The sequence below is a fragment of the Mustela putorius genome, unplaced genomic scaffold, assembly GCF_011764305.1.
Source record: "Mustela putorius furo isolate JIRA1106 unplaced genomic scaffold, ASM1176430v1.1 tig00000054_pilon_pilon_pilon, whole genome shotgun sequence".
Taxonomy (NCBI): Eukaryota; Metazoa; Chordata; class Mammalia; order Carnivora; family Mustelidae; genus Mustela; species Mustela putorius.
In genome coordinates, this window is record NW_025421262.1 from 534,638 (window position 1) to 605,136 (window position 70,499).

At 51.2% G+C, this 70,499-nt stretch overlaps 1 protein-coding gene across 2 annotated transcripts; it reads left to right on the forward strand.

Moving 5' to 3' along the window:
• Window positions 1-8,661: 8,661 nt before the first annotated feature.
• STK35 (serine/threonine kinase 35) lies at window positions 8,662-46,601 on the forward strand. Of its 2 annotated transcripts, none has more exons than XM_004772921.3 (4): window positions 8,662-9,031; window positions 9,625-10,222; window positions 22,236-22,985; window positions 46,471-46,601. In XM_004772921.3, exons 1-3 carry the CDS (start codon window positions 8,726-8,728, stop codon window positions 22,946-22,948), a joined length of 1,617 nt encoding a protein of 538 aa, XP_004772978.2. In that variant the 5' UTR covers window positions 8,662-8,725; the 3' UTR covers window positions 22,949-22,985; window positions 46,471-46,601. The 2 variants fall into 2 exon arrangements, with proteins under 2 accessions (XP_004772978.2, XP_012901520.1); XM_013046066.2 differs by lacking the exon at window positions 8,662-9,031 and adding an exon at window positions 9,528-9,549.
• Window positions 46,602-70,499: the final 23,898 nt, after the last annotated feature.

A 70,499-nucleotide genomic window follows, 5' to 3' on the forward strand; every position in this document is an offset into this window, starting at 1 on the left:
ATTAGGCTCCATGCTCGGCCAAGAGCCTGCTTCTCCCTCTGCCGGTTGCTCCCCCTGCTTGTGTGTTCTCTCTTCTGACAAATAAAAAATAAAATCTTCAAAAAAAAAAATCCCCAAAAATATACATTGAAAGTTTAAATTATACAAAAATGTTAAAAGTAGAAGAATCGTCTGGAAGGAATTCTTCTTGGCATCTAGAGTATTATTTATCTAAACATTCCTTTATGGATGCATGAAACTAACATGTAAGTACACATGGGCTTATCATGTGATGGTTTCAGACCACAAATCAGATATGCCCGGTTTAAAATCAAGCTCCACCTATTTAGTGGCATGGCCTTGAGAAAATCACCCCTCTCCGTGCCTCAGTTTCTTTTTCTTTTTATTTATTTATTTGTGAGAGAGAGAGCTCTGCAGAGGGAGAGGGAGAAGCTGGCTCCCCGCTGAGCAGGGAGCCCCACATAGGGCTTGATCACAGAACTCTGTGATCATGACCCCAGCCAAAAGGAAGGCAGATGCTTAACCCCAACTGAGCCACCCAGACACTCCCGATTCTACGGAAAAATGGAGATGATGAAGCCCTCCCTCTAGGCTTATTGCAGTCTAAACAGAGCACTTAGGCTAGCGACAAACACAGAGAAACAACTCCGTGAAGACTAGCAGTTATGAACTTACAAATATATATTAAGACAAAATATGAAGTCCCATTATAGATCCTAGTTTACATTTCCTTTTTTTTTTTAATGTAACAGCATGTTGTGATGGTTCATGCTTGTACATACAGAGCTAATTCCTTCTTTTTGATGGCTATGTTATATTCAAATGCGTATGTAACTAATCCCTGTCTGCTACCTGAGTATTTCTAACATTTTACTATTACAAATAACTACAATAAAAATCCTCATTGCACACATATTGCTCCACCCTTGGGGAAGAAGATAAGTTCTAGAAATGGGACCGCTGGATCCGAGTGCATGAATTTTTAACTATACGAATAAACAATGAGTTATCAAACTGCCTTCCTAAAAGGCTGTATCCTTTACACTTTGGTCAGCGAGTGTACTTTGTTGCCTTGTGGCTGTATACACTTCAGCCAGATTCCCCAACCGTTTCTTTTGAATGTCTGGGTTGTTAACAGAATCAGGGACTTCGCCCTGCTACTTCTGCATTATACTCCCTTATCTTTTCCCCAAACCATCAACAACTCCTAAGAACCTAGCAACCAATTTTCTGCAGCAAATGTTCAGGTATATAGCCTGGCGGAGAAGTTTTATACTATTCCCAGACGGGAGAGGAAGCAAGGTTGGAATTCCTGAGCCTTTTTGGAGGCCAATAGGAAGAACAAGTGAAATTAGAACAATCCATTAAGTTTGGGAAACCGGGTGCCAGTATCGGCTTGCATCTTTGTTTTCTGTGACTTGGACCCTCGTTAAAGAGACAAGAGGCCACCTTTGCGGAGTCTTGCTGGGGACCGGATGTCTCCAGCGCGCCCTGTCCCCAGGGTGGTGATTTGAGTACCTAACTACTTGTGGCTCTTGCGATGCTTTAGGTAATAATAGGACAACAGGTGCCCGTCAGAGCCGGAAGCTGAACAGCGCCACCAAGAGGACAGGCTGCCTTAGTGGTAGCTAAATCCCTCGCCCACTTTCATTTTTAATTTTGATTTTAATCCAAGTAATAAATATACATAGTGGTTAAGAGTGAGTACTACAAACCAGATCCTATGACAAGGCTTATAAGAAGAATGCCACCTCCAAGTCTCATCCATGAAGCAGTAACTCATTTTGTGGTTGTCTCTTCAAATCCGTTTATGGCAGCACTTCCAAGATTTTTAAATTTTCGGCTTTTCTATTAACTTACAGCAATGGAGATAAGCACTTAGTTTCCCTCTCTCTCTCTCCTCTCTTTCTCTACACACACACACTCACACACACACACACCCGCACACACAGACACCCTCTCCAATTTTCCCCAAATAATTACAGCATAATTTTTGGTTAAATCAATGGGCTGTTTTTACATTACAATGACAATGTAATATTATTTCCAGCTAAGTGTTGTAGTTTATGATGATTACAATGTTTTTCTTCTAAATTGTTTTTGTTTTCTTGGCTTTAATAATCACTGTGTGCCTTATTTGCTTAGTTTTCTCTGTAATAGCTCCAATCCATCTCCCAATTCTTTGCCAGAACACCAATCCTTCATAACGGCCTCAGCTTTGTATTCAGTCTAGGGGCAGGATAGTGTAATGTTGTGGTTCTTAAAGCGTAGTCAGTCCCTGGACCAGCAACGGTACAGCATCGCCTGGGACCTAGCTAAAAGATGCAAACCATCGAGCCCTACCCAAGACTTACCAATTTAGCTTCCACTCTGGGGCTGGGGTCCAGCCCTCTGGTTTTTTAACCAGCCCTCCAGGGGATGCCGGTGTGTACTTGAACTTGAGAACATCTGTTTAAGGGTTAAGAGCTTGGATACCCAAACCCAAGGCTGCCAGAGGGCCTGGATCCCAGCTTTTGCACTCCTTTGGGATAGAAGAGCTTCCAGGGCCCAATCTCCCCATTCACTAAATGGGGACAAACCAGGTCTCCCACACAGTTGTTAGGAGCTCCTTGGCCTTGGGGAGCCATACCAACTCCAGTATTCCTTGGGGACACCCCTCCTGGAGCCCAGTGAAACTCGTTCCAGCACGGGAGGGGAGTAAACCTGGCTGCAGAGAGTCTCCCTGGGCCTTCCTGGGTCCTCTGCTCAGAACCTGCCGTCCATGAGCCTCTTCTAGCACCCCCAGGGTCCCCCGAAGTGAAGTCCCCTCCTCTACCCCCTGTAGGAGCCTCACTCCCCCTGCCACAAGCACCATTTCGCAGCATTCTCTGTCAGAGGCCCCTGCCACCTAGCCCCACCCCCCCCTCCTCCCCACGCACTCTGTCCCAGCCCTCTAGAGCCATCTCCTGCCCCTCCCAGCTTCTAATCCTCCCGCAGTCCTCCACTCAACCCAACCTTCCCCTCCTGGGCCAGAGCTCCTCCTTTGGCCACAGAACCACCCCCATACTATCCCTGAGGCGCTCTCCTCCCCTGGAATACTGGGATGGGCAGGGAGCATCACCATCCTGCCTTCCTCCCCCCTGCAGTTCTCAGGGTGACTATCTCTGTAGGCCTCAGATTTCCTGCTCCTTTTGCTTTCTGTGGTGCTCGGCCTATCACAAAGGCTTGGGAGATCCCTAGTCCTCATCCTGGCCCACAAGTTCCCGTCTCACCACCAGCCCACCACATCTCTGTCTCCCTGTCTCCTGCCTCTCTTACCCCATTCCCTGCCTTCCAGCCACACCGGCCACCTTTGCACCGCTCTTCCCTCCGACACAAATGCTCTTCCGGTAGATAGGCATTTGGCTGACTCTTTTACTTCTAGCAGGTCTCTGCCAAAGGCTACCTCCATGGAGAGGTTTTCTCAAGCCACCATTCTAAAATGGTACCTGCTCTGTCCCTTGCTGTCCCTTTACAAACTGCTTCAATGTCCTGTGTAGAAGTGTTATTTACGACCACATAATCCCATTACGTGTTTAAAAAACCTTTTTTTTTTTTTAAGATTTTATTTATTTGACAGAAAGTATGCACACAAGCAAGGGGAGAAGCAGAGGAAGAGAGAGAAGCAGGCTCCCCACTGAGCAGGGAGCCTGATTTGGGGCTCCATCCCAGGGTCCTGGGACCTCACAGCTGCCCCTCCTCCCTTTTCCTTCATTTTTCCGGTCACTGAATGCTGGGTTCCAGTCACGTGTCTGGCACCACGTGAGGCTCCGGGGATATGGAGGCGGGCATGCATGCTGACAGAGAGAGGTGTGGAAGAAGGCTTGCCCTAATTTTCACAGAAATGCCTACCCTGGGGAGGGCTTCTCAGGAAAGATAGAGTGAAGAGTCTTGGGTCTCTGTTCCAATCCTAGCTGGGCAACCTCCTCCCTCCTCAGTCTCTTCATCTATAAAATGGAGCTAATGATAGTAGCAACCTCACGGGACTGGCATGAAAATACTTTGTTAATTCCAGTGGCTGACAGACAACTTCAATAGCTATTGGCAGTTGGTTATAAGAAGAAGAGGGTTCCTTCTGTAACTTAAGAAAAGCCAGAATAAAGAAAAAAAAAATCAGTCAAGCCATCAACAATGTTTCAAGCAGCCTGGCCCTTCCCACACACACACAAAAAGACGTACCTTCCTCGTGGTTCCCCCAGAACTTCAGATCCAATCTCACTTTTAAGACTCAAGTGGGATAGGGGCACATGGGTGGCTCAGTTGGTTAAGTGCCTTTGGCTCAGGTCATGATCTCAGGGTTCTGGGATCGAGCCCTGCATCCGGCTCCCTGCTTGGCATGAAGCCTCCTTCTCCCTCTCCCAACCTCCCCCCTGCTCGTGTTCCCTCTCTTGCTGTCTCTCTCTCTCTCTGTCAAATACATAAATAAAAATCTTAAAAAAGTAAACAAATAAAAATCTTAAAAAAAAAACATAAATAAAAATCTTAAAAAAAACCCTCTGAGGCCAGTAATGGCAAACACTGGGCCAGCCTTGCCTCAGCACCATGCAGCCTTCCAGAAACTCTGAATAAAGATACAGGTGTTCATGGCATGACAGGATTTGGGTTTGCCTTTTCACCTTTTAAATCAACTTTATTGCAGTATAATCTCCATACAATAAAATTCCATCACCCAGAAAATGTGGGGGCACTCAACTCCCACCCCAAAGATAACCCACCGATGCATTTTCTGCCACCATGGATCAATGTTGCTTGACTTTATATTCATGGAGTCACACAGCATGGACTCTTTTTAATCCTTTTTTTTTTTTTAACAGCTTTAATGAGGTAAAGCTGGAAAACTGACCTCTGTAAACCGCACCTATTTAAAGCGTCTGATTTGAAGCGACTCACGTATTTCCCAACCCTGGAAATGATCATGAGATAATTTCAAGATAATAAACATATCCATCAGCCCCCAAAAGTTTTCCTCACGTGCCTGCCTCCCCACCCCAACTACTAATCTGCTTTCTGTCACTGTAAATTAGTTTGCATTTTCAAGCACTGTAAAGAGAATCATGAGGTCTGTACTCTCCTGTGCCTGGTTCTTTCATTCAGCATCATTATTTTAATTGAACCATTCCGCCCTGGCAGCATCTCACTAGATAGGAAGACCACAGTTTGGATATCCATGTACTTCCTGATGAACATTAGAGTGTATTCCAGTTTGGGACTCTTATGGAAAAAGCCACTATAAGCATTCTTATGAAACTGTATTTGTGAAGATAAATTTTCATGCACCCTGGGTAAACAGAGAGGCATGAGGTGCTGGGCTGTAGGGCAGATGTTTATTTAACTTCATAAGAAACTGCCACACTTTGTTTTCTTTTGTTTTGTTTTTTTTTCCCAAAGTGGTGGGACCACTCTACACACTCACCTGCTGTCTAAAGTTGAACATCAAGCTTGTTCCTGTCTCGTGGTTTCTAGGCTTCTTCCTGCTTCCTTAAAGCCTTACCACTAGTTTTAGCTTCAGGTGTCCTCCACCCCCACATTCATATGTTGAATTCATAAGCCCCAGTACCTTAGAATTTAACACATTTGGGGATAGGTCCTTAAAGAGATCATTAAGGAGGGTGTGGGTGGCTCATGTGATTAAGCATCTGCCTTTGGCTGGGAGCATGGTCCCAGGGTCCTGGGATGGAGCCCCGCATCGGGCTCCCTGTTCGGTGAAGAGTCTGCTTCTCCCTCTCCTTCTGTGTGCTTGCTTGATCTCTCTCTTTCTCTCAAATAAATAAATAAAGCTTAAAAAAAAAAATAACGAGCTTATTAAGTTAATACAAGCCCATTAAGGCGGGCCCTAATCCAATAGGACTTGTGTGTGTCCTTACAGTAAGAGAAAAAGGTACTCACACAGAGGGAAGACCTTGTGGGACAGTCAGAAGGCAAACACCTTCAGGCCAAGAAGAGAGGTCTCAGGGGAAAAACTAAACGTGCCAATACTTTGATCTTGGACTTTTAGCCTCCAGAACTGTGAAAAAATGAATTTGTTAAGCCACCCAGTCTGTAATATTTTGTTAAGGTGGCCCTGGCAAACCAACACAGAGGACTTCTCATCACCATTTTGCAACCATTATAATAATAATTGATCCAGGCAAGAACCTTCAATGAACGCTAAAACCAGCAGACAGAGAGTGAGATGAAAAACAGGATAGTCTCAAAATATCTTCCCCCAAGATACTTTTTTTTCCTAAGATTTTATTTATTTATTTGACAGAGAGAGAGATCACAAGTAGGAAAAGCAGCAGGCAGAGAGATGGGGGAAGCAGGCTCCCCGCTGAGCAGAGAGCCAGATGCTGGGCTCAATCCCAGGATCCTGAGATCATGACCTGAGCTGAAGGCAGAGGCTTAACCCACTGAGCCACCCAGGTGCCCCTCCCCCAAGATACTTATTAATTACAAAGGGGAAAACAGCAACTTTTCAGTGGAGTACGAAGGTGGACATCATCTTAACCAAATGATCAAAGTAAATATCACTAATTTTGGGACAAACCAAGTTATGTGCCTTCTGATGGGATACACTCAGGACACGGTTTCTCTCAGTGGCATTCCTACCAAAAACGCATAACCTGAATCCAATCGTGAGAAAATAAAAGATTCAAATTAAGGACATCTACAAAATAACTCACCAGTACTCTTCAACAATGTCAAGGTCATGAAAGACAAAGGGTGAGGAACTAACTCCTTCTCCAGATTAAAGGAAACTAAGAAAACAGGACAGCTAAATGAAACCTGCCATCCTGAATTGGATCCTGGGGAATGGCTACATTATTGGGACAATTAGCAAAATTTAAATCTTAAAGGTATATTAAAAGAATCATGTCAACACTAAAATTCCTGATTTTGATCATTACCCTGAGATACTGCAAGACAATGTCCAAGTTCTTAGGACATACACACAGAAGTATATCAGATAAAGGGGCAAAACGTCTGGAAATCCACTCTAAAATGATTTAGAGAAGAAAAGTATACGTACATATTATATACACAAACACATGCACAAAGGAGAATATGATAACACAAGCGTAGCTAAATACAACAATTTGTTATTTGGGTTAAAAATATCAGAATTCTTGTGTTCACTTTGGCAGCATATATACTAAAAACTGAACGATACAGAGATTAGCAAGGGTGCAAGGTTGTTACCCTGTGCAAGGGTAACACGCAAATTCATGAAGAGTTCCATAGTAAAAAAGAAATAAGTATATGAGAATTCCTTACTACTCTTGTAACTTATATGTAAATTTTAAATTTTAACTTCTCCCCACCCCCACCCCCCACACCGCCTGGGGGCAAATTACATCCTTTCAATGGCTACACTATCAGAAGTGGCCAGCTCCCAAACCCAAACCCAAACCCAAAGTGTTCTTTTATTCTTTTTCTCCATTATACTTATCCATGTCAAAAATTATTGTTGGGCACGTGGGTGGCTCAGTGGGTTAAGCCTCTGCCTTCAACTCAGGTCATGATCTCAGGGTCCTGGACCAGCTCTCTGCTCTCTGTAGGGAGCCTGCTTTCTCCTCTCTCTCTGCCTGCCTCTCTGCCTACTTCTAATCTCTCTGTCACATAAAGTAAAAATTTTAAAAAATTGTTTAGTTAATAGTACCTGACATTTACTTGTGTGCAAGGTCCTGTCCTGTTCCAAGTGTACAACCACAGTGACTCCTCCGACTACTGTTCTTCCCATCTTGCAGATGGGAACTAAGACACGAGAAAGTTAATTAACTTGCACAAGATCACTGGTATCATGTCTCCTCCAGGGGCGTAGACCTTCAACTAAGGTAGACATTGTCTTGTTCACTGCCCTTTCCCTCTCACTTAGAACAGTGCCTAGCGCATTATAGGAATTCAATAAATACTCACAGATTCAGTTTAAAAATAATGGGTACCTACTAGGCAGTGGAGTACAAAGCAGCCAATAAAACAGCACTTTCAGCCTTGCATCCAATTAGTCACTTAAATATATTCATGTATACTTAGCCACTCTTAATATATGTATTTATATATAAATTTTGCATACACACACATATTTTCTTTTTTTCAATCTGGCGCTATCGACGCTGGGAGGTTGTCAGCCTTGCACCCAATTAGCCGCTTACATATATTCATATATACTTAGCCACTCTTCATATGTATATTTATATTTTTGCATGTATTTATTTTTATATTATATTTTTATATATTTGTATTATGCATTTATATATTATACATAGAGATTTCATTTGGAGCTATCAACGCCGGGAGAGTAAGGTCCAATCACCCATTCCGCAGAACAGAAAACGGAGGCACCGAACGGAACAATGATTTGCCCAGAATCAAGGGGCTATTGGCAGGCAGGGTGTGGATTCCAACGCCGCCCGGAAGGTTCCCAGGCGCAGCCTATGAATCAATCAAACCGCCCAATCCGACCGACCAATCGGTATTTATGAAGCGCCTACTGCGCGCAGCCCCTCTTCACGCCGCGGAGGCGGAGGAAGGAGGCTGTGGTGGGCAGGCAGCGGCGGAGACCGGAGGACGCCGCCGCTCGGCGGAATTTGGCGCCTATTTTTTGTTGGCTGGGTGTTCTCGCCTCTGATTGGGCCGCGGCGCGGCGTGCCCGGCGCGCCCGGCTGCGGCTGCTCTGTCGACCTTGGCTAGACCCGGGCGGCGCGGCGCGCGACCGGCCTCCCGGGGGATGGGCCACCAGGAGCCCCCGCTGGCCCGAGTGCGGGCGGGAGGTGCGGCTTATATAAACAGGTTATGTAAAGGGCTCAGCTGGCGCGAACACGTGGAGAGCCGCGGGAGTCCGAACACCCGGGTCCCCCCCTCGAGCGCCGCCGCCGCCACCCGTGCCGCAGCAAGCTCCAGCGCACACCCGGCCGGAGCCGCCGCCTCTCGCGCCGCTCCGTACCAGAGGCAGCCCTGGCCCGGAGCGGACCATCCCCAGCCCCGGGCGCCAGGGGGGAAACGGGCCGCCCGGAAGTGGCGGGACGCCAGCCAGGTAAGGACGCAGGCGGCCCAGTCAAAGCAGCCGCCGGGGCTGGAGCCACCTCCGCCCCCTCGGGCGCTTGGGGAGGGCAACTGGGTCCCCAGTTTGGCGGGCTCGGGGACGCGGTACTTTTAAGCCAACCTCCGCCACCCGCCGCCCTCGGGGACTTGGGTCGGTCCGCAGAGCTCCGCTCAGGCTTAATTCAATGGACTGTTTACACCCGGGAGAACCCAAGGCGGGATGCGAGGAGGAGAGTCGCAGAGGGGACCAGACAGGGGAAAAGATTTCCACAGTCAGAGTTACCTCTTAAGGCAATTTTCTTAAGTCATGAAGACTGCTGGTCCTCGTTTTTCCTACTCTTAGGCAACAGATTAACTGCGAAGGGGGGTGTGTTTTGCTTTTCTTTCCGGTTCCCCCTCTGAGCCACAGCCTAGTGGTTTCGTCCTTCCCGCTTTCTCCTCCCCTCCCCCGTTCAGTCAGCGGCGGCGGCTTCCGTCTTAAAGGGGCCGCGGCGGCCGGAGGAGGTGGAGGTGGGACGCTCTACGGCCTGCGCTCTTTTCCTTCCTGCTTCGGCCTACTTGGTTAACCGATTCTTTCGCCCGCAGGTCACAATCCAGGGTCCCGCTCCTCCGCGTCCCGGGGCCGGACGGAGGGATGAGGCAGGGGGGACCCAGGCAGCGCCGTTGCTGCTCCCCCCGCTGCCCGCAGCCATGGAAACGGGGGAGGAGGACGGCGCCCGCAGAGGTACACAAAGCCCCGAGCGGAAAAGGCGAAGCCCAGTGCCGCGGGCGCCCAGCGCGAAGCTGAGGCCGGCGGCGGCCCAGGCCATGGATCCGGTGGCGGCCGAGGCCCCGGGCGAGGCCTACCTGGCGCGGCGGCGGCCAGAGGGCGGCGGCGGGTCGGCGCGGCCGCGGTACAGCCTGTTGGCGGAGATCGGGCGCGGCAGCTACGGCGTGGTTTACGAGGCAGTGGCCGGGCGCAGCGGGGCCCGGGTGGCGGTCAAGAAGATCCGCTGCGACGCCCCCGAGAACGTGGAGCTGGCGCTGGCCGAATTCTGGGCCTTGACCAGCCTCAAGCGGCGCCACCAGAACGTCGTGCAGTTTGAGGAGTGCGTCCTGCAGCGTAACGGGCTAGCCCAGCGCATGAGCCACGGCAACAAGAACTCGCAGCTGTACCTGCGCCTGGTGGAGACCTCGCTCAAAGGTAGGAGCGCCGCCGGCCGTCCCGCCCACAGGGGACCTGATCCCACGGCTCTGGACCGCTCTGGACCGCTCTGGACCGCTCGGCCCTGGCGGGCCCCCAGACTCTTAGGCCCTGGTCCCGGTCCTGTCAGCCTGGGCCCAGACACGCCCTCCTTCTCGGGGGCCTAGACGTTTAGGCCCTTCTCTCCCCTCAGGACCCCGGATCGGTCCCTGGCGCAAACGGGAGCTGGTACTTTAGTAAAAAGGGGCTTATTGAGTGTTCACCGTTATCTTAGTTAAGTGCTCAGTGAAGGTGGACTGTTAGTGTCAAACTTCTAGTATTCTGAGTTTGCCTGGGAGATGAGGGAGATTGGGCTGAGTTGGTGGAAGAACTTCAGAACCCCCTCTCTAGGGCCTCTTCTCTTTCCCTCCCCAAACTAAAAGAACTTTGCTGGACCCACCCACACCCAGTCCCTGCCTGGTTCCAAATGTCCTGACACCCTTCAGCTCCACCCCCAAACTCTTGCTTCTAAGTCTTACCCCCCCCCCCCCCAGCACATCCCAAGGCAGTCAAGCAAACCGGTGGGTTTCCTGGCTAAGTCCTCTGGGGCCTGCTGGATAATACTCCTGCCTCAGGTGGGCCTAGAGCTGACACATAACACAGAACATCTTTTTTCCTCCTTTTCTCCGTTTTACATACTTTTTGTAAACCCCCTGAGGCTGGCTGGCTTGGGTGTTTATAGGGAAGATGGGCTTTGGGGAAGCAAGGGGGCTGCAATCGTGGGAGGGCTAATCCTAATTTCTGGGTTTTAGTTGCAGTTAGTTGCACTCAGTTAGGGAGTGAGTTCATCTTTGAGTGCCCAGTCTCACGTGTCTTGTTCAGACTGAAAATTGGCCAAGGATCTCTAAAGACAGGAGAGGGCCAGGGGCCTGGAAAGGTCTTAGGAGACTTTCTTAGGGGAGAGGTTAAGTGTTCCACCAATGTCCTAGATGTCCTGTAGAGTGACTTTGGGTAATAACTTTTAAAAGTAAATTATCTCCTCTTTCTATACATGGAGAAACTAAGGATTAGAGGTAAACAAATATAAGTTGAGGAGGTTAATCAGCTTGTAAGGAGAGTTGGGATTTCCTTATAGATTTTCAGAGCGTAAGTGACATAAACCCAGATCTGTCTTGATTCAAGGTCTGGATCTTTTCATATGGGTAATGATGCCCTCGCTTCCCCAAGAATAAACTGGAACTGACCTTTAAGAATGGGAAGGATTTGGGGTGGGGTTGGACAGGGCATTTTGTTTGTGGAATTTTTGCCCAATTTTAAACATCCTGCAACCCATCCCAGGAGAACTCCGTCCCATTTTAAGTCTGTTGTTTGACAGTGGACTGGGGGATTTGATCAGTATCACTGGGAGTCCTTTTTCAAAATAGGTTCTCACTTTTTACGCCCAGCCCTGCCTCATCCATTCTGAAAAGCCCACCCTCTCTCCCCAGGGTGAATATATTTGTTTTGAAAAGACTTTCTAGGAGATTCCTTGAAGCTTATCTGTATCGTGCAAGCTATTCACTTCCATCCTCAGACTGTCTTCTCCACTATGATTGAACAATAGTTTGGACTTCATAATACATGACTGCCCTGGGATGTGGGAATTCACTTTGCCAATGATGCCCTTCTATCCTCAATTCTTTGAGGCCAGTCTTGAAACTTCCACCCAGGTGAGGAAGTCTTGGTTTCCCACACATAGATACTGCAGATTCTCTCACGTGTAGAATTTGTCAGAACTCCACAGTAAACGCTGGCAGTATAACCTCCTGGTTAATAGCCTAGGCTTTGTGTTTGGGCTCACTTTAAGTCATGGCTTGTCTGCACTGACTGCAGCAGGCATGGGACAAGTTGTTTAAAACCTCTGGGGAGCATTCCTTTATCAGTAAGATAAGGGTGCCTGTGTTCTCGAGTTGCTGTGCAGCCTGGGAATGTTCCTAAGTGCTCTGATAAGGAGGAACTCAGCAAGTTGAGTCCACGTTTTGAGTCCTCTTTCATCATCCCCTTTGAGATTCATTCACTGCTCTTGAGTTCAAGTTTGACCGTGGAACACATCCCATTGTCTCGGTTGTTAGTAACACCAGGTTGAGAGACACACTGGTATTTTCTGCCTCCCTTTGTGAGTTAAAACAGATCTAGAGAAACAAAATAATTTTGTTTTAGGTCATACACTTCAGTCGCCCTTTCAGTTGGGCCTCTTCAAAATATTTTATCCTCTGCTATGGGTCAGGCAATGTTGAGGGCTCAGAGAAAGAGCAGTCCAGGGAAGGGTGCACAACTATCTGTTGAAACTGACATCGAAATTTACATGTCAAATGTTAATTTAGCAAGCAGTAAATAGGCATTGTTTTCTGCTATTAGTATTAAAGTGAAGAACAAAAAGACCCACATTGCTCTTAGCTAAGTTTTCCTGCCTTCAGCTTCCATAATTGGGCAGTCTTAATCAGCCCTGGGGCGCTGGATTTACAGCTTGCTGATATCACTCCCGAAAAGTCCCAAGAGCTGGGAGGAATCTCAGATAATCTGGTTCTGCCCTGTCATTAAACAACTCCTGTGCAGTCACCTTTTGCCCAGCCTCTTGCAATTTAGAATAATTTTGAAATAGACCAAAAAAGTGTTAATCTTTCTTAACTTTTGAACTAAGTCTGCATAGTTTTACAGAGTCCTCAGAGTTGCGTTTTGGGTGGTTGGGGCGTGGCAGTCTTTGCCCCAAAGGAACTCAATTTGGAAAGTTTGAGCACCTGGAGAACTTTAAGTGCTAATCAGAGTCACAGGAGGGAAAGGCTAGTTGTCTGGTTAGCGAGGGCTTTCCACAGAGTGTTTTACAGGATAAACAGAAATGATAATCTAGAGTTAGCTGAGTTGGCAGAAAAGATAGGCTTGAAAGAAGGTAGAGAAGGAGTGGGATTTATTTTACAAAGGGCTGAATAGGGAATAGTTGGGATTTTTTTTCCCTCTTCAGTATCAGCACACTTAGTGAATACGCAGAAGGCATCTTTGTAGTCTTAAAGAAATTATTTGACCTGTAAATCCAATATCTAAATATCCAATATCTAAAAGAAAAGAGAAACTTCTTAGTGCAGTTCTTAGGCTTATCCAACTTTGATAGCCTGTAGGTCTCCTGTCCTTGCTTTCTCTCTGAATGTAGAACAAACACATAGAGTGTTATGTAGTGAAGAGGAGTTCCAGGGCCAGTGGTGTCTTGGAACCCTGATCTGGCCTTCTGTTTCACAGGGAGGGAAACAAGAGACAGGACTTGCCTCATATGAATGAGTGAGTGGTAGCATTCAAACCAGCTCCTGGGACTTTCTTAAACCAGTTTAACAATCCTGTAAATTACTCTGTTGATGCGATGATGTCTTTGTTTAGCTTTCAAGTACTTGTCACAAGAAACAGGAGTTAAAGCATAAACAGTTTGCTTTATCCCCTTGTTTCCATTGCCAAAGGACCCTGTCCTGAATGTACCTAAAACTGAATTCTAGCTTGCTGCCACTTAGAAGATAGCAGGCAAGCCTCATTGTCAGACTAAATTCAAATTCCTGCATGCTCTCTAACGCACACACTGATCATTCTGACAGCGATGAATACGTTAATATGTATAATATATCGTCTTCAGGACAAACCCAGGGCTCATAAGGCCAAATAAGTCTGGAAAAGCTTGGCGGGGGTCTAGCTTATCCCATCTTAGTAGGACACTGGTTCTGCTTTACCAATTCTTTCATGTTTACCGCGCTTAAGAGATCTTAGGCAGCTTCGCATGGGTAGGAATCAACGCCCTTGGGAAGTCAGGTCTGTGCCTTTGTGCCCAGTGGTGACTGTGAGCCAGGCACTGCGGAGAGGCCATGCAGTTTCCTCCATGAGGCATGCAGAAGACACAGTCCCACATGACCGCGGCTCAAGGTCCGAAATGATGGGTAGCCGCTCAGACCCTAGAAAGTGGCTCTGAATTCTTTACTATGGCTTGGGGCTCAGAAAGGCAGAGAGCCGGGCAGTGATGTTCAGCTACTCGGGCATAGATCCAAGGTGTCATTCAGGGTCTGAGAAATGAACGGGACACAACAGGGCACGAGCACTGTCGGGGAGCCCCCAGGTTTGGCTTCTACTTTCACCCTGTTAGTAACTGCTACAGCTTACTGATGGCTGTGGGCTGGTGCTGCGCTAGGCTTTATATTCATTAACTGCTTCAACCCTCACTACCCCCTTTTGAAGTCGGTGCTATAATGACCCCTGTTTTACAGGTGAGGAGACCGAGGTTAGCAAAATTGCCCCGTGTAAAGCAGATAACCAAGCTGAGGTCTGAGCACAGGCTTTCAGGCTTGAGTCCGCGCTTTCCAACAGCTGTGCTGCACTCTTGGGACAGGTGGCTTAAATTCTGGGTTCTTCTGTTTTTCTTGGTTGTTAAACGGGCATAATCCCATTTTACTCAGAAATTAATGGCTGCTGTTTATTTTTTAATTAGGTGCTAATCAGTACTGGGCACTGCTAGTCTCAACAAGGGGTGTCTCCCCTGTGTCTTGGCTTCCAGGGACCCTGTACCTCCTTTCTGGTCTGTCTTGAGACAGCCATGAAGACTTCTCTTCCTGCTGCCTGCCTGCCTTCTGAGTGCACTGGGAATTTTAGATACCAGCCTCAGGAGACAGGAACAACCCTTGCTTAATTGAGAGTTTTGGCTAATTGGGTTGCACAGGATAGGGTTTTCCTTGTGTAAATTTCCAAGAATTGCTTAGCTTCCTGTAAAATAATGAGTTCACTCTTCTCTCAGATTTGGCCAGTTGGGGGGTCCTTCGTGACTCAAAAATCTTGGATCCTCACCTGGTTGTCTTTAATGTGCACATTCTATGTGGCCACTACTAGAACTTTCCCTGGTTGTTGGCTGTTTGTTGTTGTTTTGTTTTAAGCCTCTAGCTCAGTTCTCCTCTTGCTTCATTTCACTCAATTTCTGAGCTCCTAGTATGTGTGAGGCGGACCGTGAGGAGTGCAGAGACCTGGTTTCCCTCCCCCGTGAGCGCGCAGGCATGGAGGAGACTTGGATGGAGCATGATGGACGTTACTTCACTGCGGCCTCTGAGAGATGCTGTAGGGGAACAGTTTCGAGGAATGTGGACTCAATTGAGGGAAGGGAAAGACGAGTTGTAAAAGGGTAGATGGAAGCAATCCTGGCAAGAGGTGAGGTCTAGGTAAGTAGGAAGGCCCTCATGTGTGGAGAGAAAAATGGGCCAGAGCCTCTTCCCACTCTCTGCTTGGCTGGCAGAGTCTGCATTTTACCAAGATCCCTGGAATGTTCCAGGCCTAATAGCTAGGCTTAGTATTCTCATGCTTGTTCTCATTTAATCCCCCCACTTGAAGTTGGTGTTTTTGTAACCTGGTCTTCTACGGGAGAAAATCCAGATCCATCAAGGGCTGCCCCTGGTGTCCAGACACATTAACATAATTCACATCGAGTCCTTCGTTGTGTGTTTTGGTGTCCAGGTTCCATGCAAGATGCTTCCTGGATCACAGTTAAGCCTTGCAGTAACCCAGTGAGGTAGGTTCTCCCTGGATTATGGATAATGAAACAGATTCATAAAGTCTTAAGACCTTTGCCCAGGGTCACATAGGCATGGAAGTGAACCATGGGGGTGCCCACCCTGGGCCTGGGAGGTCCACAGCCCTTGTCCTGTCTCTCATGTTAGGCCTGAAGGTTCTTGGCCCTTGGCCTCTGTAGGACACTGTGTCTTGTCTTGGCATTCACTCTCTGGGGTTGATTGTCTAGTGCACAATGACATTTGACTAATCTTGTGAAGTGCTTTGAACACACTCTGTGTTGTTACTGGTCCCAGTCTCATTATAGTGACAGGACACAGCCCAAGGTCATTGAGACAGTGACCAGGGCTTGATCTTTGTGCTCCTCTTTCTTTGGAAGAAGAGTTTGTCTTGGGAAGGGGGCCTTGTCTTCAGCTTCTCCGGACTGATTTTCAGCAGAGCCACTTCTTTAAAAAATACATATTAATATGTAGCTTTTAACTAAGCAAAAACAGGGCTGGCTATAGTCATAATGAATTCAGAGTTCATTTTTCAAGGTTTCCCCCCCCAACCCTTTTTTTTTTTAATTGTAATTTTATGTTCTGTTTTTTTCATTTCCCATTAAACTTGCTTCTTACCTGTTATGTGACCTCCTCTTTGGACTCTTTATTTAAGAAAATTAGAAGTAGAACATGGCCCTTTAAAGCATTCAGCCAAGTGGCAGTGCCATAATTAACCACTAAGTCTTCTCAGGCCATTCTTCTCAAACCTTCACTTTGACCCTGTTGTTTAGAATACCCATTCTGGGTGCTTTGGGGCCTTGCCGTGACCTTTTTGTTGATGTCAGTGATGGGGTTTTGTTTGTTCTCGGCTTTTGTGTTTTTGGTACTCTTCTTAGAAGAAATTCCTCCAGTGAGATTTTCTTTTATGTCCAGTGGATTGAGCAGTTTTAGGACTTGGTGATCCACACTCCTGAACTTGGCACATTCAAATCAAAGTCCTAATTAGTGCCCTACTGAGAAATGAATCTGCAGGTCTGGTTGGACCCTCAACATGAGGGACTTGGTGAACATGAAACTCCTTGGAGGCATAGGTCTGTGAACTTAACAGAGAAACTCTGTCAGCAGTGGACAGTAGAACATCTAGAATGTAGGATCATGGTTGGGAATCCGGGCCATAGAGCCTGGGCGCCATCTCCTACTGGCCGTGAGACCACAGGCAAGTAATTAATTTGGGGCCTTTGTTTCCTCACCTGTAAAAGGGGATGTAATTACGGTCTCAGTAGATAGGGGTTTGGAGTAAGAAGAGGGGATTGGGGGGCGCCTGGGTGGCTCAGTGGGTTAAGCCACTGCCTTCGGCTCAGGTCATGATCTCAGGGTCCTGGGATCGAGTCCCACATGGGGCTCTCTGCTCAGCGGGGAGCCTGCTTCCCTCTCCCTCTCTGTCTGCCTCTCTACCTACTCGTGATCTCTCTCTGTCAAATAAATAATAAAATCTTAAAAAAGAAGAAGAGGGGATTGGCCAGAGTACTCTCTCAATGTTTCCTTCCTGTCACAGAGGACATGTGAGGTTACTAAATTCTACTGATTCTAAACCTCCCAGCACCTTCCCTGCCCCCCGCCACTCCTTCCCTCTTCTCCCTTGCCAGCCCTCACTTCTTGGGGTTTCCGAAACTGACGAATCCCCTCAGCTGCCGGGCCGTCTTCCATCTCTAACTCCTCATGCCCGCAGAGGGAACTTGTGGCAGGGATTCTGAGACCTGCTGTCACACGTAGCAGCATCTTGGCTGTGAGAACCCAGCATGTGTGTACACACAGTAGTGCTGTTAGCAGCCCGTGTGTCTTACTTAAACGGTAGGTCTTAAAATTGGTCACTTTAGACTCAGTAAGCAGGATATTGTTCTAAAATGTGCCAAGAACTTGTAATTCCTGTTGCTTAGCGCCTAAGTTCAAATCCTTCAGTCTGCTGGACCCCCGTTTCTTAGGACCCTACTCCAGCGGCTTCTGCTCCAGCCTCCTTTCTGCACATCTCCTGCTGTATCTCCCTGTGCTGACCCCAGATGACTTGGGTCCCTCGCTGCGAGCTCACGCCTGTGGTGTGCTCACTCTCCATCCCAGGAGACACTGCTCAAGGGCCATCCATGACTGATCACAGGCTGTCTCTCTCCCAACCACTTTGTCCACTCCTCAGGTGGAATCACCCCCTATTCCTTGTTCTCATCGCCGTCGGCCGGCATTCTGTTTCTAATGACTGGAAGCCTGAACTAAGGCAGAGACGACTGTTGATCTCTCTGGTGTCTCACCAGCAGTGTGTGCCCAGGAAGTATTTAAATGGAATTGACTAGAGTGAAGAAATTCCAGCTTCTGGAGGCAGCTTGTGAATAGGCTTGTAAGGCCCTGGGTATGGTGTATCCCTTTCTAGGAGGGGCCTGCTGTCTGGAAGCTCACACTGACTCCTCCTTATCCCAAGCCTGTGGGCCTTGAGTTTCTGAACAAGGCAGGCCGTATTTTATTGGGTGCCACCTGCTTGACTTTTTCCCCCCATTTTCTCTGTCTCCCTTTGAACTGTGGCATAGAATGTTTTGAAACCGTTTATTCTGTGGTCTCCAGGCCATTGGACTTGAGGGGAAGGTAATGAACCTGTCCTGAAGGTAGGCCCATCTCTCTGTAATCACAGTGTGTTTCTTAGCCCCCTGCACCCGGGTGACAGCATCGTGTTGTGGAAGGACTTGGCAGCAGAGGCTCATGTCTAACCCAGCCAGCCATGGCCATGATCTTGGGCAAGATCTTGGTTTGCCCACCTGTAAAAGCGTGTCTGCAGAGCTGAGATGACTCACACACTTAGCCTTTACATGGGGCCTGGAAACCAGTTGCCTGTCAGGTGAATTGATCTCCCATCCTTAACACTTCCAGGGAACATTCCATCTTTTCTCTCCCTCTCTGGGAAGCTAAGTCTTTGACTCCCTCACCTTACAGAACTGTCCGGCTGTACCAAATCAGGGAATTACAAAATTTAAGTTTGTTTCTATCCACTCAAAACACTGTAAGCTTCTCGTGGGGATTCTGCTTCACTTGGTGTGTGTATTTATTCCAGTTCTCCGTCCTGAAATTGGTGGGGAGGCACAGGCAGGCTTTGGCGACCGCCGAGACAGATGAGCTCTGAAGCTGCCTGGGACCATCTGACCTTCATGAGCCCCTGCTGACTGGTGGATCCCAGGGATAGGTCTCCAGGAATCCGTGTCCTTGCAGGACCATGGACTGGTCATCCCTGAAAGTTTGAGCACTTTCTCTCTTGCAGATTGTAGTCACCGTGGTAAATTAGAAGGGAAAGGCTTTGGTCAGAAGAGGGAGATTACCTGGGAGGTCAGGCAAGCATCAAGTAGGTTGGCATTCAGGCAGGGTATATAAAGGTGCACCAGCAGAGATTTGGGGAGAGGGAAGGCTTTCTAGGAGGCGAGTGCCCCAAAACCACCTGGTCTGGCTAGAGCATGGGCTTAACTATTTACAGCCTGAGCAGTAGGATATAGTGATCCACATTTTCATTTTCTGATTTCAGCATCCTCTGTTCCCTAGCATGTGAAGGCTTCATTCTGTGGCCTATATCCCCCGGGGTGACTGGGACCGGTGGATTCCTCGGACTTGGCTGAGGCCCAGTGGGGATGTTATGGATGGTCAGGATGTCCTCTCCCTAAAGTACCTGAGGCTCTGCAAAATCTGTTTCTTGTTTGTGACTTAACTCCCAGGAATACGTGGTGGCGGTGTCCCTCTCAGTGTGGTGGAGGTGACAAGAGGCTCACAGCTTCTGCCATCTTTCCCAACCTCTGCCCAAGGTTCTTCCCTTGGTATCCATCTCCTCCATGTTTTCCTTTGAGCTGGGAGATTACCCAGTTCACCAGGGGGCAGAACTGGCATCTTACCCCAGCCTCATCACCTAGCCTGGGCCCTTCCTGTGACTTTACCCTGGCTGGCTTCTCCACAGGAACACATCAGGGGCCACACGCCCCGCCCCCCAACCCCCGACCCCACGGTGAGGCCGGCAGGGGCCCAGGTGGGCAGTCTGCCCGCATGCCTCTCCTGTTTGTGAGTGGACAGCTGGGGATTCCTGCGTGAAAACACAATGTGTGGTTTCTGATGAAATGAGCCCAGGGCCCTGGCCCATGCGGGGAAGTCTTCTTGCCTCCCGGACAAGTAGCCGCCCTCCCTGGTTTTCCATTCTGTCATGCTCCCTGATGCTGGGTCTGATTCTGAGCCCGCTTTTTCCTGTCCAGCTCTTTCCTCTGAACAAACAGCCTCTCCTGTAGCATCTCCCGAGCTCAGCTCATTCCCCTCAGAGCGAGCTCTAGGGTCCCCAACCCAAACCCCACACACACCCCCAGGACACTTGTTTACCCTTCTTTTCTTTCTCTGGGTTCTCATAACCTGGACTTAACAATGTAGTCTGTTTTGCAGGCTGTTTTCTTTTTACTTGAGTTGCCCTGGTTACCAACTTTGTGTGTAAAGTAATCACCATTCCCCACCCTTTGCTTCCCCACTGTTGGAGTGAAAAAGTTGCACTGTTTTCTGATGGTAGCCTTCACAGGAGGAATGTGATGGCTTTTTAATCGCTTCCTTTCCAGCTGTACCACCAGCAGACCTTTCTTGCCCTCCTTTTTATGGGTCTTTACTTTGGCGTCAGGCAGATTTAGGCTTCAGATCACCGCATCATTTCGCAGTGTTTTTAGATAAAGAGCCTCAGCCCACCAGAGCCAGTGACCTAGAAAGAGGATTATGAGATGGGAAAGAGCTAATTTTAAAATGAAAACACCCCATCTGCCCTAAACTGGTTCTACCTTTATTGTTTTGATTGTGAGTAATACAAACAAATTACATAATTACAGGGGAAGTGAGGTCTGTCAGATCGTGGTCAAAACCCCGAAGCTGTTGCCTTGTCCATCTGTCTGTCCTGCCTCAGCCTAGAACTCACAGAGCAGTGGCTTCTGTAGACTCTGCTTTGGCAGAAGCTATGTAAAGAGATATAGCTCTTGTTTTCTGGTTGAACAGAGACCCCCGTACTAGGGATCAGAGGACTGATCTTCACACTCAGTCATGAATGAGCCATTCATATGCCCATCCGTATACCTTCTCATCAGCAAGATGACCTCTGCCTGTTTAGACTTTGGGGACAGTTGTAGTCCTCCGATAACTTCCGCAGAGGACCAGTGTTCCGTTAATTGCTTTGTAAAGAACATTGGGATTTGTTTGGAGATGCCAGTCACCAGCTTTCCTGGAGTTTCTGTGGTTCAGCAAAAGGAAAGACTTCTGCAAAGGCAGAGCTGGAGTGTCAAGCCAATACGACTTGATTCCAACTTCTGTGTCTGCTTTGGACTCCTGTTCCCACCAGACCTCCTTCCTGTTCACACCTCTCCTGTGTTCCATGCTCCATCCCATCTCTCAGCCTAGAATACTCTCTTGCCTCTCTGCACCAATCTACTGCCTGTCCTTTAGGTGGAACTCAGGTCCTGACCCTTCTAGTCTCAGACTGGGCATCTCCTACCCACGCTTCCACTGTTTGTAGTAAAAGTTGACCTTGATGCAGATACTTAAGATGCTTGCTGTCTTAGATCTTACCTGTTATCTCGTTGAAGCTAAGCTTTATAGAGGGAGGGGCCTGTTACAAACCTAGCTTGTGCTGGACAGATATGGTAGTCGAGCAGGAAATACTGGAACATGCTTCTAAGATAAATAAATCTGTAGGACACATTTTTAGGTGCATCAGCAAGAGTCATGCAAGTTAGGAGAGAGGGGAGGAGAGGTCCTTTGCCTGGTATGGATTAACAGACATTTTTTATGGCCTTCTTGCACCCTTGACCTTGTCTCAGCAGCAATCCTGCGAGCCGTTGCTGGGGGGAGGGGGGTTGCGATGCTTGCTGCTGGTCTGGAGACTCTAGAAGGAGACAAAGTGCCTTCCCAGGCACATGGATTGAGTCCCTGGACCCTTTAAGTCTCTGGGAGCCTCAGGTTCTTCTATCTTTTAAGATGCGAGTATTTCATCCTTCCTCCCCCCATGGGGAGGGGGTTGGTAAATACTAGCTTGAAGGTCAGGGTCCAGTGTAGGTGTCCTGTGAGTGATGCCATGTGGCCATGTACAGGTGAGGCGGTGGAAGCAGAAACTTGGAAAGGTGAACTAAGTGCCGTTGCCTCCTGCTAAACTCATTGAACCAGTCAGCAGGCAACCAGTTACTTAGCCAGGCACCAGGTAATTCCAAAGCCGGATGCTTGACTCCAGTGCCCGCAGCCTGTGTCATTCCTTAGCTCGCTAGCCCTTGACTCATCCTGTGTGAGTAGAGATGGGCCTGCTTGGTGCAGTGTTGGCTCTGTGCGGGTTTTGCTGGTCCCCTTGGCTGGGAGCCTGGTCCCCGTTGTCTGGCGTAAGCTTGTTGTGCTGCACGCGTGTGGTCGGAGAGTGGTGTGGGTGTGTCCGTGGCACTCAAGCTCTTTCCGGTCTTCCTTCGATTTAGGAGAAAGGATCCTGGGTTATGCTGAGGAGCCCTGCTATCTCTGGTTTGTCATGGAGTTCTGTGAAGGTGGAGACCTGAATCAGTACGTCCTGTCCCGGAGGCCGGACCCAGCCACCAACAAAAGCTTCATGCTACAGCTCACGAGCGCCATTGCCTTCCTGCACAAAAACCACATCGTGCACAGGGACCTAAAGCCAGACAACATCCTCATCACCGAGCGGTCTGGCACCCCCATCCTCAAGGTGGCAGACTTTGGACTAAGCAAGGTCTGTGCGGGGTTAGCCCCCCGAGGAAAAGAGGGCCATCAAGACAGCAAAAATGTGAATGTGAATAAATACTGGCTGTCTTCAGCCTGCGGCTCAGACTTCTACATGGCCCCCGAAGTCTGGGAGGGACACTACACAGCCAAGGCCGACATCTTTGCTCTGGGCATTATCATCTGGGCAATGATAGAAAGAATCACTTTCATTGACTCTGAGACCAAGAAGGAGCTCCTGGGGACCTATATCAAACAGGGGACTGAAATCGTCCCTGTTGGTGAGGCGCTGCTAGAAAACCCAAAGATGGAGTTGCATATCCCCCAGAAACGCAGGACTTCCATGTCTGAGGGGATCAAGCAGCTCTTGAAAGATATGTTAGCTGCTAACCCACAGGACCGGCCTGATGCCTTTGAACTTGAAACCAGAATGGACCAGGTCACATGTGCTGCTTAAAATTCAGGGCAAAGCATCTTGAGTGTTGTTAAACTAGGTGAGTGTACCCTTTTTGTTCTGCATGCCAACTTCCTGGACTGGATTCTTCATCTCAGGCCCTACGGTGGGCCCCGTGGAGCTGGGGGGAGGGTTGAAGACACCCGAGTGCTTATTGTGAGAGGACTCACCCAGGTCTTGAGGAGGAGATCTGTGGGGCGGAGTAAGAGCTGGAAAATCTAGAGAAGTCCTCTGAGTGCACATCTCTAGTGTTTTAGAAATACTTTTTCTCGACCATTAATAAACGCTTACTGAAGAAAGTGTGCAAAAGAGGTACGGACAGTTTTTTTCAGGGAATATATGCTGTCCCTAATTGTATCTCCGATTCACATGTCCAGTTCTGCACAGTTGAGATCGTGCTATATTTAGGTCTAGTTTTGGTTCCTGCTCTTTGAGCACTGCTCTGAGCATCTCCTGTGTGATACTCGGGAAGTACGGTTTTCAGTAATTGACATTCCACTATACGTACCGTAATGTGACCAGTCTCCTATTTCAGATACAGAAGAGAAGAAGGGTTTTCTCTATAGTGTTGGTGATGTGATGAGTGAGTTCTTAGATGGAAGTTTCTGCTTACTTAAGAGAGTGATTGTAGGCTTTTTTATTTGTCAAGTGTTACGCTAGGCTCTGAGGTAACAGCAGTGAGCAAATTTAAGAAAACAGCCCCATCCCCATGAATTCTCCACCTTCGTTGAATTAGTCAGGGAGAGAAACATTGATCGATAATCGCCGCAGGTGTTTTATGACAAAGGAGAAATGGTAGGATGGGAAATTGGCCTTTTAGGGGGTTGGCACCCCGAGGCAGGTGTAGGGAATTGGGGGTGGGGCAGGGAGGATTCCAGGGAAAAGGGCGACTAACCTCTGCCAAGGACCTGAAGCCAGAGGGAGCCCCGCACACCTGAGCACCTCCACGGGCTTGGGGTAGGGTAGTGAAGAGGAAAGCGGACTCGGAGTAATCAGCGACCTGCCCAGGGGAGCAGGCAGAGCTGAGGTGGAAAGTCCGAAGTGTGTACCAGGAAGGGCCATGGTTGTTTAGTTGGACCAGAGGCTGAAGTGAGCAAGGGAAATAAGATAGAAATAAGGTGATACAGGGTATTTGACCTTGGTGGGCATTTGGGAGCCATGAGCGGACCAGGGCAGAATGGTGCAGTGTTGAGGTTCTCAGGACAGGTGAGTTGGGTTGAACCAGAGCCTGGGAGACCAGTTGGACCCATGATTTTATTCCCACTGCTAGCACAAGGAGATGTTCTTGAACCTGAAATTGAGCAGCACTGAGGATGGAGGAGTGCCTGGATCATCATCAGGGCAGGCCGTTGGCAAGACAGCCGGCTGGATGTGGAAGCAGAAGAAAGTAATACACTGGGGGAGATTGACAGCAGTAGACGCAGTGGCTGGCTGGGGTATTGGTCAGATTTGACTTGTTTTCAAATAACGCAGTCTCGCTTTGTGGGGAGGGAGGAGAATGTTGACTGCGGTAGCAATCTGTTTGCCTTCGCCAGCCTGCAAGGGGTTAAGTCTTTTATCCTCTGTCCTTCTAAAGCAGGTGCAGGCATATCTTACTCATGACCCTCCTACCTTGTTTTCTTAATCTGGCGAGCTGGAAATAAGCGACTCTGAGATTTGCTGAAGCCCTGAGATGAGGGCTGGTGCTAATCCCAGGGGTCACCCTGTACACGAAGCCGTCTGTCACCTGGGTGGGGTCTTCGTCCCTTCCTTGCCCTCCACCACCCTCAGAGTGCCGTGGTGAGTGCTTGCTGAGGGGAGCCTGCTCAGAGCCTCAGTGCTCTCAGTCCCTAGGTTTACTTCTTCCCACAAACCTCGAGCTCTGCAGCGGGACAACAGGCCAGGTCATCCTGCTGCCCACTGGGTAAGCGCGTTCTCCAGAGCTCGGTTTGGGGCTGTGTTGCGTTAGAGCCCAGAGGGTTGGCTAGACCACATTTTAGTCGGATTTCGTGCCACTGCTTCTCATTCCCAACTGATCCCTTCTGCTTTTAAAAAACCTCTTACAGGGACACCTGGGTGGCACAATCGGTTAAGCGCCTGACTCTTGGTTTCGGTTCAGGTTGTGATCTCTGGGTCATGAGGTTGGGGCCCTGCTCAGCGTGGAGTCTGCTTCAGATTCTCTCCCTCTGCACCTTCCTTCCCCCGACTCCCACCCCACAACGTGCGTGCACGTTCTCTCTCTAAAATAAATCTTAAAAAGAAAACAAACAAACAAACAAGCAAACACATGTTGGAGTTCAAGTTTGTCCTGGGATAGGATGGAACTTGTCATTGGAAGAGAGATTTGAATTTGGGTAAGGATTTTGAGGCTGTCACAGCTTCTGGAGATCATGCCACTGCTGGGATTTGTGCAGCTTTGCAGGGCAAAGTTCTAGCTCCAAGAAGGGTGATTCCTTCACTTAGGAGAAATAGGTGACCTTGACATAAGAGAAGATGAGGCACATAATTCTACTGAGTGTCCCAGGCTCTGACCACTAGTGATAACAACAGTTCTTGGTCAGCTGGTGCCTAGCCTCGCCTGTCCCAGTGGGGCACTTAGACTTTGTGGGCCTGGGCCCAGGTCCCTATAACCAGGAGTTGCCCCTTTTATGTGCCAAAAGCTTCAAATCGTTTGCAGTGTCAACGAGTTGTGTCTCGCTGTTCACAGAATCAGAGGCTTGAGTTGGAAAGAGCTCTTGTCCAGACTACCCCTGCTCCCCACTTCAGTTTTATAGATAGAGAAGTGAATTTCATGTGTGTTCGTTCATTGACGAACTATTTGCCAGGGATAATTTTAGTCACAGAAGATATTTTAGTGGATAAAATAGACAGAAATTCTTGCAGATGTGGCTCTTGCATTATGCTGGGGAGATAGACAATAAACATAAGTAATAAATGTTTGAAAATGCTGAGTGCTCTGGGTGGCCTTAGGGCAGAACAAGGGAGATCAGAATGCTGGGAGGTGGAGGGCAGAGGTGTACTTTTAAAGGGAAGAGATCAGGGTGGGTCTCTTGAGACCGTGACATTTGAGTAAAGGCTAGGAGTTGAGAGAGTGAGTCATGAGGATTTCTGGAAAAAGAGCATCCCAGACAGACAGGGATGACCAGTATAAAAGCTTGAAAGCTGCATAGAAAGCTGGGAGGGGAGTATATAGGAAAAGCAAGAAAGCTAACTAGGGTCAATTAGAGTGGGCCCGTAGGCCGTTGTAAGTATCTGGGGTTTGGGCCTGAGTAAGATGGAAAGTCCTGAATGCATGTTCATTCAGCTGTGGGATAACTAAGCTTTTGAAAGGATTGTTGTGGCTACTGTGAGAAAAGTAAACTTTGGGGGAACAAGCCAGGGGATATGATGGGAGGATTCTGTAGCAATCCAAGTGAGAGAATGGTGGCTTTGAGCAATGGAGCCCAGGAAGTGATACTAGATTGCAGGTGAACGTTGAAGTCAGCCAATCATTTCTTGCGGGATTGAATGTAAGGTATGACAGAAAGGAATCAAAGAATACTTAGAGGTTTTGGCCTTGGAAGCCTTTGGAAGGGTAGAGTTGCCACCAAGTGAGATGGAAAGGACATGGAGAGGAACAGGTTGGACCGGAGAACATCGGGCTTTGCTGCCATGTGTAAGTTTGCAGTGCCTGTTTAAAATCCAAGTACAGAGGTGGAGTGTTTAGTGGGATGAGTCTGGAGTTCAGGGGAGAGATCTGGTCTAGAGATAGAAATTTAGAAATGGCCAAGGTACCCAGAGTGGGTATAGAGATTTCAAAGAATGACTGGGCTCTGGGCCATCCCCCAGGGAGGTTGGGAAAAAGGAAAGGAGTCAGCAAGATAGGAGACCTGGGCTGTGGTTTCCTGGAAGCAGGTGAAGACAGTAGGAGGAGGAATTGGCGATGTGCTGGTGGATTGAGGGACATGGGGACTGAGGATTGACCTTTGGCTTTAGCGATTGGGAAGTCATTGGCACTTACGAGCAATTTTGGTGTGGCAGGTAGTGAGGAGAGTCCCTCAAACCACAGCAGGTTTGAGAGGGAATGAAAGGAGGAGAATTGGAGACAGAATCGACTGGAGACTCTCCACTTTTTTCGTTTAAAAGTCAGGTTGGTCCAGTTGTACTTGGAAAATTGAGGACTCGAAAAAAGCTTTTGTTTGGGGTTATATCTATGGATACTGGTAGTAGTAAAAATTAAAACTGAGAAATGTTTTAAGTGTTCTTTTCAAATGACTAAATAATCAGTTATATGTTAAGGATAAGTATTATAATTCATGAAAAATATTTCAAACAAAAATTTAGCGAATAGAGAGGCATTGTTTTATATTAACAAATCTTTTCATTATCTGCCTTAATAACTGGGTTCTCACGTTTGCTTGTGATTTTAATCTGGTACCATGTCAGTCAGCATGTAACCTCTAGAAAACAGAGGATGTGAAAAAGCCAAACCCAGCTTGGTGTTACTGTGAGCAGGGTTGGCTTCGTGGAGTTCCGCACTCTGGACCACCCTTTTGGGAACTGGTGGTATAAAGAAATCTTCTGGAGGAATTTTCTGTGAAGGGGAGCAGCTGAGAAGTAGGGGGCAGCTGGAGACCTAAAAGGAATTATTCGAAGTCCCAAATGAAGGGACAGAACGTGTGTGTCCTTATTCCTTGTAAGCTTTCCCATTAGGCCTCTTGTTGGGACTCAGGCTCCAGCTGCATATAGGAGACACTCGTCCCCTGCACGGTGTGGTGAAGAACAGCGTCACTAGTCTGGTCTTGTAGATTTCAGAGTAGTGTTCAAATCAGTGCTCATCACATGTTTTAGGTTTTTGCAACAGTGAATAGATGTGCTTTGGGCGGGAAACATGGGATTCCTTTGAAAGGAGTATTGCCTAGTGGACTGTTAAGGACTGAGAGGTTCCTTTTTTGTGTGGCTTACTGGCCATGTGACCTCAGGCATGTTATATTAGCTCTTGATTTTATCATCCATTAAGTGGGGGTAGATCATATTAATGAGGTTGTTGGAATCACAGGTTGGGAAAGTACCCTATATAACCTCCCTAATGAAATGCTAAATTTTAGATACACACTTTGGCTTGAGGTGAAAGTATTATCTTCATCTCTGAAGACAGTGGTCTTTAGTAGCCTTGCTGAATTCAGAGGATTACCAAGTATCCCTTTAAAAAAAAAAAAAAAAAGCTGGACTCCAGGCAACTCTGGCCAATTGCTTGTTCCGGAAAACTTATCTATTTTTAAAGATTACTCAGTAGTGTATTCTATCTCTCCCTTATTTGTCATTTTTTAAAGATGTTTAATAATTCCTAATGTTTCCTCCCAGCGAGCCACAGACCTTACCCAAGTGGGTAAGCTAAACTGCTGTTCCTAGGTGCCACCACCCACCTCCGTTACCAGGGAGGGTGCTGTGAGATGAGGGAGGCTGCATTCATGGCCAAGTTTGCGGTCTCAGATGAGCCTCAGTTACTAGGGCCTTTGGTAGTCAGGGCCCTTGAATGACATTTATCTGGAGCTGGCAGCTTGGGCCTGCTGAAGGAAATCAGATGTTGGTGTGGCCTAAAGGATCGTAGAAAATATTCTTTGTTCCATACGTGATCTTCGTAGCTACCTAACATCAGAGGAAAAAAAAATCCAGCCTAATTTATTGTTGAAGTAATAAAGGATGTATTTATTCTTGGTGTGAGGTCCAGAGATGTGGCTCTGGGCTCCATGTTGGCGGACCTGAGTTGACCCCTTGACCTGGGCTTCAGATTTTTCACTTTTTACAAGATTGGAGGTGGAGGTCCCAGGCTGCTTGTTGGACCCCTGATGGTCTTCTGGGGGTTCACAGGCTTCGACTTATCTAACTGACAGCAGCATGTTGGCTCACAGTGAAGCTGTAGAAACCAATTCAGATGAATTCATTACTTTTGGCAAAATTATACCCCAGTTGTGTCACATTATAGGTGTTGAGTTAAAAGTGATACTGGAAACCAAAAAATGGAAAAGAAATTCTCTAAAAAAAAATTGATTTTTTTAAAAGATTTTTATTTAGCAAGAGAGGGAACACAAGCAGGAGGAGTGGGAGAGGGAGAAGCAGACTCCTCGCCAAGCAGGGAGCCCGATGCGGGGCTTGATTCCAAGAGCCTGGGATCACGACTGAGCCGAAGGCAGATGCTTAACGACTGAGCTACCCAGGCCCCCCTGTGTGGTTCATTTTAATAGCAAAGTTTTCAGAATAGTCCTGGGAGGGTAAATTAGAACCGGCTTTTCGGTGAGCAGATGGGAACCTGGGATAAATAGGTAGGTATTCAGGACCTGTCTCCGTTGAGTGTGACTTCGTTGTCCAGCCGTGAGGACAGATGTGAGCAAATCCAGGAGCACCTAAGACATGCCCTTCACCTGTGGGAGGTGGCAGCACGAAGCCAAGCTGCTAGGGCATGAGAGCCCCCCCCACATGGAGCCTCTCCTGGGGGGGTGTGCGGAGCCGAGGGGTTAGGTTTTCAAGGAGAGCAACAGTGCAGAAGATGTTGATAATCACTGGTCATCCCTGGGTCCAAGTACTTTTTGACCTTTATTTCAGCTTCCCGAAGGTCACAACTGATAAGGAGCCAAGTCTAGATTTGAACCCAGGTCTGAGTCCCTGGTGTGCCCTGACCTGGGGTAATGTCTCATTGAAACACCTGCAGAAATCACGCGTCTTTTTAACGGAATTCAACAAACAGTTGCACCGAGTGGAGTCTGAGATGCATAACGTGGGCACGAGGTGCTTGGCCATTAGTAGCCTTCTGGTTGGGAGGGAGTCTCTCGTACTCCAGTAAGGTGTGCTGTGCTGCTCAGCAGGTAGGTGGCCGCTGGGAAGGATGAGCAAGGACATCTCCATGAAGCCATAGCCTCCAGAGGAACCGTTTGGTTCCTACAGTCGGTTTGGTTCCTATACCCCAGAGTCTTATCCCACTTAGTCTCTGGTACAGCCTTGAACTTTCCAAAGAGGACAGAAGGCAGGAAATGCCATCCTCGCCCTGAAGTGGGCGATTAGATCCGTACAGAATAGGGCTTTCATTTAAAGTTGAGAGATCGTTGGGAGGGGGATGTATTTAGCCGGTATTTAGCCAAGCAGATCTGCTGTCTCTGAGCCTGTTTGGAGCCCCCGTCTACACAGTGGACGTCTCAGCCTGGGCTTCCTTGGCTCCAGCACTGCACAGGACTAAGAGCGGAGGGTTGTGCTTGAGGATCTCTTCTCGCTGGGAAATTAAAGCTCTGCCTTCACTCTGAGGACCTGGTGGCCCGAGGTGCCAGCATCCAGGGAGACCGTGGGGACTGGTCTGTCTCCTTGGGTTTGCTCAGGGCTCCCCCAGGTCCAGAAGGCTGGTGTTTGTAAGGCCAGGCAGCTCCCTGGGGCCCGGCTTCTGCCCTTGCCCTTACTGTCCCCTGACAGCTGCAGCTGTACCCACGGGAGGAAGCGGAGCTGTCGATTATGTAATGGGGCTGGTGGCCCCCAGGGAGAGTCTGTCCCTTGAAGCTCTGCAGGACATCAGAGCATCTGCAAGGGGACAGGCCTGCCCCAGGGCTGTTGTTGCTCACATTCTCCTCCCTGGCATCCCTGGCTCCTCCTGGCCCAGACGGTGGCCCTTTGGGCAAAGCAAAATCCCTTTTGTAATTGTCCAGCTATAAGCAAGGCTGCCTGATGGTTGGGGTCCTTCCAAGTCCCATTTCCTCTTCCCCCAGGACACAGACACTCCTACCAACGATAACAACTCCTGGGTATCAAAACCTGCATGCAGATTCCCCTTGGGTCACCCTGATACAGCTTCACACAGGCAGGTGAGGCTAGGCTGGGATAGTGAGACACCCACATAATCAGGGGTCAGGCCCTGATAGGCAGAAGCCACAGGGCAGCAGAAGTCAAAATTATGCAAAGGTCGGAAGGTGCGAGGCCAGAAGCCCGCTGCACATGATGGCCGTTGAGAGAGCACAGGCAGGAGGGAGTGCTGACAGCAGTCTGTGGCACCAGGCCAGGGAAAAGGCTCTGGTGTGACCCAAAGGCAGCCTACTGTCTCTGTTCCCCTTGCCAGGGATCCTGGCAGAAGCCCCTTCCCAGTGAACATAGCTGGGGCTTCTTGAGACTTGAGGACCCAAAGCAGAATAGCAGTTGCTGCCAGATTTCTCCCCAACAAGTCTCCCAGTTCATTTATGAGTTGTGGACTAAAGCAGGGGGTCTGCCCTTGGTGCTCCATCACTGATGTGGCTGCCCACATCAGTGGCTGTGAACACAGCCCTGTATTCAAAGATGCTGGGGCCAAGTTGCATTTGTTTGGTGAGCAAGAGCCCTCCTGGTAAATGCAGGCACTGGCCCAGGGGTGGTATTGACAGTGGAGACCCCCAGTGCTGTCCTCTAGGAGTTCACTGTGTAGCAATGGGGAGATGACAGTAGCTGTGGCTCAGAAGAGATCCAGGAAGCCTGGAGGGAGTGGATGAAAAGCTTCCTGGAGGAGGTGGCACCTTGGGCTGGTTCTTGAAGGTCACTTTAGAGGCCCCTTGTAAACCAGGTCATAAACAAACAGGTCACAGCTCAGGGCTCTCCAGAAACTGGCCTTTCGCGACCTGAGGCTTTTTGGGTACAAGACCCAGCTGGCCAGGGGAGAAGGTACTGTTCTAGTTATGAAATCCCAACCAGAGATGCCTCCTAGACCCCAGGCGTAGGGAGAAAGCCCACAGTTCCGTCTTGATAAACCAGGGCAGCAGCATACAAGCTCCTAGCCCCTCCTTGCCACTAGTGAGTCCTCTTTGGTATTACAGAACCCAAGGAAATGGAGACCTCCTCCAGCATCTCTCGGATTCAGAAGCTTGGCAGGCCTTAAAACTGCCAGCCAAGTTTAAAATAAATCAATACCATAAAATACTGCAATGAATTTCCCAACTTTAAAGGAATTTCACTTTCAGTTAGAGGTGCCAAGGGAAAGCTGTAACTCAGTCTGCATCATACGCAGGTCAGATTTCTGTGTTTTGTTTCTTTGTAAAAGAAAATGCTATTTAGGGCCTCGGGGGGCAGGATTAGAGCCACCCAGGCACACCACAGGGCATGGGGAGGAAGGTGAAGATGCTTCTGTTTTTCCAGGATGCAAAAAGGAGCTGGATATGGGGCCCCGGGTAATAGTCTCACGAAGGGGAACCTTGGCTATTCATCATTCTGAGGCCTGGCTCCACGGCTGTGATGGAAGGCCGGTCAGCTTACGTGTATGGTGGTGGATTTTAGTATTAGCCCGTTCCAATGGGAAAGTCACAGATATGGTGTGAGCCAGGTGACTCGCTCTTCATTTACTTCCGTCCATTTGGAAAAAGGAAATCTTTCCATGTCATGGACAGCACCCTTTTGTTTTTTTGCCTTTCTGCTCTTTTCAGACATGTCTAAGACATGTCCTTCCTTCCAGAAGGCTCTGGTCTGGGGCATGTCTGAGGCATGGGCTGTGAAAGTACAGTGCAGTCAGATCTTGGCAGAGGGCATGGGCCTTACTGGCCCAGCCCAGCCTTGTCCAGACATAAGGAGAACTGGAAGTCACAAGTAAAGACTCATTTGTTGTTAGTAACCAGATTGCATACTTGGATTTGATGAATGTTTGGAAGGAACCCTTGGTTTGCATGGGGCAGCAGAAATGAGTGTGAGTATACCACACCCCAGACAAACAACACAGTGACTCTTACCTTCTAGAAAAAACTATTTGGGAGTTTAAGTCCGTTGCCTAAACTGAAATCCAGATGTCACCGCCGATGTGATCCAGAGCTTCTCCCTCCCCTGCCCTGAGCGCACCAAGCAGGTGTAGCACCAAGAGCCCTTGGAGAGCCTGTCCCTCCAGCCTGGTGTCTGGGAGCCCTCTTGCTGTGGGACAGCTGTTCTGGAACTCTGGTTTCCCACCTGCTCATAGAGTGTCACTGAGTTGGGCATGAGCTCACGGTTAGGCAGACTTTGATGTGAGCATTCGGGATCTACAAGCCTGATGACGTGGCCTGGGCCAAGTTTAACCAGAATTCAAAAGATGGCTTCCTCTCTGTCAGTGGGAGGGACGGAGGATATCACGAGTAAGATGTTTCCTACTTGGCAGATCACGATTCTACCCTGCAACCTTGAAGATGTTGACAAGCTACCGCCACGCTCCTCCCTGCCCCTCACTAGCTCACCAGCACACACCGTGTCCATGACCAACCTTCTTCGAGTGTAGTCCCCAGACAGCGTCACTGGGGAACTTGTCAGAACGCATATTTCTGGTCCACTTTATGTAAGAGCTAGGAAAAGGAGGGGTCAGCCTGGGTGGCTCAGTGGGTTTAAGCCTCTGCCTTCGGCTCAGGTCATGATCCTAGGGTTCTGGGATCGAGTCCTGCATCGGGCTCTCTGCTTGGCAGGGAGCCTGCTTCCCTCTCTCTCTGCCTATTTGTGATCTCTGTCTAATCAAATAAATAAATACAATCTTTAAAAAAAAAAAAGAAAGAAAGAAAGCTAGGAAGAAGGGCCTCAAGTCCTGATCCTATCACTGCCTTCTAAATTACCTAGCACTGAGCAAGTCACTTCTCTGTGGGCTGTGGTTTCCTTGTCTAGAAAGCCAGGGCACCTAAAGGACCACTCTCAGCCCTTCTCTGCCTGCTCCCCCATCCCAGTTGTGCTCGTAGGTTGCAACATGGATGAGTTTCTAGGAGTTGGGACTCCTGATTCTTGCTTGATTTCTCCCTCAGTGCCTGTGTCCTTAGCGTGAGGTGAGTCCTGCAGCAGCCCCCTGCTCCTGGGAAGAGAAAGAAAATAATTAAATTTCTCCATGGGCTTCCCTGGCCCTGAGAGACTAGACTTCTAAGCCATAATAACAATGAGCATCTTGGGATGATCTCCAGCAGAGGACCCTCAGGGGAATACAGGCCCTGTGGGGTCTGTGTGGTAGGATGTGAGATCACCCTTCAAGAAAGGGGAACTTGAGAGGCAGCTGGGCATAGGGGATGGGGAAGCAACAAGATGCACAGGTCTGGCTTAGGTCTCTAAGTGGAGTCTCAGACATGGCTTTGAATCCTGTCTAGAAATCTTCACTTGTTCATTTTCCTGACATGCGGTAAGCACATGTTCTGTGCCCTTCTTGGGCCATGGAGACGGAGGTAATCCCTGACCTCGATACAGTTAAACCAGGCATCTTCTCTGAGCCTTCGAGTCCTCATTTATAAAGCAGGTTACTAATGACATTTACACCATAGGATTTTCCTGTGGATTCAGTGGAAAATGGATGTAAAGCCATCATGGGGATGCTAGATGTGCATCCTAGGGTTCTACCGTCTTTTCATACTTTTCATACTAGTTCTTGGCCACCTGGTGACAGAGCTCGAAGTAGTCTCCGAATGCTTCCCACCCACCCCATCAAGAAAGAAAACACACACCCCAGAGGGACCCTTTCATGTTTTTGGTAGCTTATGTACGGTGCAGGCACTGGTACGTGCTTATAGTACGTCGGGGACAGCTCAGACCTTGTCCTCACCCTCTGGGCCCTTAAACCTCAGTTGGAGAGAGCGGTCCGAAGGGAAAAACTACAGGTAAATTTCATGCCTGTATGGGTAAAGGAAATAGCAGACCCTCCCCATGGCCGGAGGAGAAGTGCTGTTGAACCTGAGACCTGAAAAATGAGATGTCTACCAGGCAGTGGAACAGTGAACAGGTAGGGGCAAGGTGGGAGAGCCTGGGAGGAGACAAGCCTGATGTGCCCAGTGTTGGGGGGGGGGTGAGTCAGGGATCCGCTGCCCCCATTGTTTTTTTGTTTTGTGTTTATGCGAGCACTCTGGCTCTGCTGCTGGAATTGGAGAGGGCAAGCATGGACCCTGGGGGCCCAGCTAGGAAGTCGAATTCCCTGGGTTAGAGCGAGGGGTGCACAAGGAGGGGCAGAGTGAATTTAAGGTGCCTTTGGAGATTGCTGGAGGACTGCAGGTGGCTGGAGTGAGGGGGATGAAGGCAGGGTGGCTCCACGAATCACTGCCCTGGGAGGCAGAGCTATTTACAAGACTGTGAACACTGCAGAAGAGGGGCTTTGGCAGGAGTGGAAAGTACACAGATGAATCCTGGATGTTTGGCCATCATCCTATCCTCTCTTCTCTAGATGGGCACTTGGTAAGTAATTATCTGGGTCTTTTTGGGGTGCCGCTGGATCCCAAATTTGGAACTAAGTCTAGGATACCTTCATGAGCCCCAAGTACTCTCCTTAGACCCAGGGCTGCCTTCACAGCTTTCATCTGACGGCTGTGCCTTGCTGTGTTTTATTCTTTCCTTCGTAATCAGCTTCTCATTAGGTGACTGATGTGTCTGGCTCTTCTCTGTGTTTGCATATGCACCCTGCTATAATTATGTCCCCAAAACATAACGTTTCATTGTTTTTTTGTTTTGTTTTTTTGTATTTGCTTTTGCTTTTCTGAGCTGAAAACCTGTGCAGTGTCCCGTCACATGGGCAGGCTGGTGGCTCTGCCAGACAGCAGCTTTCTAGCGCCCGCATCGCTCTCCTGTCCCCCCCACCATGGTTATATAATACCGGGACCATGCTTGCTGGCTATAAAATTGACTTTGAGAGCCGCTTTAATTTGTGAATTGGCAGATAGTTTCTATTTTGGGGTAAGGAAAGGAGAAGAGGGAGAGGTGCGGGTAGCTCTGTGGTCATTTGTCTTTGGGCACTTAAAGTGTAAGAGCTAAGGGGCGACCCCACAGCCTGAACTTGACATGAGGCTAGGGGAAGGGGGCTTTAAGGTCAGTCCTGCAGCCATCCTTGGACACCTTGGTTTGAACTACATGTAGGGCGTAGGGTAGAAGTTGGCCTTACCTGTTTGACACATCTCATTCCCTGGAGAGGAGATCTGTGTTTTATACTCATTTACGAGTGCTCGCTTCGGCAGCACATATACTAAAATATACTCATTTACGAGTGCTTACTGGGAGCTTGTGCAGTTTGCTGGTGGGCTTACAGTTGCTGTATTTGTTTCAGTGTGGAACAGGCCTGGGGCAGCCTGAGTCTTTAGCATCCTAAGGCATGAGGGTCGGGGTCGGGGGACTTCCTCTCAGTTTCTGACTTACTGAGCGCACACCCCGTGCCAGACTTCATAATCTCCTGTTCTGTTTCTTATCTCATCCCATCCTCCCGTGGGTCCTGGGTAGGATGTCCTTCCCACTCTGAAGACAGTAAGTGATGTGCCCCCCTGGCCACATGGCCAACAAGGGCCAGCTCTACGGGTCTGCCATCACCTTCTGAGGACAGGTCCCATGCACACACGTGTAGTGAGCGGCAGCATGCACGGTGCTCCCAGGAGATTTGTGGAGGGAACGCTGGCTTTTGGTTGAAGAAATCGGTAATGGCAACAAGTAGGACCTGTGGCTTAAGATAGCCCTGGAAGAAAGGAGGGCAGGCCAGGGTGCTGTAAGCAGGGACACCGGGAGAACATTGAGAATTTGTGTCAAGAGCAGATCTTCGGGTTGGCTGACACAGAGGGAAAGGGGGAGAGTGAAAGAGTGCTAAGTTGCCCAGAGCCTTGAATGTCAGCCTAAGGAGGGTGACCTTCACCCTGGTGGGGGGAAAAGTGGATGCGGGTGATAGTGGTGCACAAGGCTGTTCTTTCTGGCAGATGAGTAGGTCATGGTGAGGCGAGAACCGTCAGCTTCCCGAGGGAGGGAGGACAAGCGACACCTGACAGGGCTGGCCTTCAGAAGATGCAAGGCAGCACAGGCACCCTCCTGAGTGAGGAGAGACCGGGCAGAGGCTGATACGGCCATTGGGAGCCCTGTGCTTGCACGTTGGTGTCAGTAAGGGACTAGCATCGAAACCCGGGATGTTGGTAAATCTAGGTTTACATTGTAGCTCTCCCACTGCCCCGCTGGATGACTTTGAGCAAGTCTCCTCTAACTTTTCTGGGTACCCATTTCCTGTCCTCCAAATGAGGACACTGGTGTTTTAACACTTGTGTTTGCTGTCCACAGCTGCAAAGACCAAAGGCACACGAAGTAGGAAGTACCCACTGCCACTCCACGCACACAGCGAGAGCTCGGGGCAGCTCCATGCGTTGTCTCTGTGCGGCCTGTTTGTTTTTTCCAAATCCCTACAGGCTCATTCATTTTCACTAGCAATCTGCAGTGCTCTTCTTTTCCCTAAGAGAGCTCCAGGCCCCTTCGCCATGCGCCCCCTCCCATCCCTACGAGTTCCCCTGGCACATTGAGCTTCGGTCTGGTTGCTGTAACCAGAAATCCATATGGTCCCCTCTTGCCCAGACCACTCTGGGCATGACCTTGTTTGAGTCTTGCCTTTTCTAACCACAGACCGTCCTGTCACCGTATGGAAGAGCGACCTCTCCCCTTCAGCTGTGACAACACCTTAGGCATACTCCTGGCAAAGGGCGGGGGAGGAGGGTTCTCCCAGGAGCCCAGCCGCTCCCCAGAGCCCTTTGCTAATCACAGCAGCCGCAGCTGAACCTCAGTCTCTTTGGGGACCAGTCGAGGCAGTTGGCAGCTCTCGTTTCGTCCCCACACTTAATAAGTTGAGGAAGGGAATTAGTTAGAGTGTCTCTGTAGCCAACTGCCAATTACCAGGGCTCTTTCTACAGATAGAAAGTTCCCCCTTCGTTTGTCTGGAGTGCCAGCCAGTGCCTGTTTACCTGCTCAGCTCCCTGGGGGCCCCCAGACATGACTTCCCAAGGCCTGAGACACCAGCTTTTAAATGGGTCTCCATCCTCCAACCCCAGTGGGATGACTTGGGGTGTAGCCCTGTGGCTTGCTGGTCACCAGAGAGCCCTCCCGATCTCAGACTCTTAGGTCTTGTCAGCAGCTCTTCCTTTGTTTTGGCGTTTGTTTTTTAAAGATTTTAGTTTTAAGTAATCCCTCCACCCACCATGAGGCTCGCGTTCACAACCCACAGAACAGAGTCACACGCTCCACTGACCGAGCCAGCCAGGCGCCCCAGCCATTCTCCTTTTGTGCATTTGGCCAGCTTTTGAATAGCAGCATTTGGGGCAGCTCGCTTTGAGAAATCAGGAGGTTTTAAACAGTATTGGGCCAGCCCACCACGGTGACAACATGAGCACCGCTATAATGTGACCAAGTCTCCGAGTCTGCAAGCTTCCATGGTAACGGGCTGCCACGTCTCCTGTGGGGGCGCTCCCTGCCCTGGCCCCGCTCCCTGATGAGCCGGAGAGGAAGCTGGCATCTGTTGGCAGCAGCACACGCCATCTTGCCTTTAAGCTCGGTGCGCTCCCCTTGTTCACAGGAGCCCAGGGCCCGCTGTCCAGCCGGCCTGCCAGCTGTGGCCTCAAGAGAGCGTGTGGCCGCATGGTGCTGAGTGGGCCACCGATCTAGCTCTGCTGACTCGGCGGGGAGCCTGTAACCTCTCCATGGCCTCTGTCTGCTTGCAGAGTCTCAGGTTTGCCTTGAAAATCTGTAAGGAGAGGGGACCCCCCCCCCCCAGCCCATTGCACTGGTCAGGTTTGCCTTGAAAATCTGTAAGGAGAGGGGACCCCCCCCCCCAGCCCATTGCACTGGTAGGCAGGGCTCTGGTGCCATCAGCTGCCTCCTGCTTCCCCCCACCCAGCTTGTCCTGCTCCGTTGTGCCAGGGAGAACCCCCCTTGTAGCCCTCTCGTGTTGCTTTCTGGTTAGTCTTTGCTTTGATAGGTAGGAACCTGCCGAGGTGCTCGTGATTCTTACTTAGGTTCCTCATGCCAGGGCTCGGGGCTGTCTCTCCAGAGAAAGGCACACAACTGACACGCCCCGTGATACTTCATATATGCCTTCCGGGCGTTTGGAGACCCTGTGTCTCCTTGGGAGTTTGAAGGACCCCAGATGGAGAACCCCTGCCCTGGTCCCAAGCCCCCATCAGTGGCACAGGAAGAGACGGGGTCCCCAGCAGAGAGCAGGGAGAGCCCTAGGTGGGACTGGTAACTGGGGTCCCCAGCACTAGGCTGGGTCCTTCATTTTTCTGCACTTTTACTTCAGAGTCTCTTTAGTAGGTCGCTGCACAGGAGTGAATTCTTCTGGTGGCATCTGTACTCTTCCAGCCTGGGCGACAGTCTGCCTTTCAGAGTTCACGGGGCTGCCCCTTCTGGACATGCAGAAGTGGGCGAAGAGGATGTGGAGGATGGGTGGGGTGGCCTCTGAGACGGGGGTGGGCCCCCAGCTGCTCCACAGCTGTTGTTCAGTTTCTCTGTGGGGGGATTGCCCTGCCCCTTTCCCCCACCCCCACCACTGGTTTCCGTGACCCGTGGGCTTCAGGCATGGGGTGCAGAGCCCACCCCACCTGCAGTGTCACCGGTTGGCTACGGAGTGGTGGTGGGCATCATTGCGTTTTGCAGGGGGTGGGTCCTGGAAGGAGGCCATATGGGTCTCGACAATCTGGAGAAGACCACAGAGTTGAGGCCAGAGCCAAGGCTTCTAGTCTCGAGGGCACCGTTCTCATCTACCTCCTCCTGTGGCTGGCCTGCCCGGGGGGACACACTGAACCCAGGCTGGCTCCTGCTGGCCACTACCCCTGGATTTCAGGCTTCCCTCTCCAGATTGAACAGAAGGCCTTATTTTTGTCCCCTTTGAAAGGCAGTGAGAGGAGTGGCAGGCAGAGCCCGCATCGGCCCTAGAGCCTCCTGCTCCTATAGCAGGTTAGGGAAACCCTTCGTCCTGTGCCTCATTGGGAGTTGGGGGGTAGCCTGCAGGGTGTGGCCGGGTACAAAATGAGTACCAGCCGCCTCCTAGCTCTTCCCTACTCCTCCCTGCCACCTGCTGGAGCCTGGACGAGTGGCCCAGTTTTCTGAGGGGAGGGTGAGCATCTCTATCTCCACCTGGCCTTGGTGGTGTTCAGTGGGAACTCAACTCTAGGCAGGGATTTTATAACCAGACTTTTGAGTTAAGATCCTGAATGATTTCGTGAAGTTCGTAAATTAATTCTTCTATTGCCACGGGCTAGCTCCCGGTTCCTGTCAGTCCGCCAGCGTTTGTCTCGTGCGCTTGGCAACCTGAGAGGCTCGAGAGAAGCACAGGCTGTCCAGTCCTTTTGGGGTTAGGGGTGGGGCGAGGGCATGGCTCGTGGGGGTCTGCGGTCATTCTCTTCGCTGGGGTGCAGGGACTGGGGCCCTGGGGAGAAGGCACATGGAGGGAGCCGGGGAGGTTACAGGTGGACCAGCACTTGCTGAGGCCCAAAGCAGAAAGGAGGCTGGCCTGACGCCAAGTCGTCTCATCCGGAATTTTTGTGTGGGCCGGCCAGTGAGGTGGTGAGGTTTAGGGTTGGGGTATGATCGAAAGCTGCCATCACCACGTGTTAACTGCTTGCTGTATACCTCAATGTGCCCAGGACAGAAAATGTCCCTGGACCTCACACCCTGCACGGCGGACCTGGCCACCTTGTCAGCTGAGAAAGCTGAGGATCGGGGACCTCGATTAGTAACGGGGAGAGCTGGGATATCTCTGTAACCCGACGCTCTGTGGGTGACATTCTCCCCACGTTCAGGACCTGCTCCCCAAATTTCTGCCTGCCTTTGGCCTCCTCAAGGCTCAGAGCCAGTCGCAAAGGATGTCCCTGGCCTTCCAGAGCATCGTGGCAGCTGTAGAACCCCTGTTGCGGGTGCTTTGCCCAGACTCCTATTCCCTTTTACCTTCTGTAGACCCAAGGACGGACAGCATGGCCACCCCATCCAGCACGTCCACCCCCAGGTCTTTTAACCCTGACCCCCCCATGAGCCATGCTGTGGGCCGCTTGTCGCACGGTGGTCCCTAGCTTTGGCTCACTGGCCTCTGTCCCTCTGACAGATGGGAATGAACAGTAGTGCCGGGGCCGCTGAACCCCCAGGCCTGGCAGGTCATTGTTTCAGTGTGAAAAGCTGTTTTGGTGTATTAAGCAAGCGAGGAATGCCTTTTTGAAGCTAACCCTACTTAGGAGGGGCCCGCCCTCTTGGACCTGACATTGCCTTGCCTCTCTGTGCCTGCATATCACAGTGTGATATGCAGACGATGTATACTTGAGCCTTGGTTTGACCATCTGTGAAATGGAGATCATTCCTCCATGCTTCTTTGTTTGGGCCAAGTAAGCATTGCTCGTGAAGCCTCACATGGTGTCTGACATGTCAAGTAGCCTTAACTGCAGGAATAATACCTCCACCGGGGGTGCAGAGACGACTTATTTTAAGAGTGAGTTCTTGGCTCCCCCACCCAGGAATACCACAGTTTGAGTTTATACTGTAATCTATGAGCATGCCAGCCTGATGCCTTTCTTTTCTGTTGATGAGATGAGAGGGATAGAGAAGATAGGACTTGAGGTTTGAATCCCAGTTAAGCATTGACAAATCATTGAACCTTTTTGCACTTTGCCGAGTGTTGAGAGTGTATGCGTCACATGTGCTTACGGTTGCTGCCTGCCTCCCCAGCAGGTGGCATGAGCTCAGGTGCTCTTTGCCACCCTGGACCCTGGTGGGACCCTGGACCCTGGGAGCCCTCCTGATATGTGCCAGTGGCCACCTGCTGGTCTGGCACAGCCTTTCAGTGGGTAGCTGTGACGTTTTTGTACACTATCACGGAAAATAGATCCTCGCAAACATCTAGGTCATATTTTAGATCTCGAGGCTCATGGGCTTTAAAAATCCATCCTTAGGTCTGAGCAGGTTGAAAGGTGCTGAGGATACCTGTGCCACCAGCTGGCTGTCCTTGAGGCATGACAGCAATGGTGTGAGGAAGGCTCCCTTTCAGAGGGCATATTGGGAGAGCTCCCCTCCCCTCCACTGCCACCTCCACTGCCTTCCTCCTGCATGTCCATACTGCAGATAAAGGACAGAAAGTTCCTGAATTAAGCCTCATCTCTAGATAAGTTGTACAGATCAGTCTGAGAACCGAAGTGACTATTAACACAGTGAACAACATGGTAGACTGTACGGATCATAGTGCTGTGTACCAGGTGCTGGGGTAGGCAGCTTACTTAAATCCTCATAGCAGCCCCTAAAAGGGTAGGGCAGCATCCCCACTTTGCTAGCAAGGAAAGGGAGGTTCAGGTATAAGCGGCCAGTAAGTGGCAGAGGCAGGATTTGAACCATGTGCTGTTGCCCCGCTAGAGCACATGGATGAAGACGCTCAGTGGAAATGCAGTCGTGGCTCCCAGAGATTATCACGTCCTGCTGCTGCCGGCCCTACACAGTTGGAAGGATGGTACCATTTGACAGTAGAGGCGGAGTAGGAGACAGGGATGCCAAACCATTCCCATTTAGTTTCATCTAAAAACGACATTTTAACAACAGTGAAGTAGGAGGGGCCGCACTTCTAGAGAAGGATAGCCTTCTCCCCCCTGCAGATTTCCATCTCTGTGGGCTGGGGGTTCGGGGAGGAGGTGGGGGGGGTCTTCGTCCTCACTCCCCACCCCCTCCCCCACTTCCCTTTTGCAAACTGCTGGTGGCATTCATGGGAGCACTTTGGTTCCCCCATCTCTTCGATAGGACCAGACAACTGCTTAGCTGGCAGAGGAACTTGCTAGAAGGCTGCTCACTGCCTGGGGGCTCCACCAGCCTTGGGCGGAGGTACCTAAGCCAAGCCCTCCATGAACCCTTTTCTGTGTTTATAAATGAAGGGATTAAATGGGTTTTAAACTCCACTTAAGCTCTTGTCTCTCCAGGAAGGGATTTCCCAGGACAGTTAGATGCTAAAAGCAGGAGGTGTGAGGTGAGACTGACCCAGGCCCAGACCCTTTTCTGTCCCACCCATTAGCCGTGCAGCCCTTCTCTCTGAGCTGCTCTGGAACTGGGTGATGGCAGCGCCTACCTCATCGGATTGTGGGGTGAGACCAGGCCGTAGCTGGAACACGCGGGCTCTGTGCAGGGACATAGTGAGTGGGAAGCAGCTTGGAAGAGCTGAAGTTTGCCTTAATGGATTGTTCCCTACAAAGCCCTTGGAACGTTCGATGCTGGGTGAGCGATCGCTGGGACAGTAATTACAGAGAAATAAGGTCGGGCGTGCTGAGGGAGCTTTGTCTGGGAGTTGAAAGAAGGGGGAAGGATTTGCCAACACTTCGGGATCCCTGGCCCCTCTCCGCTCAGGACCGTGGCAGATGCCTGCGGTGGGGGAACCCCTGGCCAGTGGCTTAGTGGCGTTGTGGTGTGGGCTGAGCCGCTCCGTCTCTCTGGGCCTGTCCCCTTGTTAAAATGGGGCAGTCAACCTCACAAAATGAGATGATCAGGAAGGCGAAAGATGGGGCGTGCTGAGGACATCGCGTGGAGGTGAATCACACACCACTTTTCATTCTGCGCAGCAGCATGGTTCGGCCTCTGCACCAGGCTCTGCAGTCAGAGGTACAGGTCCCACTGGAAGGGACAAGTCAGGCCCTGGTCCATGCTGGTCACTGGGCAGCCGGGGAGTCGGGGTGTGACATCTCCTAGAATGAAGTCGGAGGGGTCCCCTCCCCCCACCCCCACCCCTGGGCTGAGCCCTTACTCCATTTACTGCCCCAGCATGTGCCTGGGACGGTCTGCTGCTGCTCTAACCCTGAAGCAGGTGCTCTGAGCCCTTCCTGCACATAACTGCGAAGCTTGTCTTCCCGTGCACCTGCCGCCATTGGCTCCCTGGGCCGGGTGGACCTTCTGTAATGGGAGACAGGAGAGGAGCCCGAAGCCATGGTCCGTTCCCTGAAAGAGAGCACTCTTAACGTTCCTTGTCCCTGCCCCCAAGAAGGAAGCAGACCCAGACCTGTAGGCCATCCTGAGGCATCCTCCCAGGAGGGCAGGACCCGGTGCCCAAACAGGGGGAGGGTGGAGGAGCCTGTGGGAAATGTCAGCCTGGCTTCCTGGCAAGGGACCCAGTGAGTACAGCGGTCATTATACGCTGGTGTCGCGGGAGCTCTCATGGGGAGCTGTGCTGTTGCTTTGACCTTCTGCGGGCACACTCTGTTCTCCTAGTTAATTATGTGAAGAGGGACATCCAGCTTCTGCATCTCTCGGCCGCCTTCGCTGCTGCTTTTCTGCTACCACGGGCCCCCTTCCTGCTGACGGGCGTCCTCTTGAACGGGGTGTCCTCAGCTTGGGGCCTGCCAAGGGAGGGAGGAACGCAGTGTTGGAAAGGTCATAACTCGTCCCAGAGATAATCTGAGCAGATCACACATTCGCCTCCAGTTTCCTGGGCTTTTCTTGTCCTGTTTCACAAGGACGTGGAGTATCTTGGATGGTGAAGTTCCCCGCAAGCCCTCCCTCCCCCTGGCTGCTGGGTGTTCTGCTTTGTCTTGACAGCACGGGGAGAAGGTCATGGGCGTGCGGAGCAAAGCCAGTTGGCTTCTAGGTCATCCCAGGATGTGCTTCTGGTGACTTCATTTTACCAAATCAGAAACCAGGATACAAGAACCACCAATGACTTTTTTGTTGTTGAAGGAGGGGATTTCACAGGCAGGGAAACAGAAGCAACAGAGGGAAAGACTGAGGCTGAGAAAGCCAGTATTTTCTTGCAGATCAGATACTTTTCCAGCACCTTTATGATTCACCCCCACTCCACTCCCCATATGCAGACTGGGTGTCCCCTCCCTCACCTTGCGCTGGAGGAGGGAACTGCACAGTCTGATGTCACCTGACAGCTGTGGAAAATTCTCTGCTATCTATCCAGTGTGTGTGGAGGAGCCCAGAAAAGAGCCTGAGTCTGGTCTCTTGGACTGCTTCTCCAGGGACCTTTCTTTGGGGCTACGAGCTTTTCTTGTCCCTTCAAGTACGCCCATTTTCCTGCTATAAAGCATGAAAACGTGATGTGTTCTCAGTATTAAGCAGGCGAAGGAGAAAATACACCCACAACAAGTACAACATTTCGATGTATTTCTTGACAGATTTTCCTGAATGTGGAGGTTTTTGTTCACTAAGGGTTCTGCTTCTACTGTATGCCACAGGACATTGTAGCCTGCTTATTTCTCTTTGATCCCACGAAGCGCTTCTGCTGTAACCTGCCCTCTCATTGCCTCTCTAATACTCCACAGAGTAGATGGATCGTCTGCTTAAATCTTGTCTTTTTGGGTTTGTGGATTGTTGCCTCATAATGTAGGTCATAGCTTCCGCGAGCATCTTTCTTTGTAAAGTCCTCTCCATTTGTCAGTCTAGGTTTCTGGAAGAAGTTTAGGGTGTAGAGGTCTGCACACACCTGAGACTCTGATTGCTCTCTGGAAGGCACTGGTCCACATCCCTGGCAGGGTGTGCATCCCTTCCATGCCCCTCCCCCAGCTAGCAGCAATTAGGGTGGTCCCGTGGGTGGGGACAAGGACAGGGTGAGTTCATGGAGTCAGTCAGTTCCTGCTGGAGGCCAGGTACTTCACAGTCTTTACTCCGGTCAGACCTCGTAGGAGAGCCGACCATTTCCCACAGAAGGAGACAGGCTATCTCCAGTTGCTAGACCCCACTGCCTCCCATGAGGACCAGACGGGCATCTCCTGGGGACCTGAGCACTGTGGTTCCAGGTGATCACACTGCGCAGGGGACAAGTGACAGGGGGGTCGGGAGGGCCCGGCTCCTCAGGCTGCATGGAGCTTATACAGGAATGAAGCCAGTGTGGGAGGTAAGGGCCAATATGGAGGGATTTCAAGCGTGCTATGAAAGACTCAAGTGATGCTGTCATCTGTCAGGGTGAGAGCAGGCACACTGGAACCCCAGGGTGAGTCCCTGTGCTGTGCAGAGGGAGCCCTGCTGCCTGGGCTGGGGCCCTGCTCAGCCCTGATCAGGCGACTCTGACTGGGACAGCGGGCTGGCAACAGGTGCCGGCCCAAAGCTGTTCGCTGTAGGCTCTTGTGTTCTAGGCATCCACTAAAAAGGGTCCCTGAAAGGCTGGTGGCAGGGCCTATTCCTGAAGCCTGGTTCCACGGCAGTTCCTAAACAGTAGCTAATCATTATAGGAGCAGGCACTGTCTCAGGTTACATGTCTTAGTTATATGGTCCTCATAATAATGTGATTTGGTGCAGGTGACAAGACTAAAGAGGGCTTAAATTTGCCTGTGGTCAAGTGACAGAACCTCATTCTTAACCCTAGCCCTGAGTCACCCCAGTTCCAGCTATGGGATTCTGGTCCCTCTTAAGACCTGAGAGCTTTGGCTAGCTGGGACAGGTTCTTGGGGGGCTGAGCCTTAGTTGTCTGTGAAATAGGATAAACCCGAGAGCATGCGCATGAAGCTTCGGTACAGCACAGTTAGTCAGAGAGGGACTTGGGCCAGGGTCTGGAGTGACCTGATAGCTAGGGTCCTGTGGCATCTTGTCCTGATAGCACAGGGATGGAGGTCACGGTGGGATTGGCAACTGTAGCCGGCAAGCCTGGGTTCCCAGCCAGGGTCTTCTGCTTCGTCAGTGCAATATTAGTCATGTGCCTTATTAACCCATGCCTCAGTTTCCCTTTGTGACAAAGGAGGATAATGTGTATCGACGACAGGGTTCTTGTAGCAAAGCTAGATCCAGTCCCTGTAATATTTAGAAACCTCTTGGGGTTGGGTGCTGGCACCAAAGTGAGATGTCCGGAGCCGGAAGGTGCCCCGAGCCCACTGGTCCAGTGTCCACTCATCCCCGGCCTTCTGTCTTCTGTCTTCCAGGTTCATCCTCGGGACAGTGTCAACGTGTCTCCCACAGAGGACGGCCGAGGGTGCAGGTGGTGGCTTGGTCAGTTGGTGATCTCCCGACAGCTGGATCTCCGGCAATGTGAAGCTTTTATTTGGGTTTCCCCCTCTCCTTTTAGTTCTGCTTAATTTTTTAAAATCTTATTTTTGTCTTTTTTGTTTTCCCCCTTTTTTAATTTAAACGATTAAGACTTCAGAAGAGCAGGAAACTATGCTGTGGAGAAACAACATGGACAAAAGCATATGTATAAATGTCATTTTTAATTTTTGTAAGGGGTTAGGGAGCTATTCTGTTTTGTTCCTTTATTTTCCCCCTGTCGTCTTTGTTTTTACCCATCCTTTCGTTCTGCTTAGAACACCTCACTTCCCCAGAGAAGGCCTGCCTCTCCTTGGAGAGCCGGGGTGGGTCCCGGCCCCGGGGGGTAGGGACACAAAGACAGAAGGCAGCCTGTGGGCCGCCTCCCCGCACCACAGACACGGGCACTGCCGGACTCTGGTGGGCTGCTCCTGGTCCACCCTCGGGCCTTAGAAATGGTCAAAGGCGAAGAACCACCTGGAAGAGGAAGACAGGGTTTGGCCAGGAGGACTCAAGAAAGAAAGTCTAAACTGCGGGTTTGTTCTCTTTCAGCTGCTGGAAGCCCTGGGCCATTCCAGGACTCCAGTGGTGGGAGTCCATTCCCTCTTCTGCCCTTTATAACTGGGAGTGTTGGGGGGGGGGACAAAGGTGACTATCCCCCCACTTCCCAGCAGCCGAGCGCCAGCCCAGCCCAGCTCTACAAGCCTACCTTTCTCTGTTAGTGGTTCCCCTCCCAAAGGAAGACCCCCAGGGAAAAAAAAAAAAAAAAAACTGTTGTGCCAAACCTCTGCCTGGGACACGGCTGGGTCTTCGGAGGGCATCTGTCACTCCTGTGAGGTCAGCGTCCATCACCTCCTGCCTCCTGTATCGTCTCCTTCCCGCGTGTGCCCGCCACGCATCCCGGTTGTCACAGAGACTGCCTAAGTCCCTGAGAGCCGATTGTGACCTGGCCATAAGAACAGGGTGTGTCGAACTGGCTGCCACTGTCCTCTCCCTGCAGTGAAGCGTGTGCCCTGTATGTGGGCCCGTAGTGTCCCAGCCGGCAACAACATCAAGCACCACCTCCGTCACCCCCAGGGACTCGCTGTGAGGTGCCCTCCCTCAGTGCACACGTCTGGTGGGACAAGATTGGACCCACCAAGAGCAGGGAGGGGAGGACGGGGTGGACACCACCACCACTGCTGCCATCGCCACTCCCCCCACCCCCGCAGCTGTCAGGTGCCCATGCGTGGCCTGCCACCCTTAAGCTTCCCCAGTGTGACCTTGTTGACCTCAGCACCAATGTCTATGCGGTCATCCCACGCTCTCCAGCAGGCACATGCCGCTCCCTCATCTCGGGCTTCTGAACCTGAGGGTTTTTGCCCCTCTCCACCCCACCCCCAACATCGCAGAGGCAGGTGGCTGGCCCCGTGTTGTCCCTCTCACCCGCAAGCTCCTGGGGCTCCTCCAGAGGCTTTATTACCCCCATGATGACCAACCAGAACAGGGTCTTGGGGAAGGGGAAAGGAAATTCTTTTAGGTTTGTTTTTCATTTTCTCTAAACCAGCATAGGATCGATAGGGGAATTGGTCAGAGGGCATTCAGGTTAGTGTGTGATCAAAGGGAGGGCTCCCCCCGCCCCCGCCCCGCCCCGCCCCGAGCAGCAGTCCTTTGGCCCTGGGCATTTGGGAGAGACCAGTGCGACACCGGCCTAACCTTGCGAACTCACCACACGTTTGCTGGCATTCTCTCGCCTCTTCTTAGACCCCTCACTGCTGCTTCCTCCTGGGCAGACCGTTGGCTGCGGTGAGCAGGGGTGCAGGTGGGAGGCGTGCCCTTCCTTGTGAAATCCTTGGTGCCTCTCCATCCCTTGTCTCTACGGCTTCTCAGGCCACTAGAGTGCGCCCTGAGCCGCCCCCCTCCCCTTGGGGGCAGCAGATGGGAAAAACAGTCCCCCAGTCCCCTCACCACCACCCCCACCATGTTCCTAGCTGCAGCCCCTGTCCTCAAGTTACTTGTGAAGGCTCCGGCCTCGCAAGGTCTTCCCTTGGTTTTAACTTTGCCTCTGCCCTCCCTGGGTCTCTAACCTCCATCTGATCAGGTTTTGGAGCTTTGGAGCTGCAACCATCCCCCTTCGTTTTTCTCTTGGCATCAGCCCCCAAGGGTCACAGGATGTCTCTGCCTTTTGGACAAGGCAGGCAGCCTGGGAAGGCTAGCCCATATCGTGCAGGACCCGGCTGACCCTTGCTTGGTGGCAGAGCCTCCTTCCCTGGCTCACGATGGCCAGCTCATTAGCCCCAAGTGCCTGTCTCTCCCTCTTGCCCCCTCCACCCCCCACTTTGTCCACCTCGGGTGCCCAACCAGCCAGGAGGACGTCAGCCCAAGGTGAACGCCAGCTCGGCCCCCAGCCAGTGGACTAGTCTTGGTTGGACCTGGGTAGCTCCCATGTGCTTCTCAGCCACCTTCCCCCTATTTCTCCTGTGGGTCAGCCTCCTGCCTCTTCATCCTCTGCACCCAGGGCCCAGCGGCAGCTCCATACTGCCTCATCTTGGTGCCATCATATTCGTAAGGCCTGTGCAAGTTCTAGGAGTCTCCAAACCTTGAAATAGCAGTCATTCATTCTCTTGTCCTTGGATCTGTGAAACGGTTAGCCCATAGCGGGGAGGTTCTGGGCCTGAGACTGGTGGGTCTGGAGCTCAGCCTCCCCCCACAGGAGGATTCAGCAAGACAGATCCTAGTGCCTTATTCCACTGCCCTCCTTTGAGCAGACCTGCTAGCTCAGCTAGAAGTCCATGGCATCCTCCTCCCCGTCTATGTCCGTCTGTCGCTTAACCTCTCCCCCCCACAGAGAGCCTCGAGGGAAGTGCCCCCCCTGCCCCATCCTACCCCGAGGGCTGCAGCCAGGCCCAGGGCTCCTGCCACCACCGAGACACTAAGAGCAGCTTTCAGCGGAGGACAGAACAACCACTTTCCACCAGCTTGCCGCTCTCTGCCTCTCACTACCCAGCAGGCCCCCTGCCTCTTACCTCTATAGCCAGGAGGATGCTGCCGTCTTTCCATTCAAGGCTGGCTCCATCTGACTCCTTTCTGGGCACCAGGGATGAAGGGCGCAGGCCTTTGCCCCCGATGGCTGCCTTTCTGAGGGCGTGTATTTAATGTTTACTTGAGAAATACCCTGTTTACAGCTGGAGGAGAAACGTGCCCAACACTGGTGGAGGTCAGGCTCCTGGTGGTGCCTGGCCTCCTCTCTGGCACTGCCAGTGGAGGTCCCAGAACGAATGAAGGTAGAGCCTGCAGGGGCACTTGCCCCCCACCCCCTCTGCCCCCTGACCCTGCGGTGCTAAGACCACTCCCCACCACCATCCTCGCAGCCTTCCTGCCCCTGGACATTCCCCGCCTCTACCATTCCCTCCCTCCAAGGTTCTCTGCTCCTTGACATATCAGCTGTCTCCTAGAAAACCAGTGTTTGGAGCAATAAGATAATTTTTGCTTGAGTCTTTTTTTCTGAGCAAAGGTAAAGAGCTGGCATTGTAGGAATGTTCTTTCTTTGCCTTTGCAGTTTACCTTTTAGAAGACAGATCTTAGCAGGATGGATGTCTGGGTTTCAGCCTCAGAGTATCTTGGAAACTTGGAACAGAGGAGTTGGGCCTCCATCCCCTAAGTAGGGGTCCCCCCCAACTCTCTGCCCTCCCCTTGCTCCATGCTGCCTGGGCTCTTGGCCCTGCCCACCATGGGCACCTGCCACCTCTGGTCCTCCTTGTGCCCCCCCACCCCATACTCACCCATCTGGGGGCACCGGTGGCTCCTGGGGTATTGCTTCCCCCGACTCCCTTCCTCTCCCTCAGCCCGCGTGGTGGCCCCCAGATCACAGTGCTCCTGGAGTCACCTGGGACCTGTCAGCCTGATCTCCTGAGGCTGAGGCCTGGAGAAGGCACCTTGGCTGTCCTCCCACACTGGGTGGAGGTACAGCCTCCTGGACACCAGATCCGTCTCCGATCCTGCCTGCCGGGCTTGGAGCACAGGGACTCCGGTCTGGAGAGATGCCCTCAGAGGGGAAGCGAGGAGGTGGGACAGGACCGTTGGCAAATAATGTAAGCTCCCCCAGCCGCCGTGGAGAGGAGAATCCACTCCCGTTGGTTGCCTGGAGGCCCCACATCTCTCAGGAGGGAGTTTGTTCAGGAACATTTTCAAGAACTCTTCTGTGCCCCTGAGCGCGTCTTTCATTAGAGCAGGGGAGTTCGGGGCCCCAACTGAACAGGCATGGGGGGCCCACTTGGGTTTGAGGGAGGCACAGGGTAACCCAGGCACAAAGTTAGCTTCAAATACTAGTTAATAAATCTATTTTTCTTTATTTTCTTTTTTTGCACAGAAGCTGGTAATCTAGGACCTACGTGTGAACAACTTTATATGAATATTTTTTGTACTTGGTTTACTTGGGTTGGTATGATACATTATATTTAAGTTCCTTGAACACTGTGGATCCCCCTAATGTGTATGAATGACTGAGGCTTTGTAAATTATGGGACGTTTGTGTGAATAAAGTTATTTGATGGGGTCAGAGAAGCCATACGTGATTTGAAAACGAGTGCTTCGTGGTTTTGTTGGCCCCTATTTGGGGCAGGGTGAAGCCGCAGCTCCCAGGGCCTGGTGGGTGAGCAGCCCGGAAAGAAGGACTTTCCCGCCCCACCCCGGGAGTAGGCCCTCTGGAGGAACTTGCCCATGGGGCGCGCGAGTCAACACTGAGCCTGGGTGGCCCGTAACGGGTTCCAGGACTGCAGGAGACCACTCAGAGGTGCTTCGTTTCTGCAAGTTCTGCCCTGAGAAGTTCTAACAGTTAAGAGGGGTCTCTGAACCACACTGACAAGGGAAGGGGACAGGGACATTCTTGGCAAAGGTCAGGGTGGGTGGGGGGAGCTCTGAGAGGAGCAGGACAGAACGGCTCTGTGAGCTGAAAGGGTAACAACCCTGTCCGGAGAGCACCAGGAAGAACGGGAACTCCTGCCACTTGCCGCCGGGAACTGGGGACTTTGTCTCACCTCGTGTCCCTTTTCTCCAGCAAAATGGTAGCGGCAGCAGCTCACTCCAGAGCAGTTGAGGCTAAATAGGAAGCTTGTGTGGAGCCCAGCACTTAGTAGGCTTTCAACAAGTGCTCCTATAATTCCATTTCCCCGGAGGGCCAGGTTTGGGATGTTCCCGGAGTCTGCTGGTACGGACTCCCGGCCCTGTGCAGCCTCAGGAAAGCTGCTTGCTCTGGTAGAGCAGCAGACCTCTGGAATGTGTGCCGGAAGAGCAGATAAGTCCGCCTTCCGGCCTGATCTGGCCGCGCGCCGCATTCCAGTCCCGGGCTTTGGTGTCTGGGGTCCGGCTTTGGTGTCTGGGGTCGGAGCTCCTTGCAGAAAAGAATCCTGATGTGCTTAGCCTGGGGCTTGGGGAAGGACGACCCACAAGTCACTTTAATAACTTGGCAGAGATCGTTCACCCTTTTGGAGTGTGCGAGTCAGTAGTTTTTCATACGTTCAGAGCTGTGCAGCCGCTGCACCATCCAGTTCCAGAACATTCTTACCACCTCTGAAAAGAAATCACACCCGTTAGCAATCACTTATCCCCTCCCCAACGCGGCGCACTCTCGCAGCCCAAGGCGTGGCTAATCTACCTTTTGTCATGGATCTGCCTATTCTGGACATTCCCTGTGAATGGAATCACTGTGCCCTTTGGCGTCCATGTCCTCGCATGTGTCCGCTCTCTGTCCCTGCAGGTTGTTGAATCGTAATCCATTGTGTGGAAACACCGCGTCCCTGTATCCATTCACGGTCCGTGGACACGGTTTCTGTGTGGGGCCCTTAGAAGGAACATGGCTGTGGTTTTTGCACAGACCTCGGTTTCTGACCCCCTGGGCACAGATCTCGCGGAATTGTGGGGTCCTGCGGTAACTGTACAGTAGTTGAGGAACCCCCAGATTGTTTTCCAAAGACGCAGCACCATTTTACTTTCCTACCCACGAGGTGCGAAGGTTCTCCTTCCTCTGCATCCTTGAGGACACTTGCTACTGTCTTTTTTTATTGTCATCCGGCGGCGGGGGGGCTTTGGGGGGGCTTTTAGATGTGGACACCATTGCACTATTTAACTAATGGCCGATGAGGGGAGAATAGCAAATAGGTACTTGAGACCCAGACGCAGTCACGGGCTCAGCCTGGAGCCGGTACCTCGCAGAGTCCTAAGAATGCAGACTGACTCTGCTACCTACTCGTTCCCTTGACCTTGAGGCAGATCACCTCTCTGACTTCATTTCCTCATCTATAAAGTAGGAAATGCCCACTTCATAGGGTGGTTGGCAGGACTGAAGGTGTGTCATGCAGAGGACATGGTGGGCACTCCTCAGGGCATTTCCTTGTCCCTGTGTCCTAGGCACCCAGGCTAACTAGGGCGTGGCTCAGAAATGAGGCTCTGTGAGCTCCCAGTGTGTTGGGTTCAGTGTGGGTGATGAGGAACAGGTTACTGCAATGTGGGGTCTACGGAGGGCCACACCACGCTGAGCAGGAAGTGTGTCACCCTGGCCCTGGGAGGGAGGGATCTAGGCGTCCGGAGCTGCCAGCGCCCGCTCAGGTGGAAGAAGGTAGACATCCGGGCCTTTGCTGACCTTCCCCTCCTGACCAGCTCCCGCAGGACCCCAGCTCTGCCGGCGAGGAACTCCAGGTTTAGGGGATGGATAACTATGAGAGGACAGGTAGGGCAGAGTGGCGGGCTGGGCGGTGCAGGAGGGAAGTTCCAGGGACCACGGAGTGAGGAGGTGGAGACCTGAGGGAGAGGCCTGAGACCTGAGGCCACGCTCGTCCATCCGGTCTGCCTGACTTGGGCCCTGGGCTCTCTCCCGCCCTGCTGGGGCCCCTGAGCCTGCAGCGCCTGGACAAACATTCCGCAGCAGACACAGACCCCGTCGTCTTCACTGGCCACTGGGAGCGTTGCAGGGCCTCCCTGGTTTCTAGGAAATGTTTGCCTCACCATGTCCCACCCTGAGGAGCCCAAGGAAGGTGGGTAGCATTTGTGACCTAGCCCTCAATCCAGTCTCCTCACCGCCGAGCAGGCCAAGGTGCGAGACCCTCTGGAGATCTCCATTGCATGTAGACCATTTCCCAGACCCTCCCCTTGGCCTGTAGAAAGTGCTTCTCTACCTTACCCCTCTCCAGGTGCGTACTCCCCAGACCCGGTTGCTTGCCAGCGCCCACAGGTCTACCCACTGGTGCACCGGCCTTATTGTGGTCCTTTATTCATTCATTCATCCATCCATTCATTCATTCATTCATTCATTTGTTTGTTTTTTTGAGAGAGGGAGGGAGGGGCAGAGGGAGAGGGAGAGAATCTCAAAGAGAATCCCCACAGGCAAGAGCCCCACACAGCTCGATCCCACGACCCCAAAATCATGCATGACCTGAGCCAAAATCCAGAGTCAGACGCTTCCAACTGAGCCCAGGCACGCCTATTGCTGTCCCTGAAGCACACACGGGACATTCCCATCTCCGGGCCTTTGCTCTCGCTGTTCCGTCTGCCCCCAAGCACATGACTACTAGCTTCATCTAGGTCTCCATTCACACACCTGAGAGATCTCCCCTTAAAGAAACCTCAGCACCATCGCTATCTCTGTAACATGCTTTATTTTCCTCTTTAGCACAATCACCAGCAGGAAGTTTTCTGTGTAACACACATATGTATGTATAATGCATATACACACGTGTGTATATACGTAAAGAACCTCTCCTATCCTTAAACAGTACCTGACATGGCCCAAAGTAGACATTCAAGATATGTTTAGTGAGTAGATGGATGAGAGCAGGTGACATCAGTAGGAACACAGCCCCAGTGAAAGGAACTTGTTCAGGAGCCCACGGCAGCATGGGGGGGGGGGGGGGGGGGGTGGGAAGCATCCGTGAGTGGGGCCTGTGGTGGACAGCATGGGTCATACCTGATCAGTCTGGTTCAGGGACGTGTCCCTGTGTCATGGGTCAGATCCACAGAGACAATGTGGGTGATCAGGCAAGAAGCTGGTCCAGAATCTCTACTTCATCTCCATCTGGTCTCTTGGCCACAGCTCTAGGTGTGTGGGAGGGAGGGGCAGGGTAGGGAGACGGAGATCACTCCCCATCTGACATATGTTCGTGAACCTACAAAAATCTGATTGGAACAAGAGTGAAGAAACCTAGGTGCAGATCTAGCACCGCCTGCGGCCAGCTATGCGGGGTGTGGCAAAATCTCTCCTCTCTGGGCTTCCTGGTATCGTGGATTCTGGAATGGGGCAGGAGGGTTTGGATGACTGCTTTACCACATACTTCAGCATGGTAGCCTCCAGGCCCGTCTTCGGACAATACCGGTGCCCACTTCATAGATTTTTCTGAAAATTCATGAGGTGATGCATGTACCAATCATAGCACAGTGTCTGATGTGAAGTTAATTGTCCATAAATGGGAGGTAGTGATAGTATTCTTTTTAAAGATTTTATTTATTTATTTATTTATTTATTTATTTGTCAGAGAGAGAAAGCGCGCGCATAAGCAGGGGAACAGCAGGGAGAGGGAGAAGCAGGCTCCCGCTAAGCAAGGAGCCCGATGTGAGACTTGATCCCAGGACCCTGGAATCAGGACCTGAACCGAAGGCAGTCGCCTAATGCCCGAGCCACCCAGGCATCCCCTAGTGATAGAATTTTTTAAAGGGAAAAAATCCTCCTTTAAGATGTTTCTCTAGAAAAAGTGCTTGGACAGTTGCAGAATGTCATGTGTCTCATTCCTGCCCACCACGTTCCAGTGCACACTAAAAGCCCTGAGAAGGCCTGTAGGAGCCCAGTTTCTCCAGCTTCCGGGATCACTGACGCTTCCACACGGGACACCTAACAACTGAAAGTGGGGTTCTGGGGAATCGCTTTGGGGCCCACTTCAGCAGAAGCTAACCAAGACCATCTTTGAAGCTCTCAGATCCTAGCTACCCCATCCTGTCTCACATGGGGCCGGAATGACTTCCCTCTTGCAAAAGCCTGCAGCAATTGCCTCTGCTTGGTCTACTGGTTCCTTGAGGGCAGATCAGAATATGAGGAATTTAATAACCGCAGTCTGGATCCCCTGCCAGAATGTTGGAGGGCCCTGGGCCAGCCTCGAATGTGGTGAGAACACAGAGCAGCTCCCCCAGCCCGCAGGCCAGGCCACTGCCAAAACCCTCAGGCTCCCGGTGCCCGTGTAGCTGAGCCCAGCCACTCCGCAGCGAGCCCTGATCCAGCACACCAAGCACTTAGCCTTCTGCTGGGGGGCACTCGCCCTTCCGTGGGTACACATGCGGGCCCTGCTGGGAGACCACCAGAGCTCAAGTTGCTCTATCTCATTAGGATTCAGTTTCCTCAGATGAAAAATGGGCCTCAGAACCACACCCGTGCCTGTGAGGGTTAGGATTATGGCTGCCTGATCAGGAGACCCCAGACAGCAGCAGCCAAAGCAAGAGAGAAGCTGGAGCTCTTGCCCATAAAAGAGATACGAGGGGGCACCTGGGATGCTCAATCCATTAAGCGGCTGCCTTCTGCTTGGGTCACGGTCCCAGGGTCCTGGGATCATGCCCCACGTCAAGCAGGGGAATCTGGCTTCTCCCTTTCCTTCTGCCTCACCTCCGCTCATGCTCTCTCTCAAATAAATAAAATCTTAAAAAAAAAAAAAAAAAAAAAGAGGAAGCGTGAGGCTATCAATCCAGGGCCATCCAGGGGTTCATACATGGGGAGATCCCTAGAGATCCCATCTCCTGTCTTCCTGTTGTGAGCTTTTCAGCAAGTGGCTCAAGTTCAAGGTCCCTTCCCAGTCCAGGACAGCTGCTGGAGCTTGAGGCACGTTCCACCCATCCCTGACATCATCAAAGAGGGAGGGAGGGAAGCAGAGAGCAGGCCCCCTCCTTCCATGGAAGCTTCCCTGAAGTCCCCCCCATCCACCCCGCCACTTATATCGCGTGGGCTAGAGCTTAGTATGGCCATGTGTGGTGCCAAGGAGGCTGAGAAGCAGCAGGGAAAGGTGAGCAGCGGCCCTGTTATTAAGGTTGACAGAGTCAGGTGGGCTAGTAGCCATCTGTGCCAGGAGCATGCCTCTAGCTCCCTCCAGTAAAAGCTAGGTATTATCATTAATCATAGTCCTGCAGACCTGGGTTCAAAAGAAACAAAATAACTAAATTAGCCAGAGGACCTCCTAGGGGGCTTGTTCAGAGCTGAGATAACAGTCACAATGCACCCAGGAGAAGATTGTCGACTTGGGTTCCTTGTCTGCTGGTATGTCATCTCTTCAGTTACGGTGCACAGAGCACCCCTTTCTTAGGCTGGGGGTACAGAGGAAATGGCCGAAGAGGCAGTGTCTCGTGGTGATTAAGAGTGGAGTCTGAGGGACGCCTGGGTGGCTCAGTTGGTTAAGCAGCTGCCTTCGGCTCAGGTCATGATCCCAGCGTCCTGGGATCGAGTCCCACATCAGGCTCCTTGCTCGGCAAGGAGCCTGCTTCTCCCTCTGCCTCTGCCTGCAATTCTGTCTGCCTGTGCTCGCTCTCTCTCCCCCCCCCCCCTCTGATAAATAAATAAAATCTTAAAAAAAAAAAAAAAAGAGTGGAGTCTGGTTAAAGCCCCAGTTCTGCCACTTCCTGTGTGATCCTGGGCAGCTTACTTAACCTCTCTGGGCTTTGTTGTCTTGGTCTCTAAGATGGAGAAGGTGATAAACACTATCATAGGATTATTCCGCAGGTCAAAGGAATTAATACAAGCAGAGTGTTTTGAGTACTGAAGAAAAAATCCCTCTGATCTCTCCAGTAGACCCACGAGCTTCTCAATACCTTACCCTCCCTACCCCACTTTCTTCCTGCCCACTCTCGTTGTTCACTGAGCATGTTCTCCACTGCTCACTGGAGGTTCCAAGATGAAATACACCCTTGCCCTGAGTGAATTCCTTCATCATAGGGCTGTTTCCTGAGCCCCTACTGTGTGCCATCTCTGTGTCGCAAGCTGACAGTCCTGAAGGAAACTAGGCAGAGGTGTGGAGTCTGGGGCGGGACACACAGAGGACCCTGGATCAGACATGGATTGGCAGGGCTAGGAGACTTGGGGTCTGGGCCCAGCTCTGTTGGTGGCATGCGGCCTGGAGACATCTGTGTCCCGTGATTCTGGACGGGCAGCCCGGCCAGGCCTGTGGACAGGGCCCAGGAGAGGAGGCCACCAATTCCAGCACAGGAAAGTGGTCCTTTATTTTTCTGGGTCATCGGATGGGCAGTAAACTGAGAACAAAAGGTGATTAGCGGGGACTGGCCGCAGACCTGAGCCAGTTGCCCTCACCCCGGAGCACAGCCAGTTCTCTGCTGTCAGGGCCCCAAGCTCGCTTCCCCAGAGAGTTCCCTTGACCTCTTCCCCATCCCTGCCTATTCTTGAAACCTCCTACCCCTCTCCTGCCAGCTTCAGAGAGCAGTGGAAATCCGCGCTTCTGCCCACCTGTGTCAATTACTAATTCATTGCCCCTCAGTTCCAAATAAATGCTCCTTCAATAGATATTCTACGGTGAGTAACAGAATTCCTTTAGGCCTTCCTCCTGTAAAGTGAGCACAATTTTAAGACCTCAGTAGAGGACTCTGGAGGGACATTGCAAAAGGAAAAGCCTTCCTGCAATTTCCAGCTTGGGAAGTGGGGTAGGTGGGGGTGAGGGGGGATGTCCTACAGTGGATTCTTATCCTTGCCAAGGGCCCAGAATGGGATCCACCTGTGACCTTGCAGCTTCGGCCCTTTCTACAGCCCTCCCGAAACCAAAGCCCGTCCATGGCCTGTGTACAGTTGTCTGTGGCCCGGGGGTCTCGCAGATGCACCACTGCTCTCTCCCCAAGTCCATGTGCAGCCCAGGTAGTCTGAAGCCACCTGCCTGCTGGCACCCAGTCTCCTGATGCCCATGATGATTGGCTGAAAGCCTGCTGCCCCCCAGTTGTACCCTCTGGAGGGTGGCCTGTTGCTTCCCCTAGAACCTCCGGGCCAGGTCCAGCCTGGCTAAGCCTCAAAATTCTCAGCTGCCAGTGACTGAACTACACCTTTCCCAACAAGGTCTAAACCCCTTGCATGGTGTCCTTCCTTGGGCATTTGTGAAAAACTACAGCTAACATCATACCTAAAGGCAAAAGACAGAATACTCTTTCTCTTACATCAGGAATAAGAAAGGGTATCCAATCTTACCATTCAACATCGATTGGAGTTTCTAGCCAGCGCAAACAGCCAAGAAATACAATTAAAGATAAGGCATGAGATTAGAAAGAGGTAACTGTCTTGATTAGCACATAACATCACCATCTATGTAGAATATCCAATGCAATCAACGAAAAACCTCCCAGGATTAATTGAGTTTTGGCAAAGTTCCGGGATACAAGATCAATATACAACAATCAGTTTTGTAGTTTTATGTGCTAGCAATGAATAATTGAGAATTGAAACAGGAAAAAAAAAACCATTTACAATATCATTAAAAATGTCAGCCTACTTAGGGATAAATCTGGCAGAAGCTAGAAAAGACTACTTGTGCAGTAAACACTACAAAGCATTGCTAAGAGAAATTAAGGAAAGCCTAAATAAGTGGAGAGTTAGAAGTCCTCATCATTTGCAGATTCCACACTTGGAAATTCACATACTCGCTGAAATGTATCCATAGTCCCCAAATCAATAAGGGCAGTGCTTTCGCAGTTATTCACAGACGTGCACAGAGCAGCAGAAAATTGGAGGAGCCCAGTGCACATTCCCAGCCGAGGTCAAACCAGGCAATGCTCTGCCTTCTTGTTTCACCTCCCATACCATAAGCAAGTGAGCAAATGTCCTTTTTGCAATCTATTTAGTTAGTGTTATGTTTTTCACATTTGTACTCTTTGTTGGTGATTTTTAAATGGCTAGCAAGCATCATGCCGAAGTGCTATCTGGAGTTCCTCCATGCAAGAAGGCTGCAATATGCCTTACTTAGTAGATCTGTGCATTGAACTTTATTCAGGCATGAGTTATAGCCCAGTTGGCTGTGAGTTCAATGGTAATAAATCAACCAAAGATATTACATAAGTTCCTTTTAAACAGAAACACACATAAAATAAGGTTGTTTATTGATCCATTGACAAAATTTGACCAGAGGCTCTAGGAAGCTAACCTTGTATCTCCCCTAGAAGCAACAGTTCGGTATTCGCTAATTCGGCACTCATGGAGACTTTAGAGACCATTAACTACTGTGAATAATGAGAGGCAACCGTACTTTGTTTGGGATGAGGAAACTCCACATTAAGATGGCAGTTTTCCCCAAACTGATCTATAGGTTCAGTGCAATCCCAACCAAAATCCCAGGAGGATTTCTGTAAAAATTGACAACCTGGTTTTTAAATTCATATGGAAATAAAAATATCAAAGCAGATCTGAAAAAAAAGCCCAATAAACTTAGAAGGCTAACAATGTCTGCTTTTATGAATTATGAAGTTACAGTAATCAGAACAGTATGATAGTGACATAAAGATAGACATATAGATCATAAGACAAAACAGAGTCCAAAAATAGACACACACATGTTCAGACAACTAATGTTTGACAGTTATGAAGGCAACTCAGTGGAGAAGGGATCACTTCTTAAATATGGTGCTAGGAGGCGCCCGGCTGACTCAGTCAGTGGAGCTTGTGACTCTTGATCTCCAGGTCATGAGTTCGAACCCTCATTGGGGGTAGAGACTACTTAAAAATAAAATCTTTTTAAAAAGGGGTGCTGGAATAACTGGATAAAAGTTATTTAAAAAGTTATTTTAAAAAGTTATAAAAGTTTAAAAAAAAAAGAATTCCATTTATGCCTCACACTGTATATACAAATTAACTCAAAACCATTCCTAGAACTACAGGTAAATCCTAACACAATACAACTTCTAGAGAAAACGCAGGAGAAAATCTCTGATCTACAGTTATGCCGATACCTCTTAGATATGCCACCAAAAGCACAATCCATGAAAGAACAAGAGAATGAACTGAATATACATCAAGATGTAGAAATTCCACACTTTGAGGGACACTTGAGAGAACATGAAGACACAGCACAGACAGGGAGAAAATCTTTACAAAGCACATATTTAATAAAGAACTTGTATCCAGAATATTTAAAGAACTCTCAAAACTGAAGAGTAAGAGAAACAACCCAGGACAAAATGGCTAAAGATTTCAATAGACATGTAACAAGTGGAAATAAACATAGGACAAATGCATATGAAAAGATGTTCAATGTCGCTTGTCACTAAGGGAAGTTAAATTTTTTAAGTTTTTAAAGTTTAAATTTAAAAAGGAAAAACCCAGTGAGATATCACTACACGCCTAATAGAATGGTTACAATTCTTTAGACTGACCATGACAGTCAGGCTGGGGGTTGGATGTGCAGGAACTGGAACGGACACTGCTGGCGGGAGTAGAAAAGTGGTACAACCACCTTGGGAGCACGCTGACAATTTCTTAAAAATTAAATGTACGCCTCCCACATGATCAAGCCATCCCCGTCCTCGGGGTTTACCCGAGAGAAAAAGGAAGTATACATTTTTGCAAAGACTTACACGAATGTTCAGAGAGGCTTTATTTGTAATAGCCCCAAACTGCAAATAGCCAGAATGTCCATCACCATGTTGACACGTGGACAAATTGTGATGTGTCCATCTAATGGAATGCCATTCAGCCACAAAAGTGATGAAGTCTGGGTACCCGCGGGAGCAGGAAAGGGTCTCATTGATGATGCTGAGTGGAAGGAACTAACATGAAGGAGTGCAGAAGGGTCCTTCGGTTTCTAAAATGGAAGCTCATCCACATGACTCCAAGCAGATCGGTGGTGGCCTGGGGATGGTGGAGGTCTGGAGGGGGAGGGAGACCAGAAGAAGACGGAAATGCACCAGGAAATATTTGAAAGGACGGATGTGTCCGCTCTCTTGAACATGGTCATGATTTCATGGGTGTGGACATATGTCAAAACATATTAATTGTACACTTTAAGCATATGCAATCTATTCAATGTCAGGTATGCCTCAATGAAATTATTATTGAAGAAAATGTTGGGGCACATAAGGAGTCAGCTGGAAGGGACTTTCACAGGCCAAACTTGGAACAATCTGAACATCAAAAAGAGAAACGATCATCATAGATTTTTTTTTAATTTTTTTTTAAAGATTTTATTTATTTGACAGAGAGAGATCACAAGTAGATGGAGAGGCAGGTAGAGAGAGAGAGGGAAGCAGGCTCCCTGCCGAGCAGAGAGCCCGATGCGGGACTCGATCCCAGGATCCTGAGATCATGACCCGAGCAGAAGGCAGCGGCTCAACCCACTGAGCCACCCAGGCGCCCCCATCATAGATTTTTTAAAAATATTTTTATTTATTTATTCGACAGACAGAGATCACATGTAGGCAGAGAGGCAGGCAGAGAGAGAGGAAGGGAAGCAGGCTCCCCGCTGAGCAGAGAGCCCGATGTGGGACTCCATCCCAGGACCCTGGGATTAAGACCTGAGCCGAAGGCAGAGGCTTTAACCCACTGAGCCACCCAGGTGCCCCGATCATCATAGATTTTTAACACATTGAGTAGTAATCATGATAAAACAATCCATAAATGCATGGTAATAATACAAAAAGTTGGGGGCCACTTTTCTTTGCTAAGGAACATAGAAAGGTTTATAGAGTTAGAAACATCTCCACATTGCAGCCCCCAGTGCAGTCACTGATTCAGGTAAGGTCTCGGGCAAGGCGGTTGAAGTCAGTGTGTGAAAATTTGTGGGGGAATTCACACAGGACATTCACACAGCCTCAAACATCATAATTCATTACACAGATGGATTATTATTTACAAAGGGAAAGATCAACTTTACAATGGAGAGATCTGTTAGAACCACTCAAATCGAATGATCACATTTAACATCACTAAAGATAGGACAGGCGGGCATGATGCCCTCCTTATGTAACGCACAGGGGCGGGGGGGGGGAGTTGGGGGGGGGCACAACCTCACCTCCGCAGTGTTGTTGCCCAGAATGTTCCACCCGAACTTAATCACGAGGAAACGATCAGATACGCCCAAATGGAGGGTCATTCAAGACAACTGGGCTGTCTCTTCAAAAATGTCAGTGTCATGCAAGAAGGAAAAAAAAAAAAAAAGGCTGAGTGGGTGGTGCTCTGGGCACTGTTCATTCTGCATCTGAGGCTGAAGGAATGTCACCAGCAAAGGAAGTTTCTAATCCTTGATGGAATCCCAGATTGAGGAAAGGCAAAGTGACACAGCTGTAGATGACATGGTGGGGACATTTGGGCTCGATGCTGACTGACTGCCCACTGATGGATGGTACCAGCATCCGAGGGAGGGAGAAGGAGAAGGGAGAAGCTGTGGGACCACGGGCGAACAACTGGGGTCAAGGGTATGTGGGTGTGTTCACTGCATGATTCTTTGAACTCTTTTGTCGATGTGAAAACACTATAGTCAAAAAGGGGCAGAGAAGCAGTCCGGTAGGTAGTCCACAGGGTCTTTCCGGCTGAAGGGTCAGACCCTTGACTCTCAGGCAATAAGGGGGCCTCTCCTGACCCCAAACCCACCTAGAGGGCCTCTTCTTGCCTTCAGCAACCACAGTCCTGCCTGATCCCATGAGGCCACCAATGGCGGGACAGGATGGTTATCCCCTCCTGCTGGGCTCTCCCCTTCCAGAGCTCCGCGGGGCTTGGAATACAGCATGACCCAGCTATGTGGAGCTGGTGTGGGAGGGCAATACAGCGGGGGACCGCACATGCCCTCAGAGGTACTGGGCCACCAGCTCTGTTTGCAGACGAGCAACACTGGATAGGCTTCCAGGGGCAAGTTGGACACAAGATCCTTCGCTAAAACCCTGCCTTGCCTTCCATCTCGTGGTGGGTAGTCCTCTCCATTGCATACAGGCCCTTGCAGGCCCTTAGTGGGCCACTGTCCCTGTCCTGGCCCGAGTACTCTCCTCACCTCCCTCATACCGTTCCCATCCCATGCACCTCGGTCTTAGTTCTGAGGACTCACATCATAGCCGCACACTCCTGCCCCAGGGCCTTTGCACTTGTTTGCTCTCCTAAAATTCTTCCCCTCCTGTCCTCGGCCCCAGTAATCACCCAGCCCCCTCCCTCCCCTCTTGTCTTTTTTGCTGGCTTTATTTTTATCTTTCTCCAGAGAGGCTACCCCCACTTCACACTCTAGGTATTTGTCATGTACTCTGTCTGTCCCACCCCCCCGTACCGCTCGCCCACCCCAGAGTGCCAATTCCCAATTCCTCAGTGCCAATTTCATCTTTGTCTATCGTGCTCCTTACTGTCGCACACCTAAGAGAATGCCTGCTGTCCTAACAGGTGCTCAATATGGATTTCCTGAGTGACTGAGTCCAAAGCCAGGTTTCTACTTTTCTTTTGAACTGTGGTGTGTTGAACTGTGGTGTGCGCGCGCGTGTGTGTGTGCGTGTGTGTGTGTGTGTGTGTGTTGGGCAGGCTGGCGGGTGGTGAGCCTGGAGCCCAGGAGCTGGGTCAGTCTTCTGAGACTCATTTCCTGGGGTGTAGGCAGAGTTCTCAGAGGGTTGGGTGGATACTGTTCATAGCATCAACACATTACATAATCTGGCACTGGGCAGGGGTAAGAGGGGCGGGCAGAGGCCTTTATTGTGTGTTTGCCCAGAGAAGCGTCCCCGGACCACATCCCAAGCTGCCAACCCTTCAGCTTTGTGGCCTCTAATCGCCCCGACAGGGTCCACCGCCCATTCACCCTGCCCACTGGCTCTGAAAGGAACCTGCACGGACGCCTGGGGCCAGGGAGGAGCAGATGGCCCTGGTAGCTGATGACCCTGGTATGTCCCCGACATTGTTGCCCTGGGCCTCGGCCCCACCCGAGCCTTGATGACCCTGCAAGACCGTGTTTGTCCGTCCAGCCGCTTGCACAGGCCCTGGTGTTCCAGGTGCACACTGGGGACCCAGCCCGCTGGCCCGCTGACCTTCCCTGCGTGGGGACTCCAGGCCTGAGCTGCCTCTAGGGGCCCCACCCTGTGCCTCAGGCCTCCTCTTACCCACAGAGTGACCCAGGACACATCCTGTCACGTCCTGACCTCCCAATGTTACGGGCAGCAATGCCCAGCAGGGGTCTGCTCCCTCTTCGGGGGCAGCAAGCGAGAGCCACTAAGTCACAGAAGGGCCAATCGGCCAGCCCAGGCTGGCAGCCGGGGACCCGTGGCCAGTGTGCCTTCAGCTTCTGCTTTCTTGGCACTTAGGGCCCAGTGCAGGGAGACAGATACAAACAAATGGAAGTATGCAGCGGGCAGTGAGGGCTTTGAAGAAGAGAAAGCGGGACAACGGGATAGAGAGCGTGAGGGTAGCAGGGCCGGCTCCCCTGCGGAGGGGACAAGGTGCAGAGGCCTGACTGAAATGAGGGGCAAGCCAGGCCATGGCTGGGGAGGGGGCACAGCATGTGCAAAGGCCCTGAGTGCCGGGCGTGGATGGGGCGGGGGCTAGGGTGGCTACACCAGGTGAGGGGGGACCAGCTTTAAGGGCCACAGCAGGGGCTCAGTGAGAGGGGAATATTCGAACCCAGGGCCAGGTGGCATGGATCCCTCACTGCCCTCCTTGGAGAGGTTTCCTCTGCAGGGAGGCTGTGGCCCAGGCCATGGCTCGCCCACTTGCAGCCACACTCTGTCTCACTCAGGCTGCACACAGCCCTTTACTCCTGGAGAACACGGTGGCCCGACACCAGTTTTGCATCTCATTATAGGCTTTGGGAACCCTCCATGTCTTCTGCCCACCTGCACCAGGGACTCCCAGCCAGGGTCCTGCCCTGCACCTCGGTGTTCCCAGACCTCCACTTACCCATCTGAGGGCACCTCCAAGTCCACAGGTTGAAGTGGAGCTGACCTTCCCTCCCACGTTCACCCTCCTCGCTTCTCTTGCCCTCCCCGGGGTGGGTGGGGACCCTGCACTTCACTCCGCATGCAGGCAGGTTAGCTCACTCCCTCCTGGCATCTACTCTCAGAGGAAGATACCAGGGATGGCCCATTGCACAGATGACAAAACCGAGGCACAAAGAAGTGAGCTGGCTTACCTCAGCTCAGCTGGCTGGTAGGGGGCAGACGTGGGATTTGAATGCAGGCTGTCCACTCCAGAGGCTAACTCTACCCTCAACCATACACCAGCCAGGACTGGGTTGGCGCTAAGCCTCGAGGGACAGGGAAAGTGCCTGACAAACATCCACTCCCCCAGCCCCTGCCCTTGTACAACTTCCTGCCACCTGGCACAGCTCCTTATGACACCCAGCATTGGTGTCCGATTCTGTGATGTGCTGCTATTGTGCCCATTTTACAGATGACAAAACCAAGCTCCAGAGCAGTTGAGGCATGAGTCAATTTCACATCCGGAGAAAGCGGCAGAACAAGGACTGAGCATGGGTCAGTGCGATGTTGGAGCTCGTGCAGATGTAACGGAAGGCTGTATCTTCCCTACCTTGCACAGGAGATGACTGAGTGTGCATGAGAGAGGGCAGGGGGACAGAAAAGCCCGATCAGTGGCAGCCCAGGCAGAGGGAGGAGAATCCAAATCCAAGGCTCATTTTACGCTTTGGGATTTTCTTCTGGATGAAAAAAAAAAAAAAAAGAAGGCGGTTCACAATGGAGACGGCCACTGCGTTCTGCCGCCTGAAATGTGGAAAGCCAAGGTAATTGGGGTCCTCTGTCTGGCCGCTCGGTCCCTGGAAAGAATTTCCAGGTAGATTTCAGCCCGGAGCGCTGAATTCTACTTAGAATGTAAAATGTGTGTGTGAAGTGTTTTCTCTGAAGTGGGAATAGGTAATTGATTTTTTAAAGAAGGCGACCTTTCTGGGCTCTGGAAAACGCTTTCAGGTCCCTTTCTTATTTTTCTGTGCATAAAGGCAATTATCCCAGGTCAGCGCTCCACGTAGGAAATGGGACTCGCTAATTTTGCACAACAAATGTTTCACTGTAGCTTTTCCTTACCCGCTAGAAGGATTATCCTATCAGCTTGTTTCACATCAGAGAGAAAAACCAGACCCTGCCTTTACTCGGGGTGGGGGCTGAGGCCAGAGATTCCAGAGCGTCTGAAAAATCCAGGCTCTGCCGCTACCCACAGGGTGCCTCTGGGAGGGTCACTGTGCCCTCTGATCCTAGGGTCTCTGTGCACAAACCATCATCAGAGCACCCAACCTCTAAGAATCAGTCCCACTGCTCGTACGTGGTGGGAATGGCTGCACATATATCCCCTCCCTCCGTTCAAGCTCTTGCTTGTCTTTCCTAACTTGACTCCAGGCAAGGCCTTGCCACTTGCTTTGGCCAACAGTACGACAGCAAACGTGACACACACGGAGGCTTGCAAAGCACTTGCTGCTCTTCAGAACCATGGGACTGAGCCTGAGTCAGGCTGCTGGAGGGTGGGAGGCCAACCCCGCTGAGGGCTCCCAGACCAACCAGCCCAGTAACTGCCAGACAGGTGCATGAAGTCAGCCTAACAATCGAAACCTGGGGGGGCTGGTCCAGAGCAGACAAACTTGCCAATAAGCTATAGGATTGTGAGGAACCATTGCTGGTCATTCCAAACCACTTGTGTTTGGGTGCTGTTTTGTTCCAGAGAAGCCGCTAACTGATACATCAGCTTTTCGTCCTGGATCTGTTAGGTCCTTCGGTAGTGGGGGTAAAAGGAGAATTTACTGGGTGATTCCTGAGAATCACAGACTTGGGGGAGTGGGAGAGAACTAGGCTTGGAATCAGGCAGGAGCCAGAATAGTCGCTAACAGATTGTCAGGCCCTGAGTCTGAAATGAGCAACAGCCCCATCCTGTGTCCTAAGGAATCAAAATCCCATACAGCGGAATGAGGTCACGGGTCCAGCCTGGGCTGGATCAGCATGGTGAGAAGCCCAAGGAAAAGACCCCCACGAGTGATACAATGTGAGGCCCCCAGAGCCTGTCTCCGCTCAAATCCCAGTCGACCCAGCAAGAGCACATTCGTCTCGGGGGTGCATGCGTTGGCCCTCCGCAGGTGTGCCGGGCGTACTGAGAAGATGCAATGAAGTCTTGTGTGTCAAGGCCCGAGACCAATGCCTGGCATTCCGAAGTCGCTCGGTAGCGTTAGTTGGGATTATTATTATTGCCTTCTGCAGTGGGAAGGGAGGACTAGACAAGTTATCCCGAGGGATCTGTCAAATTACAAAGACTCCGTGCCCCGTGAGAAAGGTAATTGGGTCGGGGCACTATTAGGAAGGGGAGGACGGGTACTGGGTGACCGAGAACGATACATGTCCCCGTGGGGGACGTGGTGAGGTCCTGACTTCATCTTTTCCAATACTGAGCCCAGCGCTGTGGGGGGGATGGGGACAGTGAACAGCAAGGTGGACCCAGTCCCTGTCCCAGCGGGGCTGGCCTTCTTGCTTGGGGGGAGGATGGCTCTGGACAAGTGAGTCGTAGATAACATGATCATTCCTGAGATCACCAGGTGCCAAGGTGAGTGGGAAAGAAGGGGACAGGGCACAGCTTAGGTCAAGGTCCTGGTGCTCAGGCATTTTATTAGCTGCTGCTTGGTGTGTGCAAAGTCCCTGTGCCCACCATGTTATCTCTCTTCGCTGGGGCATTCCTGCTGGGGGCAGGAATGCTGGGTCCTAGCCTGGGCTGTGCTGCCCGAGCAAGCCCCTTGCCCTCACTGAGCCTCGGTTTCCATGCTGATGCAATGAAGGTGCTAGAGAAATCAGCAAGTTTTGAGACACAGTTTACCTTCCACTGTTCCGTGGGAGAGCCAAATAAAAAGGATGACAGGGAGAGGGAGTATCAGAGTCCCACTTGGGATCCCACCCCTCTGTCACCTCCCCTCCGAGGCCCCTGAGACATTCTGCAGACACCTGAGGCTCCAAGGAGACCTGCCTGCGAGCTACAGGCAAGCCTAAGTGATGCCTTGGAACAGGCAGATATGGCTGGACTTCTCCACTCTTCCCCTGAGCCGCTGGGTAACCTGGGGTCAGCCGTTAGACCTCTCTGACCTATCTGTATCATCTCTGCAGCAGGGATGGGAGGTAGAAGGTCGACCTGGCTTCTAGAGCCCATGTGCCATCACTGCCTTGCTCTGTGTCTTTGGCAAACCCCCTGTCCTCTCCCTTCACTGGTCCCCAAGCCTGAAGGCAGAGCAGGAGCCCTCTTCCCTCCTCTCCTGGATCTGCCTCTGGAGGGGCATGACAACTTAGGGAGTCCCCAAAGCACAGCCTGCCCGATGGAGGAGAGCAGTCTAGGAGGCCCCTGGCAGCCCCCACAGCCCAGAAATAGCAGGCCAGCTGGTGGGCGGCTGACCTTGGGACTTAGGGCCAGAGCGGAGGCCCGTTGCCTGGCAACAGGCATCATCGCACACTGTGGGTGGCCGGGGTTTCTGGCAGTGGCCCACACCGCCAGCCCAGACCAGCTCCGCCTGGGTGCCGGAGAGGGCAGGTGGGTTGTCTGCGGGGACTTCGAAGCGAGGCTTCCCCTTGCAGGGGCATTTCCCGGGGCCCTCCCAATCTCCGCCCTTCGAGCATCTCCTGGAAGCACACAGCTACTACCGTGTGGTTATTATTGTCTTTAATCCTGACAAGAACTCCGCAAACAGGGATCATCAGCCCCTCCGGACAGACGAGGAAAGTGACACCCAGCCTGGCCATGTGTCGCTCCCCGGATCAGGTGGTGGGCCAGCAGACAGCCCCCTCAACGGGGGCCTGAAGAGAGAGCGGGAGGGCAGAGGGGCCGGGGCTGAAAGTGGGTTTCAGAGCACGTTTTCAGTAGTGGAGGTGGAAGACAAGATGAGGGGAGATGGCGTCAGTGAGCCAGTCCCTCCCAGGTCCCAGCTTAAGGTCCAGGGTTTGAGCTCAGCACACGTGACGGCCCCCAGTGGTGAGCGGTCAAGGCCCTGAGCTACCTGAGGCAGACCGGGCCGGCATGCCCTGGGCCCTGGCTCTGGAAGGCACTCCCTTCGGTGGACACCTCCAGGACCACGCTCCGAGGAGCACCGAGCCCCTGGGTACTCTGGGTACTCTCTGGGTACCCCTGGGTACTCTCCCTTTCTGCAGACGCCACTGCCTCCCTTCCTTGGCCCATCTGGCTTGGCCCTTCAGGGAGCGATTCCGGTTTGGGACCAGGACCCCAAGACAACGTGTGGCACCGACTTGGGCTCCGCCACCCATGTCTCTGCGTGCTGTCAGTGTGACCCTCCATGGATGAGTCCACCCTTCGGGTGTTAGGCGGATTTCTCCTGAGGGGACCTCGTCGTGGGTGTCTGTATCCTTATTCCACAGTCCTGAGACACTGAGCCCCGGGGAGGTGAAGCCTCTTGCTGATGCTCACGCAGCTGGTAAGGGCAGAGCTGGGGCACAAGCTTGTTCATCTCGGTTATCATGGCTGTGCAACTGTCACGACTTAAAACAGCAACACTTGCTGTGTGTGTGACTGGGTGACACGGCCAGGCCACAGGGGAAGCCACATCCCTGCTCCTGTCACCATTCGCTGGGAGAGCTCGGAGGCTGGGGTTGCAATCTGCCTTCCTCACTCGTGTGCGGGGTATTGGTGGGGGCTGGTGGCAGTGACTTTGGCTGAGGGGCCCCCTGTGCGGCTGGGGCTTCCCCCTGACCCAGGGCCAGGGTTCAAGAGCTAAGTCCTGTGAGTCTGCGTCCAAAGCCCGAGTTCTCCCCCAGGAAGGACTAAGGGAGTGGGGAATACAGCTCCGGGCAGTGGGGAGCTGCCTGGAATGAACAGACCCTAGCAGGATCCAAGCAGAATGTTCTGTCCCGGAAGCTTAGGCCCCTGGGAAGCCTCTTGCCAAAAGGCAGAGGAGGGAGGAGGACCTGGAAGAACGGCTGCCCCCCACCCCCCACCAGCCCTGAGGTCTGAGCTGGTCAGAGGAGCCAGGCAGCCCAGACCTAAGGCAGAAACAGGCCTTTAATA

Bases quoted from the DNA above. Each gene is read 5' to 3' on its own strand.
- STK35 (XM_004772921.3), top strand. From the start codon at position 8,726: ATGGGCCACCAGGAGCCCCCGCTGGCCCGAGTGCGGGCGGGAGGTGCG. The intron at 9,032-9,624 runs GTAAGGACGCAG...TTTCGCCCGCAG, and splicing joins AGTGGCGGGACGCCAGCCAG to GTCACAATCCAGGGTCCCGC. The intron at 10,223-22,235 runs GTAGGAGCGCCG...CCTTCGATTTAG, and splicing joins GGTGGAGACCTCGCTCAAAG to GAGAAAGGATCCTGGGTTAT.